The 60,948-nt window shown below is 47.8% G+C and overlaps 1 protein-coding gene across 2 annotated transcripts; it reads left to right on the top strand.

Moving 5' to 3' along the window:
• Positions 1-493: 493 nt before the first annotated feature.
• LOC134984189 (oocyte zinc finger protein XlCOF6-like) lies at positions 494-29,980 on the top strand. 2 transcript variants are annotated; one of them, XM_063949817.1, is made up of 2 exons: positions 494-1,551; positions 27,541-29,980. In XM_063949817.1, exons 1-2 carry the CDS (start codon positions 534-536, stop codon positions 29,121-29,123), a joined length of 2,601 nt encoding a protein of 866 aa, XP_063805887.1. In that variant the 5' UTR covers positions 494-533; the 3' UTR covers positions 29,124-29,980. The 2 variants fall into 2 exon arrangements, with proteins under 2 accessions (XP_063805887.1, XP_063805886.1); XM_063949816.1 differs by having other exon boundaries at positions 27,538-29,980.
• The last annotated feature ends 30,968 nt before the right edge of the window (positions 29,981-60,948 follow it).

Genomic DNA, 60,948 nt, shown 5'->3' with positions numbered 1-60,948 from the left:
ACACCCATCACCTGATAATCACATATATACACTGTACTCAGTCACTGTGTCTCTGCTACAGATGGACCCAGTAACAGAGATACCCCAGAGAGATGTCCCCGTCCTCTCTATTCCCAGGATTGTACAGACGAGAATCACAGGACCCCACAGGAGGATCAGGTAGGTGGGATTTAGCGTCTCGCCAATATACCAAAGTGACTGTCACTATATGATCTGTAGAAGAGCTGTGTGTCATTATATTTGTATTGTTTAATCTATGACTTAAGTCTTATTGATGGTTTACATAGGGTGAAGACCACTTACATAATATTAAAGTCAAAGCTATAGAGGGAGAAGGAGAAATGTATGTGACTGATCTAAAGGCAGAAGATATAGAGGGAGAAGAAGAGACGTATGTGACTGATATAAAGACAGAAGATATAGAGGGAGAAGAAGAGACGTATGTGACTGATATAAAGGCAGAAGATACAGAGGAAGAAGAAGAGAGGTATGTGACTGATATAAAGGCAGAAGATATAGAGGGAGAAGAAGAGATGTATGTGACTGATATAAAGGCAGAAGATATAGAGGGAGAAGAAGAGACGTATGTGACTGATATAAAGGCAGAAGATATAGAGGGAGAAGAAGAGACGTATGTGACTGATATAAAGGCAGAAGATATAGAGGGAGAAGAAGAGACGTATGTGACTGATATAAAGGCAGAAGATACAGAGGGAGAAGAAGAGACGTATGTGACTGATATAAAGGCAGAAGATACAGAGGGAGAAGAAGAGACGTATGTGACTGATTTAAAGACAGAAGATATAGAGGGAGAAGAAGAGACGTATGTGACTGATATACATGAAGAAGATATAGAGGGAGAAGAAGAGACGTATGTGACTGATATAAAGGCAGAAGATATAGAGGGAGAAGAAGAGACGTCTGTGACTGATATAAAGGCAGAAGATATAGAGGGAGAAGAAGAGACGTATGTGACTGATATAAAGGCAGAAGATACAGAGGGAGAAGAAGAGACGTATGTGACTGATTTAAAGACAGAAGATATAGAGGGAGAAGAAGAGACGTATGTGACTGATATAAAGGCAGAAGATATAGAGGGAGAAGAAGAGACGTATGTGACTGATATAAAGGCAGAAGATATAGAGGGAGAAGAAGAGACGTATGTGATTGGTATAAAGGCAGAAGATATAGAGGGAGAAGAGACGTATGTGACTGGTATAAAGGCAGAAGATATAGAGGGAGAAGAAGAGACGTATGTGACTGATATAAAGGCAGAAGATATAGAGGGAGAAGAAGAGACGTATGTGACTGATATAAAGGCAGAAGATATAGAGGAAGAAGAAGAGACGTATGTGACTGATATAAAGGCAGAAGATATAGAGGGAGAAGAAGAGACGTATGTGACTGATATAAAGGCAGAAGATATAGAGGGAGAAGAAGAGACGTATGTGACTGATATAAAGGCAGAAGATATAGAGGGAGAAGAAAAGACGTATGTGAAAGGTGATCAGCAGTGTAAGGAGGAGGAAATCCTTACAGATATCAACACAGGTGAGTACTAAACAGAGTCACATATTCTCTTTGCTCAGTCACTACAGCAATCTTAGATCTTACACCGTCCTCTGTTAGAACAGACTAATGAGGGAAAGGTTTCTGTCCAGCGGGGCAGAAAGGAGCCATGAGCCCCTATTATACTCCTGCTCTCCCCCTCACATCATGTCACTGTGTGTTACCAGCCCAGAGATCTGACCAGTCTCCTCCCCACACTCTCTGGTGTATCTCATACATCAGGAGCCATCAGCCCCTATTATACTCCTGCTCTCCCCCTCACATCATGTCACTGTGTGTTACCAGCCCAGAGATCTGACTAGTCTCCTCCCCACACTCCCTGGTGTATCTCATACATCAGGTGACATCAGCCCCTATTATACTCCTGCTCTCCCCCTCACATCATGTCACTGTGTGTTACCAGCCCAGAGATCTGACCAGTCTCCTCCCCACACTCTCTGGTATGTCTCATACATGAGAAAACATCAGCCCCTATTACACTCCTGCTCTCCCCCTCACATCATGTCACTGTGTGTTACCAGCCCAGAGATCTGACCAGTCTCCTCCCCACACTCTCTGGTGTATCTCATACATCAGGAGACATCAGCCCCTATTATACTCCTGCTCTCCTCCTCACATGATGTCACTGTGTGTTACCAGCCCAGAGATCTGACCAGTCTTCTCCCCACACTCTCTGGTGTATCTCATACATCAGGAGACATCAGCCCCTATTATACTCCTGCTCTCCCCGTCACATCATGTCACTGTGTGTTACCAGCCCAGAGATCTGACCAGTCTCCTCCCCACACTCTCTGGTGTATCTCATACATCAGGAGACATCAGCCCCTATTATACTCCTACTCTCCCCCTCACATCATGTCACTGTGTGTTACCAGCCCAGAGATCTGACTAGTCTCCTCCCCACACTCTCTGGTATGTCTTAAACATCAGGAGCCATCAGCCCCTATTATACTCCTGCTCTCCCCCTCACATGATGTCACTGTGTTACCAGCCGGAGATCTGACCAGTCTCCTCCCCACACTCTCTGGTGTATCTCATACATCAGGAGACATCAGCCCCTATTATACTCCTGCTCTCCACCCCTCACATCATGTCACTGTGTGTTACCAGCCCAGAGATCTGACCAGTCTCCTCCCCACACTCTCTGGTGTATCTCATACATCAGGAGCTATCAGCCCCTATTATACTCCTGCTCTCCCCCTCACATCATGTCACTGTGTGTTACCATTCCAGAGATCTGACCAGTTTCCTCCCCACACTCTCTGGTGTATCTCATACATCAGGAGACATCAGCCCCTATTATACTCCTACTCTACCCCTCACATCATGTCACTGTGTGTCACCAGCCCAGATATCTGACCAGTCTCCTCCCCACACTCTCTGGTATGTCTTAAACATCAGGAGCCATCAGCCCCTATTATACTCCTGCTCTCCCCCTCACATCATGTCACTGTGTGTTACCAGCCCAGAGATCTGACCAGTCTCCTCCCCACACTCTCTGGTGTATCTCATACATCAGGAGCCATCAGCCCCTATTATACTCCTGCTCTCCCCCTCACATCATGTCACTGTGTGTTACCAGCCCAGAGATCTGACCAGTCTCCTCCCCACACTCTCTGGTGTATCTCATACATCAGGAGACATCAGCCCCCATTATACTCCTGCTCTCCCCCTCACATCATGTCACTGTGTGTTACCAGCCCAGAGATCTGACCAGTCTTCTCCCCACACTCTCTGGTGTATCTCATACATCAGGATCCATCAGCCCCTATTATACTCCTGCTCTCCCCCTCACATAATGTCACTGTGCTACCAGCCGGAGATCTGACCAGTCTCCTCCCCACACTCTCTGGTGTATCTCATACATCAGGAGCCATCAGCCCCTAATTATATTCCTGCTCTCCCCCTCACATCATGTCACTGTGTTACCAGCCCAGAGATCTGACCAGTCTCCTCCCCACACTCTCTGCTGTATCTCATACATCAGGAGCCATCAGCCTCTATTATACTCCTGCTCTCCCCTCACATCATGTCACTGTGTGTTACCAGCCCAGAGATCTGACCAGTCTCCTCCCCACACTCTCTGGTGTATCTCGTACATCAGGAGCCATCAGCCCCTATTATACTCCTGCTCTACCCCTCACATCATGCCACTGTGTGTTACCAGCCCAGAGATCTGACCAGTGTCCTTCCCACACTCTCTGGTGTATCTCATATATCAAAAGCCATCAGCCCCTATTATACTACTGCTCTCCCCCTCACATCATTTCACTGTGTGTTACCAGCCCAGATATCTGACCAGTCTCCTCCCCACACTCTCTGGTATGTCTTAAACATCAGGAGCCATCAGCCCCTATTATACTTCTGCTCTCCCCCTCACATCATGTCACTGTGTGTTACCAGCCCAGAGATCTGACCAGTCTCCTCCCCACACTCTCTGGTGTATCTCATACTTCAGGATCCATTAGCCCCTATTATACTCCTGCTCTCCCCCTCACATAATGTCACTGTGTTACCAGCCGGAGATCTGACCAGTCTCCTCCCCACACTCTCTGGTGTATTTCATACATCAGGGGCCATCAGCCCCTAATTATATTCCTGCTCTCCCCCTCACATCATGTCACTGTGTGTTACCAGCCCAGAGATCTGACCAGTCTCCTCCCCACACTCTCTGGTGTATCTCATACATCAGGATCCATTAGCCCCTATTATACTCCTGCTCTCCCCCTCACATAATGTCACTGTGTTACCAGCCCAGAGATCTGACCAGTGTCCTTCCCACACTCTCTGGTGTATCTCATACATCAGGAGCCATCAGCCCCTATTATGCTCCTGCTCTCCGTCTCACATCATGTCACTGTGTGTTTCTAGCCCAGAGATCTGACCAGTCTCCTTTCCATACTCTCTGGTGTATCTCATACATCAGGAGCCATCAGCCCCTATTATACTCCTGCTCTCCCCCTCACATCATGTCACTGTGTGTTGCCAGCCCAGAGATCTGACCAGTCTCCTCCCCACACTCTCTGGTATGTCTCATACATCAGGAGCCATCAGCCCCTATTATACTCCTGCTCTCCCCCTCACATCATGTCACTGTGTGTTTCCAGCCCATAGATCTGACCAATCTCCTCCCCACACTCTGTGGTATGTCTCATACATCAGGAGCCATCAGCCCCTATTATACTCCTGCTCTCCCCCTCACATTTTGTCACTGTTTGTTACCAGCCCAGAGATCTGACCAGTCTCCTCCCCACACTCTCTGGTGTATCTCATACATCAGGAGACATCAGCCCCTATTATACTCCTGCTCTCCTCCTCACATCATGTCACTCTGTGTTACCAGCCCAGAGATCTGACCAGTCTCCTCCCCGCACTCTCTGGTGTATCTCATACATCAGGAGACATCAGCCCCTATTATATTCCTGCTCTCCCCTCACATCATGTCACTGTGTGTTACCAGCCCAGATATCTGACCAGTCTCCTCCTCACACTCTCCGGTGTATCTCATACATCAGGAGCCATCAGCCCCTATTATACTCCTGCTCTCCTCCTCACATCATGTCACTCTGTGTTACCAGCCCAGAGATCTGACCAGTCTCCTCCCCGCACTCTCTGGTGTATCTCATACATCAGGAGACATCAGCCCCTATTATATTCCTGCTCTCCCCTCACATCATGTCACTGTGTGTTACCAGCCCAGATATCTGACCAGTCTCCTCCTCACACTCTCCGGTGTATCTCATACATCAGGAGCCATCAGCCCCTATTATACTCCTGCTCTCCTCCTCACATCATGTCACTCTGTGTTACCAGCCCAGAGATCTGACCAGTCTCCTCCTCACACTCTCTGGTGTATCTCATACATCAGGAGACATCAGCCCCTATTATATTCCTCCTCCCCCCTCACATCATGCATGTCACTGTGTGTTACCAGCCCAGAGATCTGACCAGTCTCCTCCCCACACTCTCTGGTGTATCTCATACATTCCATTCATTCCATCAGCTTATAGTGCATATGCAAGAATGGATTCTCCCGCTCATGATCTAATTCCAGCAGGGCCTGCAAATTTTATTCAATTGTTCATCAAAAGGTGTGTCCAAAGTTTTTTGGTGGATAACAACTCTAGCCCAACTCACAGTCTTGGCCACTCCCTTGACCTTGCCTTCACCCACCGGTGTGATCTATCTGACTTCTCCAACGCTCCCTTTCCCCTCTTTAACCATCATCTACTCTCTTTTACCCTGTCATCTCCTCCGCACGCCCAGCCCCACGGTCACCAGACACAATCTCAAGTCTTTTGACCTCGCTGTCCTATCCTCCCTTGATACTCTCCTTTCTCCTCTATCCACCATGGCCTGACCCAACCAGATGGCCTCCTTTTATAACTCCACTATCACCTCCACTCTCAATTCTGTTGCCCCCATCTCCTCTGTTCTCCTCTGCCGTTCTAAACCCCAACCCCGGCATTCCAATCTGACCCAGTTCCTGCAAAAATGCTCACGTACTGCAGAGTGTCTCCAGAGGAAATCTTGCTGTCTGGCGAACTTCCATTTCAAGTTTATTTTCCCTTCCTACAGCTCTGACCTCTCCCTTGCCAAGCTGTACTTTTTCCAACCACTCATCTCCTCAGTCCTCCATTTCCCGCCATCACTTTGATACTTTCAGCATTCTCCTTCAACCCCCTCCTCCCCTCCCATCCTCCCTCACTATTACTTACTTTGCCTCCTTTGTTCAAAATTGAACAAATCCGTCATGAAATCTCCTCCCGTCTCCCCTCGGCAGTCCCGCCGCACCCCCTTTCCCCGTTATCCTCTCCCTCCAGCCATCCCACCTAGTGTTCCTTCCGACCAACCACAGACAAGGAAGTCCACTCTCATCTTGTCCTCTCCCCTCTCCACCTGCCCCCTGGACCCCCGACATCCTCTCCCTCCAGCCATTCCACCTTGTGTTCCTTCCGTCCCACCACAGACAAGGAAATCCACTCCCTCATTTTATCCTCTCCAACCTCCACCTGCCCCCTGGACCACCTCCTTTCCTGCCTCCTCCACTTCCACTCCTCCCCACCGCGGGCTTCCACCTTGCTCATCCTTTTAACCTATCACTCTCTACCGGCATCTTTCCCTGCCATTTAAACATGCCCTTGTCTCACCTATTCTTAAAAAACCCAACCTTGACCCTTCCGCACTTGCTAGGTACCGCCCTATTTCTCTTCTCCCATTCGCCTCCAAACTACTTGAGCGGCTGGTATACAGCCGACTCACCAGCTACCTCCCTGACAACTTCCATGATCCTCTTCAGTCTGGCTTTCTCCCACTTCACTGAAACTGCCCTTGTCAAAGTCACCAATGACCTGCTTTCGGCCAAATCCAGGGGCCTCTTCTCTCTGCTCATCTTCCTGGACCTCTCTGCTGCCTTTGACACTGTTAATTACCAGCCGGTAGTACACAAAATTTATCTCCTGGTAATTAATATTCCTATCATGGCATACATATCGCCATGCCTATCTCCTGCTTTTTCTCTTACGTCCTAGAGGATGCTGGGGTCCACATTAGTACCATGGGGTATAGACGGGTACTTTGGGAGCCGCTGGCACTTTAAGACTTTAATAGTGTGGGTTGGCTCCTCCCTCTATGCCCCTCCTACCAGACTCAGTTTAGAAAATGTGCCCGGTGGAGCCGGTCACAGCTAGGGGAGCACCTAGGAGTTCTTCTAGTTTTATTATTTTCTGAGTTTAGTCAGGTACAGGCAGGCTGCTGGCAACAGCCTCCCTGCTTCGTGGGACTTTAGGGGGGGAGTAGGAACCAACTCTTGAAGTTAATGGTTCTCTATCTCCGCTGACAGGACACTGAGCAACTGAGGGTGCCGATCGCAAGCCCATGAGGCGACCGCTCACTCCTGCAGCACGGCCGCCACCCCCAAATAGAGCCAGAAGATGGAGTGGTGAGTACAGCGCCGGTGGCCCGGGAAGCGGGTCGCCAGCGGGAATGGCGGCACAAGGGTGGGAGCACAGCTCTGACAGGCTACGCTCTGGAAGGCTCAGCGGCACTTGGGGTACTGCGCTGTGAGGGGCGTCCTGGGCCAGCGCAAATACCCTACACTGGTCAATCACTGCTAACAGGGGGCTAATCCCGCTGTTAGAGACAAAATACCTCAGGCCAGTATAAACAATTTAGTGCGGGAAGATGCGCCATTAAAGAGGGCGGGACTTCTCCTCAGAGTGGATCCAGCACTCACCAGCTCCATTATCTCCCTGCAGATCATCAGAAAGAGACGCTGACAGGGAACGCTGTCCTCCACATAACTCCAGCAACCTGTGCGGTACCAGGGTGATTATAGAACTGATTACCCTATTACGGTTAATTGGTCAGCGCTGGGCTTTTATCATATTAACTGCCTACAGGGGCGCTGTGTGGCTGGCTCCTTATACTCTGTGACTCTCTGAATGTGTGTGTGTGTGTGTGTGTGTGTGTGTGTGTGTGTGTGTGTGTGTGTGTATATATCCACATTACCATGTCTAAGGACTCTGCGTCCTGTGCTGCAGAGTGTGTATCTTCTCCTGAAGAGTCTATTCCGTGTACTCAGGACTGCAATGTGCTGTCTCAGCCTTCTGAATCCGAACTCCCATGGGTGCATTCTTTAAGGGGAATGATATCACAGATTTCATCTAGGATGTCGCATAATGAGAGAAATCTGTAGCGGTTTTGCAGTCCTCAGCTCCCACTACCTCATCTACGACCCCTATTACATACCCAGAAAAGCGTGCTCTTGCCCAGATAATGCAAGCTGACACGGATACCGACTGTGATACAGGGGATGGTGATGGGGATATACTGAGGGGGGAGGCCTCCCTTGCTAAGGGGGTGCAACTAATGATTAAGGCCATTAGGGACATTTCTCTGACGTCCTAGTGGATGCTGGGAACTCCGTAAGGACCATGGGGAATAGCGGCTCCGCAGGAGACTGGGCACAAAAGTAAAAGCTTTAGGACTACCTGGTGTGCACTGGCTCCTCCCCCTATGACCCTCCTCCAAGCCTCAGTTAGATTTTTGTGCCCGGCCGAGAAGGGTGCACACTAGGGGCTCTCCTGAGCTTCTTAGTGAAAAGTTTAGTTTTAGGTTTTTTATTTTCAGTGAGACCTGCTGGCAACAGGCTCACTGCATCGAGGGACTAAGGGGAGAAGAAGCGAACTCACCTGCGTGCAGAGTGGATTGGGCTTCTTAGGCTACTGGACACCATTAGCTCCAGAGGGACCGAACACAGGCCCAGCCTCGGAGTCCGGTCCCAGAGCCGCGCCGCCGGCCCCCTTACAGAGCCAGAAGCAAGAAGAGGTCCGGAAAAATCGGCGGCAGAAGACATCAGTCTTCAACAAGGTAGCGCACAGCACTGCAGCTGTGCGCCATTGTTACTCAGGCACACTTCACACTCCGGTCACTGAGGGTGCAGGGCGCTAGGGGGGGGCACCCTGAGCAGCAATGTAAAACACCTTGGCTGGCATAAATACACCACATATAACCCCCAGGGCTATATGGATGTATTTTAACCCCTGCCAGAACTCACCAAAAAAGCGGGAGAAAAGGCCGCCGAGAAGGGGGCGGAGCCTATCTCCTCAGCACACGGGCGCCATTTTCCATCACAGCTCCGCTGGAAGGACGTCTCCCTGACTCTCCCCTGCAGTCGTGCACTACAGAAAAGGGTAAAAAAGAGAGGGGGGCACTAATTGGCGCAGTTTTGATACTAACAGCAGCTATAAAGGGAAAAGCACATTTTATAGTGGTATTCCTGTCTATATATAGCGCTCTGGTGTGTGCTGGCATACTCTCCCTCTGTCTCCCCAAAGGGCTAGTGGGGTCCTGTCCTCTATCAGAGCATTCCCTGTGTGTGTGTGGTGTGTCGGTACGATTGTGTCGACATGTTTGAGGAGGAAAATGAGATGGAGGCGGAGCAATTGCCTGTTATACAGTTGTCACCCCCTAGGGAGTCGACACCTGAGTGGATGAGCTTGTGGAAGGAATTGCGTGACAGTGTCAGCTCTTTACGACAGACAGTTGACGACATGAGACAGCCGGCTACTCAGCTTGTGCCTGTCCAGGGGTCTCAAACGCCATCAGGGGCTTTAAAACGCCCGTTACCTCAAATGGCAGACACAGACACGGATACCGACTCCAGTGTCGATGATGAGGAGACAAACGTGACTTCCACTAGGGCCACACGTTACATGATTGAAGCAATGAAAAATGTATTGCATATCTCTGATAATACAAGTACCACTAAAAAGGGTATTATGTTTGGTGAGAAAAAACTGCCTGTAGTTTTTCCTGTATCCGAGGAATTAAATGAAGTGTGTGATGAGGCGTGGGTTTCCCCCGATAAAAAACTGATAATTCCTAAAAGGTTATTGGCATCGTACCCTTTCCCGCCAGAGGATAGGGCACGTTGGGAAACACCCCCTAGGGTGGATAAAGCGCTCACACGCTTGTCTAAACAGGTAGCACTACCCTCTCCTGATACGGCCGCCCTAAAGGAACCTGCCGATAGAAAGCTGGAGAATATCCTAAAATGTATATACTCTCACACGGGTGTTATACTGCGACCAGCAATCGCCTCAGCCTGGATGTGCAGTGCGGGCCTGGCGTGGTCGGATTCCCTGACTGAAAATATTGATACCCTAGATAGGGACAGTATATTACTGACTATAGAGCATTTGAAGGATGCATTTCTATATATGCGTGATGCACAGAGGGATATTTGCCGACTGGCATCAAGAGTTAGCGCGCTGTCCATTTCTGCAAGAAGAGGTTTATGGACGCGGCAGTGGTCAGGTGATGCGGATTCTAAAAGGCACATGGAAGTATTGCCTTATAAGGGGGAGGAGTTATTTGGGGTAGGTCTATCAGACCTGGTATCCACGGCAACTGCTGGAAAATCCACATTTTTACCCCAGGTAGCTTCTCAACCTAAGAAGACGCCGTATTATCAGGCGCAGTCCTTTCGGCCCCATAAGGGCAAGCGGGCAAAAGGCGCCTAATTTCTGCCCCGTGGCAGAGGGAGAGGAAAAAGGCTGCAACAAACAGCCAGTTCCCAGGAACAAAAGCCCTCTCCCGCCTCCGCAAACTCCTCAGCATGACGCTGGGGCTTTACAAGCAGACTCAGGCACGGTGGGGGCCCGTCTCAAGAAGTTCAGTGCGCAGTGGGCCCACTCGCAAGTGGACCCCTGGATCCTTCAAGTGGTATCTCAGGGGTACAAATTGGAATTCGAGACGTCTCCCCCTCGCCATTTTCTAAAGTCTGCTTTACCGACGTCTCCCTCAGACAGGGAGGCAGTATTGGAAGCCATTCACAAGCTGTATTCCCAGCAGGTGATAATCAAGGTACCCCTCCTACAACAGGGAAAGGGGTACTATTCCACACTATTTGTGGTACCGAAGCCGGACGGCTCGGTGAGACCAATTTTAAACCTAAAATCCTTGAACACTTACATACAAAGGTTCAAATTCAAGATGGAGTCACTCAGAGCAGTGATTGCAAACCTGGAAGAAGGGGACTATATGGTGTCTCTGGACATCAAAGATGCTTACCTACATGTCCCAATTTACCCTTCTCATCAAGGGTACCTCAGGTTTGTGGTACAGAACTGTCACTATCAGTTTCAGACGCTGCCGTTTGGATTGTCCACGGCACCCCGGGTCTTTACCAAGGTAATGGCCGAAATGACGAAGGAAGGGAGTTTTAGTTATCCCTTACTTGGACGATCTCCTGATAAGGGCAAGATCCAGGGAACAGTTGGAAGTCGGGGTAGCACTATCTCAGATAGTGCTGCGCCAGCACGGTTGGATTCTCAATATTCCAAAATCACAGCTGATCCCGACGACACGACTTCTATTCCTAGGGATGATCCTGGACACAGTCCAGAAAAAGGTGTTTCTCCCGGAGGAGAAAGCCAGGGAGTTATCCGAACTAGTCAGAAATCTCCTAAAACCAGGCCAAGTCTCAGTGCATCAATGCACAAGGGTCCTGGGAAAGATGGTGGCTTCTTACGAAGCAATCCCATTCGGCAGATTCCACGCAAGAACCTTCCAGTGGGATCTGCTAGACAAATGGTCCGGGTCGCATCTTCAGATGCATCAGCTGATAATCTTGTCACCAAGGACAAGGGTGTCTCTCCTGTGGTGGTTGCAGAGTGCTCATCTTCTAGAGGGCTGCAGATTCGGCATTCAGGACTGGGTCCTGGTGACCACGGATGCCAGCCTGAGAGGCTGGGGAGCAGTCACACAGGGAAGCCTGGAGACATTACTTCACATAAATATCCTGGAGCTAAGGGCCATCTACAATGCTCTAAGCCTAGCAAGACCTCTGCTTCAAGGTCAGCCGGTGCTGATCCAGTCAGACAACATCACGGCAGTCGCCCACGTAAACAGACAGGGCGGCACAAGAAGCAGGAGGGCAATGACAGAAGTTGCAAGGATTCTTCGCTGGGCGGAAAATCATGTGATAGCACTGTCAGCAGTGTTCATTCCGGGAGTGGACAACTGGGAAGCAGACTTCCTCAGCAGACACGACCTCCACCCGGGGGAGTGGGGACTTCACCCAGAAGTCTTCCACATGATTGTGAACCGTTGGGAAAAACCAAAGGTGGACATGATGGCGTCCCGCCTCAACAAAAAACTAGACAGGTATTGCGCCAGGTCAAGGGACCCTCAGGCAATAGCTGTGGACGCTCTGGTAACACCGTGGGTGTACCAGTCAGTGTATGTGTTCCCTCCTCTGCCTCTCATACCCAAGGTACTGAGAATCATAAGAAGGAGAGGAGTAAAGACTATACTTGTGGCTCCGGATTGGCCAAGAAGGACTTGGTACCCGGAACTTCAAGAGATGCTCACAGAGGACCCGTGGCCTCTACCTCTAAGAAAGGACCTGCTCCCTGTCTGTTCCAAGACTTACCGCGGCTGCGTTTGACGGTATGGCGGTTGAGCGCCGGATCCTGAAGGAAAAAGGCATTCCGGATGAAGTCATCCCTACCCTGATCAAAGCCAGGAAGGATGTAACCGTACAGCATTATCACCGTATTTGGCGTAAATATGTTGCGTGGTGCGAGGCCAGGAAGGCCCCTACAGAGGAATTTCAACTGGGTCGTTTCCTGCATTTCCTGCAAACAGGACTGTCTATGGGCCTAAAATTAGGGTCCATTAAGGTTCAAATTTCGGCCCTGTCGATTTTCTTCCAGAAAGAACTGGCTTCAGTTCCTGAAGTTCAGACGTTTGTCAAGGGGGTACTGCATATACAGCCTCCTTTTGTGCCTCCAGTGGCACCTTGGGATCTCAATGTAGTTTTGGGGTTCCTAAAATCACATTGGTTTGAACCACTCTCCACTGTGGACTTAAAATATCTCACTTGGAAAGTGGTAATGCTGTTAGCCCTGGCTTCAGCCAGGCGTGTCTCAGAATTGGCGACTTTATCCTATAAAAGCCCTTACCTAATTTTTCATACGGACAGGGCAGAATTGAGGACTCGTCCTCAATTTCTCCCTAAGGTGGTTTCAGCGTTTCACTTGAACCAGCCTATTGTGGTACCTGCGGCTACTAGGGACTTGGAGGACTCCAAGTTACTGGACGTAGTCAGGGCCCTGAAAATATATGTTTCCAGGACGGCTGGAGTCAGGAAATCTGACTCGCTGTTTATCCTGTATGCACCCAACAAGCTGGGTGCTCCTGCTTCTAAGCAGACTATTGCTCGTTGGATTTGTAATACAATTCAGCTTGCACATTCTGTGGCAGGCCTGCCACAGCCAAAATCTGTAAAAGCCCACTCCACAAGGAAGGGGTGGGCTCATCTTGGGCGGCTGCCCGAGGGGTCTCGGCTTTACAACTTTGCAGAGCAGCTACTTGGTCAGGGGCAAACACGTTTGCTAAATTCTACAAATTTGATACCCTGGCTGAGGAGGACCTGGAGTTCTCTCATTCGGTGCTACAGAGTCATCCGCACTCTCCCGCCCGTTTGGGAGCTTTGGTATAATCCCCATGGTCCTTACGGAGTTCCCAGCATCCACTAGGACGTTAGAGAAAATAAGAATTTACTCACCGGTAATTCTATTTCTCGTAGTCCGTAGTGGATGCTGGGCGCCCATCCCAAGTGCGGATTGTCTGCAATACTTGTAAATAGTTATTGTTAACTAAAGGGTTATTGTTGAGCCATCTGTTGAGAGGCTCAGTTGTTTTCATACTGTCAAACTGGATATAGTATCACGAGTTATACGGTGTGATTGGTGTGGCTGGTAAGAGTCTTACCCGGGATTCTAAATCCTTCCTTATTATGTCAGCTCGTCCGGGCACAGTGTCCTAACTGGGGCTTGGAGGAGGGTCATAGTGGGAGGAGCCAGTGCACACCAGGTAATCATAAATCTTTCTAGAGTGCCCAGCCTCCTTCGGAGCCCGCTATTCCCCATGGTCCTTACGGAGTTCCCAGCATCCACTACGGACTACGAGAAATAGAATTACCGGTGAGTAAATTCTTATTTTTAGCTCGGGAGGGCATTCTGGAAAAGGTCAATCCTACCTTGATACAGGCTAGGAAGGGAGTAACGTCTAAACATTACCATCGCATTTGGAAAAAGTATGTGTCTTGGTGTGAATCCAAGAGGTTTCCTATGGTGGAGTGGCAACTGGGACGGTTTCTCCTCTTTCTACAAGCAGGTGTGGATGTGGGCCTACGCTTGGGCTCCATTAAAGTCCAGATTTCAGCCTTGTCCATTTTCTTCCAGAAACAATTGGCTGCTCTCCCTGAGGTTCAGACAGTCTTGAAAGGGGTTCTGCACATCCAACCTCCCTTTGTGCCTCCCACAGCACCTTGGGATCTTAAGGTGCTGCTGCAGTTCCTGCAATCGGATTGGTTCGAGCCTTTACAGGAGGTGGACGTCAAGTTTCTTACTTGGAAGGCGGTCACACTGTTGGCTTTGGCATCTGCTAGACGTGTGTCAGAATTGGGGGCATTGTCATACAAGAGCCCCTACTTGATTTTCCATGAAGATAGAGCTGAGCTTAGAACACGCCAGCAATTTCCTCCAAAGGTTGTGTCAGCTTTTCATATCAACCAACCTATTGTGGTGTCAGTGGCTACTGACTCCTCAATTACCTCAAAGTCCTTGGATGTTGTGAGGGCTTTGAAAATATATGTGATGAGAACTTCTCATCATAGGAAGTCGGAATCTCTGTCCTTTATGATCCCAACAAGGTTGGGTGTCCTGCTTCTAAGCAGACAATTTCTCGCTGGATCAGGTGTACTCTCCAGCATGCTTACTCTACGGCAAGCTTGCCATGTCAAAAATCTGTTAAGGCCCACTCTACTCGTACAGTGAGTTCTTCCTGGGCGGCTGCCCGGGGTGTCTCGGCTTTACAACTTTGCAGAGCAGCAACTTGGTCAGGGTCGAACACGTTTTCTAAGTTCTACAAGTTCGATACTTTGGCCTCTGAGGACCTCAAGTTTGGTTAATCTGTTCTGCAGGAACCTCAGCACTCTCCCTCCCGTACTGGGAGCTTTGGTACATCGCCATGGTACTAAAATGGACCCCAGCATCCTCTAGGACGTAAGAGAAAATAGGATTTTAATTATCTACCGGTAAATCCTTTTCTCGTAGTCCATAGAGGATGCTGGGCGCCCGTCCAGTGCTTCGTTTTCCTGCATTGTTACTTGGTTAAGTATTGTTGTTTCAGCCGTTGCTGAATCATTTCAAGTTGGTTAACTTGGCTTTCCTTTGGTTATGTGTGAGCTGGTGTGAATCTCACCACTATCTGTGTATTTCCTTCTCTCGAAGTATGTCCGTCTCCTCGGGCACAGTTTCTAGACTGAGTCTGGTAGGAGGGGCATAGAGGGAGGAGCCAGCCCATACTATTAAACTCTTAGAGTGCCAGTGCATTGGGTACTTTACCAGTTGTCGCGACTCTCCTTAGGCAAAATGCATACTTAATGCTTAGGGAAGATCCTAGTTATTCTCTTCCAACTGCACAGCCCCCACCCTCTTGTTTTAACTCTTTTGTTGCTGGACACTGAACATTAATGAATTAGTCACTCAGCATATGGGGGGGTTGGCCGAGCCCTGCTGGACACACAAATCCCTTTAGATGTGAAATTCTCTTAGAATGTATTCTTTCTAGCTTGACCAGGTCTGGTTGCTTTGAAAGTGAAGGATGCAGTTTTCCACCCCCAAACCTTTTATGACTGGTTAGAGAGAAGAGATCATTATTTGTTCCCTGAACATACATTCTCCTCAAATTTTCCTATATAAAGATAGGTCAAATACAGGACAGAGCTTTGCAGCCATTTTGTTACATACACTTTACATGAAATACAGTTTTGGATACTTCTTTCTGTGTTTAAACGTCGCAATCCCAAATGACAGTCTCCTCCGCATCCATCCACACCCTGGGGGTAATTCAGACCTAATCGCTGCTGTGCATTTTCGCACAGCGTGCAATCAAATCGGAACTGCGCATGCATCTGAGCCACAATGCGCCGTGACGGCGCACAACAGCAACATGCATCGGCGACTAGCGAGGTGATTGACAGGAGCGGAAAAAAACAAAAGCACTGGCGATCGCAAGATAATTGACAGGTAGTGGCCGTTTGTGGGTGTCAACTGACTGTGTTCCAGTAGGGTCCGGAAAAATGCAGGTGGGCTCAGGCGTTTTGAGGGAGGGTGTCTGACGTCAGCTCCGGCCCCGATCAGCAGGATTCCATCGCAGCGGCTCAGGAAGTCCTGGGCTGCGCAGAGACTGCACAAACTGATTTTTGTGCAGCTCTGCTACAGAAGCGCTAGCACACCTGCACAGAGCTTATACCCTCCCCCTGTAGGTGGCGACTATCTGATCGCAGGGCAGAAAAAAAACTGCAGCCTAGCCATCAGATCTGAATTACCCCCTCTATCCCACCCCCGCAAAGTGTGCGTGGGTGTACGCTTCCTGAAGTGCTCCGTGAGCTTACCATTCATTCTCTCTACTAACCCCGCTGCTTGTGGATAATATGGATTGTGGTACACCCAATAGACACTACAAGAGCTGGCCATTCATTCTCTCTACTAACCCCGCTGCTTGTGGATAATATGGATTGTGGTACACCCAATAGACACTACAAGAGCTGGCCATTCATTCTCTCTACTAACCCCGCTGCTTGTGGATAATATGGATTGTGGTACACCCAATAGACACTACAAGAGCTGGCCATTCATTCTCTCTACTAACCCCGCTGCTTGTGGATAATATGGATTGTGGTACACCCAATAGACACTACAAGAGCTGGCCATTCATTCTCTCTACTAACCCCGCTGCTTGTGGATAATATGGATTGTGGTACACCCAATAGACACTACAAGAGCTGGCCATTCATTCTCTCTACTAACCCCGCTGCTTGTGGATAATTTGGAACGTGGTAGCGTGATGTCATGATCTCCATGACGTGTGGGAAGAGAGAGCAGAACTCCTATGTATGTGTCCAAAGTGGTACCTTTGGGTGTAGGCCCCAATAAAGTCCATTTGCCATATCTGGCTGGCTGATTTGCCTCAATTAATTGATCCCAAGTCTCCTGACAGAGAAGTCCTATAATTCAGTGGCTGACAGGTTTCACTATTTGTACAATGTTCCAGTACTCAGCCCAATTCTCCTTTATTACATACCAGGGAGTACTACTGTTGTCATTAAGTGGAGTGAGCTGGACTGGACCATTACTGGTTACAAGATGAGGCTAATTCTATACTAGCTGGCTTACCTTCTTTATATGCTTTATATTGATTTTATGTAAACGTGATTAGCACCGTACAGCATCGCAGCTTGGTTACGTCAGCACTTAAATAGCTTAGTGGAGCTTAGTGTTACTCTAGTCTTGAATATACTGTACATCAAAAGTACACATTAGAGATTCCCCCTTACAGTAGCTTAGTGTGGATATAGCTGTGAGTGTACATAACCAGAGCAGTACGGATGGTGTAATGGTTACCATTACCGCCTCACAGCACTGAGGTCATGGGTTCAATGCCCACCATGGTTCTAATTGTGTGGAGTTTGTATATTCTCTCCGTACTTGCATGTGTTGTTTCCTCCCACAATCCAAAAATATACTGGTAGGTTAATTGGCTCCCAACAAAAATGAACCCTGTCGTGAATGTGTCTGTGTGTACATGTGATAGGAAATATAGATTGTAAGTGCCACTGGGGCAGTGACTGATGTGACTGGCCAAAATATTCTCCGTAAAGCGCTGCGGAATATGTGTGCACTATATAAATAACTGGTAATAAATAATAACCACACAAAAAGCACATTGTTCAGCATCCCAAACATACCCATTATCCTACCGGTGCACTGCTATGTGTGACATTACCCATTACTCTACTGGAGCACTGCCATGTGTGACATTACCCATTACCCTACCAGTGCACTGCCATGTGTAACATTACCTATTACTCTACCAGTGCACTGCCATGTGTGACATTACCCATTACCCTACCAGTGCACTGCCATGTGTGACATTACCCTACCAGTGCACTGCTATGTGTGACATTACCCATTACTCTACTGGAGCACTGCCATGTGTGACATTACCCATTACCCTACCGGTGCGCTACCATGTGTGACATTACCTATTACTCTACCGGTGCGCTACCATGTGTGACATTACCTATTACTCTACCGGTGCGCTGCCATATGTGATATTACCCATTACCCTACCAGTGCACTGCCATGTGTGACATTACCCTACCAGTGCACTGCTATGTGTGACATTACCCATTACTCTACTGGAGCACTGCCATGTGTGACATTACCCATTACCCTACCGGTGCGCTACCATGTGTGACATTACCTATTACTCTACCGGTGCGCTGCCATATGTGATATTACCTATTACCCGACCGGTGCGCTGCCATGTGTGACATTATCCATTATCCTACCGCTGCACTGCCACGTGTGACATTACCCATTATCCTACTGATGCACTGCCACGTGTGACATTACCCATTATCCTACTGGTGCACTGCCACGTGTGACATTACCCGCTATCCTACTGGTGCACTGCCACGTGTGACATTACCCGCTATACTAGTGGTGCACTGCCACGTGTGACATTACCCATTATCCTACTGATGCACTGCCACGTGTGACATTACCCATTATCCTACTGGTGCACTGCCACGTGTGACATTACCCGCTATCCTACTGGTGCACTGCCACGTGTGACATTACCCGCTATACTAATGGTGCACTGCCACGTGTGACATTACCCATTATCCTACTGGTGCACTGCCACGTGTGACATTACCCGCTATCCTACTGGTGCACTGCCACGTGTGACATTACCCATTATCCTACTGGTGCACTGCCACGTGTGACATTACCCGCTATCCTACTGGTGCACTGCCACGTGTGACATTACCCATTATCCTACTGATGCACTGCCACGTGTGACATTACCCATTATCCTACTGGTGCACTGCCACGTGTGACATTACCCATTATCCTACTGGTGCACTGCCACATGTGACATTACCCATTATCCTACTGGTGCACTGCCACGTGTGACATTACCCGCTATCCTACTGGTGCACTGCCACGTGTGACATTACCCATTATCCTACTGATGCACTGCCACGTGTGACATTACCCGCTATCCTACTGGTGCACTGCCACGTGTGACATTACCCGCTATACTAATGGTGCACTGCCACGTGTGACATTACCCGCTATACTAGTGGTGCACTGCCACGTGTGACATTACCCGCTATCCTACTGGTGCACTGCCACGTGTGACATTACCCATTATCCTACTGGTGCACTGCCACGTGTGACATTACCCGCTATCCTACTGGTGCACTGCCACGTGTGACATTACCCGCTATCCTACTGGTGCACTGCCACGTGTGACATTACCCATTATCCTACTGGTGCACTGCCACGTGTGACATTACCCGCTATCCTACTGGTGCACTGCCACGTGTGACATTACCCATTATCCTACTGATGCACTGCCACGTGTGACATTACCCATTATCCTACTGGTGCACTGCCACGTGTGACATTACCCATTATCCTACTGATGCACTGCCACGTGTGACATTACCCGCTATCCTACTGGTGCACTGCCACGTGTGACATTACCCGCTATCCTACCGGCGCACTGCCACGTGTGACATTACCCGCTATCCTACTGGTGCACTGCCACGTGTGACATTACCCGCTATCCTACTGGTGCACTGCCACGTGTGACATTACCCGCTATACTAATGGTGCACTGCCACGTGTGACATTACCCGCTATCCTACTGGTGCACTGCCACGTGTGACATTACCCATTATCCTACTGGTGCACTGCCACGTGTGACATTACCCATTATCCTACTGGTGCCCTGCCACGTGTGACATTACCCGCTATACTAGTGGTGCACTGCCACGTGTGACATTACCCGCTATCCTACCGGTGCACTGCCACGTGTGACATTACCCATTATCCTACTGATGCACTGCCACGTGTGACATTACCCATTATCCTACTGGTGCACTGCCACGTGTGACATTACCCGCTATCCTACTGGTGCACTGCCACGTGTGACATTACCCATTATCCTACTGGTGCACTGCCACGTGTGACATTACCCATTATCCTACTGGTGCACTGCCACGTGTGACATTACCCGCTATCCTACTGGTGCACTGCCACGTGTGACATTACCCGCTATCCTACCGGCGCACTGCCACGTGTGACATTACCCGCTATCCTACTGGTGCACTGCCACGTGTGACATTACCCATTATCCTACTGATGCACTGCCACGTGTGACATTACCCGCTATCCTACTGGTGCACTGCCATGTGTGACATTACCCGCTATCCTACTGGTGCACTGCCACGTGTGACATTACCCATTATCCTACTGGTGCACTGCCACGTGTGACATTACCCGCTATCCTACTGGTGCACTGCCACGTGTGACATTACCCATTATCCTACTGATGCACTGCCACGTGTGACATTACCCATTATCCTACTGGTGCACTGCCACGTGTGACATTACCCATTATCCTACTGGTGCACTGCCACATGTGACATTACCCATTATCCTACTGGTGCACTGCCACGTGTGACATTACCCGCTATCCTACTGGTGCACTGCCACGTGTGACATTACCCATTATCCTACTGATGCACTGCCACGTGTGACATTACCCGCTATCCTACTGGTGCACTGCCACGTGTGACATTACCCGCTATACTAATGGTGCACTGCCACGTGTGACATTACCCGCTATACTAGTGGTGCACTGCCACGTGTGACATTACCCGCTATCCTACTGGTGCACTGCCACGTGTGACATTACCCATTATCCTACTGGTGCACTGCCACGTGTGACATTACCCGCTATCCTACTGGTGCACTGCCACGTGTGACATTACCCGCTATCCTACTGGTGCACTGCCACGTGTGACATTACCCATTATCCTACTGGTGCACTGCCACGTGTGACATTACCCGCTATCCTACTGGTGCACTGCCACGTGTGACATTACCCATTATCCTACTGATGCACTGCCACGTGTGACATTACCCATTATCCTACTGGTGCACTGCCACGTGTGACATTACCCATTATCCTACTGATGCACTGCCACGTGTGACATTACCCGCTATCCTACTGGTGCACTGCCACGTGTGACATTACCCGCTATCCTACCGGCGCACTGCCACGTGTGACATTACCCGCTATCCTACTGGTGCACTGCCACGTGTGACATTACCCGCTATCCTACTGGTGCACTGCCACGTGTGACATTACCCGCTATACTAATGGTGCACTGCCACGTGTGACATTACCCGCTATCCTACTGGTGCACTGCCACGTGTGACATTACCCATTATCCTACTGGTGCACTGCCACGTGTGACATTACCCATTATCCTACTGGTGCCCTGCCACGTGTGACATTACCCGCTATACTAGTGGTGCACTGCCACGTGTGACATTACCCGCTATCCTACCGGTGCACTGCCACGTGTGACATTACCCATTATCCTACTGATGCACTGCCACGTGTGACATTACCCATTATCCTACTGGTGCACTGCCACGTGTGACATTACCCGCTATCCTACTGGTGCACTGCCACGTGTGACATTACCCATTATCCTACTGGTGCACTGCCACGTGTGACATTACCCATTATCCTACTGGTGCACTGCCACGTGTGACATTACCCGCTATCCTACTGGTGCACTGCCACGTGTGACATTACCCGCTATCCTACCGGCGCACTGCCACGTGTGACATTACCCGCTATCCTACTGGTGCACTGCCACGTGTGACATTACCCATTATCCTACTGATGCACTGCCACGTGTGACATTACCCGCTATCCTACTGGTGCACTGCCATGTGTGACATTACCCGCTATCCTACTGGTGCACTGCCACGTGTGACATTACCCATTATCCTACTGGTGCACTGCCACGTGTGACATTACCCGCTATCCTACTGGTGCACTGCCACGTGTGACATTACCCGCTATCCTACTGATGCACTGCCACGTGTGACATTACCCGCTATCCTACTGGTGCACTGCCACGTGTGACATTACCCATTATCCTACTGGTGCACTGCCACGTGTGACATTACCCGCTATCCTACTGGTGCACTGCCACGTGTGACATTACCCATTATCCTACTGATGCACTGCCACGTGTGACATTACCCATTATCCTACTGGTGCACTGCCACGTGTGACATTACCCGCTATCCTACTGGTGCACTGCCACGTGTGACATTACCCATTATCCTACTGATGCACTGCCACGTGTGACATTACCCATTATCCTACTGGTGCACTGCCACGTGTGACATTACCCGCTATCCTACTGGTGCACTGCCACGTATGACATTACCCGCTATACTAATGGTGCACTGCCACGTGTGACATTACCCGCTATACTAGTGGTGCACTGCCACGTGTGACATTACCCGCTATCCTACTGGTGCACTGCCACGTGTGACATTACCCATTATCCTACTGGTGCACTGCCACGTGTGACATTACCCGCTATCCTACTGGTGCACTGCCACGTGTGACATTACCCGCTATCCTACTGGTGCACTGCCACGTGTGACATTACCCGCTATCCTACTGGTGCACTGCCACGTGTGACATTACCCGCTATCCTACTGGTGCACTGCCACGTGTGACATTACCCGCTATCCTACCGGCGCACTGCCACGTGTGACATTACCCGCTATCCTACTGGTGCACTGCCACGTGTGACATTACCCGCTATCCTACTGGTGCACTGCCACGTGTGACATTACCCATTATCCTACTGGTGCACTGCCACGTGTGACATTACCCGCTATACTAGTGGTGCACTGCCACGTGTGACATTACCCGCTATCCTACTGGTGCACTGCCACGTGTGACATTACCCATTATCCTACTGGTGCACTGCCACGTGTGACATTACCCATTATCCTACTGGTGCACTGCCACGTGTGACATTACCCGCTATCCTACTGGTGCACTGCCACGTGTGACATTACCCGCTATCCTACTGGTGCACTGCCACGTGTGACATTACCCATTATCCTACTGGTGCACTGCCACGTGTGACATTACCCATTATCCTACTGGTGCACTGCCACGTGTGACATTACCCGCTATACTAGTGGTGCACTGCCACGTGTGACATTACCCGCTATCCTACTGGTGCACTGCCACGTGTGACATTACCCATTATCCTACTGGTGCACTGCCACGTGTGACATTACCCATTATCCTACTGGTGCACTGCCACGTGTGACATTACCCGCTATCCTACTGGTGCACTGCCACGTGTGACATTACCCATTATCCTACTGGTGCACTGCCACGTGTGACATTACCCATTATCCTACTGGTGCACTGCCACATGTGACATTACCCATTATCCTACTGGTGCACTGCCACGTGTGACATTACCCATTATCCTACTGGTGCACTGCCACGTGTGACATTACCCGCTATCCTACTGGTGCACTGCCACGTGTGACATTACCCGCTATCCTACCGGCGCACTGCCACGTGTGACATTACCCATTATCCTACTGGTGCACTGTCATGTGTGACATTACCCATTATCCTACTGGTGCACTGCCACGTGTGACATTACCCGCTATCCTACCGGTGCACTGCCACGTGTGACATTACCCATTATCCTACTGGTGCACTGCCATGTATGACATTACCCGCTATCCTACTGGTGCACTGCCACGTGTGACATTACCCGCTATCCTACTGGTGCACTGCCACGTGTGACATTACCCGCTATCCTACTGGTGCACTGCCACGTGTGACATTACCCGCTATCCTACTGGTGCACTGCCACGTGTGACATTACCCGCTATCCTACTGGTGCACTGCCACGTGTGACATTACCCATTATCCTACTGGTGCACTGCCATATGTGACATTACCCGCTATCCTACCGGCGCACTGCCACGTGTGACATTACCCATTATCCTACTGGTGCACTGCCACGTGTGACATTACCCGCTATCCTACTGATGCACTGCCATGTGTGACATTACCCGCTATCCTACTGGTGCACTGCCACGTGTGACATTACCCGCTATACTAGTGGTGCACTGCCACGTGTGACATTACCCGCTATCCTACTGGTGCACTGCCACGTGTGACATTACCCATTATCCTACTGGTGCACTGCCACGTGTGACATTACCCATTATCCTACTGATGCACTGCCACGTGTGACATTACCCGCTATCCTACTGGTGCACTGCCACGTGTGACATTACCCATTATCCTACTGGTGCACTGCCACGTGTGACATTACCCATTATCCTACTGGTGCACTGCCACATATGACATTACCCATTATCCTACTGGTGCACTGCCACGTGTGACATTACCCATTATCCTACTGGTGCACTGCCACGTGTGACATTACCCATTATCCTACTGGTGCACTGCCACGTGTGACATTACCCATTATTCTACTGGTGCACTGCCACGTGTGACATTACCCATTATCCTACTGATGCACTGCCACGTGTGACATTACCCGCTATCCTACTGGTGCACTGCCACGTGTGACATTACCCATTATCCTACTGATGCACTGCCACGTGTGACATTACCCGCTATCCTACTGGTGCACTGCCACGTGTGACATTACCCATTATCCTACTGGTGCACTGCCACGTGTGACATTACCCATTATCCTAGTGGTGCACTGCCACGTGTGACATTACCCATTATCCTACTGGTGCACTGCCATATGTGACATTACCCATTATCCTACTGGTGCACTGCCACGTGTGACATTACCCGCTATCCTACTGGTGCACTGCCACGTGTGACATTACCCGCTATCCTACCGGCGCACTGCCACGTGTGACATTACCCATTATCCTACTGGTGCACTGCCACGTGTGACATTACCCATTATCCTACTGGTGCACTGCCACGTGTGACATTACCCGCTATCCTACTGGTGCACTGCCACGTGTGACATTACCCGCTATACTAGTGGTGCACTGCCACGTGTGACATTACCCGCTATCCTACTGGTGCACTGCCACGTGTGACATTACCCATTATCCTACTGGTGCACTGCCACGTGTGACATTACCCATTATCCTACTGATGCACTGCCACGTGTGACATTACCCGCTATCCTACTGGTGCACTGCCACGTGTGACATTACCCATTATCCTACTGGTGCACTGCCACGTGTGACATTACCCATTATCCTACTGGTGCACTGCCACGTGTGACATTACCCATTATCCTACTGGTGCACTGCCACATATGACATTACCCATTATCCTACTGGTGCACTGCCACGTGTGACATTACCCATTATCCTACTGGTGCACTGCCACGTGTGACATTACCCATTATCCTACTGGTGCACTGCCACGTGTGACATTACCCATTATTCTACTGGTGCACTGCCACGTGTGACATTACCCATTATCCTACTGGTGCACTGCCACGTGTGACATTACCCATTATCCTACTGATGCACTGCCACGTGTGACATTACCCGCTATCCTACTGGTGCACTGCCACGTGTGACATTACCCATTATCCTACTGATGCACTGCCACGTGTGACATTACCCATTATCCTACTGGTGCACTGCCACGTGTGACATTACCCATTATCCTACTGGTGCACTGCCACGTGTGACATTACCCATTATCCTACTGATGCACTGCCACGTGTGACATTACCCGCTATCCTACTGGTGCACTGCCACGTGTGACATTACCCATTATCCTACTGGTGCACTGCCACGTGTGACATTACCCATTATCCTACTGGTGCACTGCCACGTGTGACATTACCCATTATCCTACTGGTGCACTGCCACATATGACATTACCCATTATCCTACTGGTGCACTGCCACGTGTGACATTACCCATTATCCTACTGGTGCACTGCCACGTGTGACATTACCCATTATCCTACTGGTGCACTGCCACGTGTGACATTACCCATTATTCTACTGGTGCACTGCCACGTGTGACATTACCCATTATCCTACTGGTGCACTGCCACGTGTGACATTACCCATTATCCTACTGATGCACTGCCACGTGTGACATTACCCGCTATCCTACTGGTGCACTGCCACGTGTGACATTACCCATTATCCTACTGATGCACTGCCACGTGTGACATTACCCATTATCCTACTGGTGCACTGCCATGTGTGACATTACCCATTATCCTACTGGTGCACTGCCACGTGTGACATTACCCATTATCCTACTGGTGCACTGCCACGTGTGACATTACCCATTATTCTACTGGTGCACTGCCACGTGTGACATTACCCATTATTCTACTGGTGCACTGCCACGTGTGACATTACCCATTATCCTACCAGTGCACTGCCATGTGTGACATTACCCATTATCCTATTAGGTGCACTGCCACGTGTGACATTACCCATTATCCTACTGGTGCACTGCCACGTGTGACATTACCCATTATCCTATTAGGTGCACTGCCACGTGTGACATTACCCATTATCCTACTGGTGCACTGCCACGTGTGACATTACCCATTATCCTGCTGGTGCACTGCCATGTGTGACATTACCCGTTATCCTACTGGTGCACTGCCATGTATGACATAACCCGCTATACTAGTGGTGCACTGCCACGTGTGACATTACCCATTATCCTACCAGTGCACTGCCATGTGTGACTTACTAATTTTATGTCTAACATAGTAGAGGCAAAAAACAAATCTGCCTTCCTTGCTGACAGAGGGAGGAAGAGGGGAATGGATGGCAGGAAAGGGGGGACAATGGTGGAGGAAGAGGGGGAGAGAGATGGGTGGAAGGGGAGAAAGATGGAATGAAGAGTGGAGAAGAGAGGTGGCAGGAATAGTGGGTAGGAGTGTGAGATGGCAGGAAAATGGGGAGAGATAGGAGGAATGGGGTAAGACAGAGGTAAATAAGCGGAAGAGGGGAAGTAGCCCTTCGCTGTGCTAGGCACAATAACTAGCATCCCTGCAAATGATGGGTCCAAAACTTCTAGTTACCCATTGTCATACCTGTGTACTACTTCATATCACATTACCCTTATGTTCTGTCACAGTGTGTTGGACCCCGACAGTCTCTTCCAGGCAGTGGGCAAGAGGTTCCTTGCCCCCACTGCGCTTCCCCCACTTCAGCATGTGTCTTCAGCTCTCTCTTCCACCGGTTGCAAAGTACAGGCGGCCGCAGCTTCCCTAGGAGTGCGCGCACTGACCTGTGTAAAATGTAGACAGGTGCGCCAAATGGGACGTCTCATTTGGTGCAAGATTTGAATTCCCTCCCTATAAAATGAAGTCTCTGAGGCTACAATGAAGTTTCAGCCATAATTTGTAGCATTAGAAATGTTACTCTGAAGTCTGTAAAATATTTTATTTCACTTACCTGTATCTTATTACCAGCAGATAAACACAACAGGAATATCTCAGAGGGACATTTATCTCCAGACTTCGAAACAGAAGATAACAAAAACTACATACGAGATTCTCCAGACGAAATCTCCATAACCCTAAATATACATCCAGTTTATCACAGTGCCGATATATCATCTGATCCCTCTAATCACGAGGAAGTTTCTAGCAGTAACTTGGATTCTGTTACCCATAATACAACTCATACTGGTGATACAGTCTTCTCCTGTTCTGAATGTGGGAAATGTTTTAAATATCAGTCATTTTTAGTTAGACATCAGAGACACCATAAAAGTGAGAAACCATTTACATGTTCCAAGTGTGGGAAAAGTTTCCCATATAGATCGCATTTTAACAAACACTGGAGAACTCACACAGGTGAGAAACCATTTCCATGCTCTGAGTGTGGGAAATGTTTTACACAGAAACCATATCTTGTTGAACATCAAAGAATTCATACAGGTGAGAAACCATTCCCATGTTCTGAGTGTGGGAAAAGTTTTACACAGAAATCAGCTCTTCTTACCCATCAGAGTCATCACATAGATGGTAAACCATTTCCGTGCCCCAAGTGTGGGAAATGTTTTACTCAGAAATCATATCTTGTTAAACATCTAAGAATTCATGCAGGTAATAAACCATTTACATGTTCTGAGTGTGGAAAATGTTTTCCACAGAAATCATATCTTGTTAGACATCAGAGAATTCACACATGTGACAAACCATTTTCTTGTTTGAACTGTGGGAAGTGTTATACAAAGGAAAAATATCTTCTTGAACATGAGAGAATTCACACAGGTGAGAAACCATTTCTGTGTCCTGAGTGTGGGAAATGTTTTACACAGAAATCATATCTTATTAAACATCACAGAATTCACACAGGTGAAAAACCTTTTTCGTGTTTGGAGTGTGGAAAATGCTTTACACACAAAACTCATCTTGTTGACCATAAGAGAATTCACACAGGTGAGAAACCATTTCCATGTCTAGAGTGTGGGAAATGGTTTACTCGAAAAACCTATCTTGTTGAACATCAGAGAATTCACACAGGTGAGAAGCCGTTTTCTTGTTCTGAGTGTGGGAAATGTTTTACACAGAAATCATATCTGGTTTTACATCAGAGAAGTCACACAGGTGAGAGGCCATTTTCATGTTCTGAGTGTGGAAAATCTTTTATGGACAAATCAACTCTTTCTGCACATGAGAGAACTCACACAGGTGAAAAACCATATCCATGCACTGAGTGTGGGAAATGTTTTACACAGAAAACACATCTGGTTACACATCAGAGAAGTCACACGGGTGAGAAGCCATTTTTATGTTCTGAGTGTGGGAAATGTTTTACAGAGAAATCTGAGCTAGTTGTACATCAGAGAACTCACACTGGGGAAAAGCCATTTCCATGTTCTGAGTGTGGGAAATGTTTTACACAGAAAACACATCTTGTTGACCATAAGAGAAGTCACACAGGGGAGAAGCCATTTCCTTGCTCTGAGTGTGGGAAATGTTTTACATCCAAATCAACTCTTGTTACACACACGAGAAGTCACAGGAGAAAAGCTGTTCCCATGAGCTAATAGACATGAAACACGGTTGTGGTCATTGATATTAATGCCATTGATATTTTAGTACATTTCTTTAAAGATCATCATAAATTAATTTCCTGAGTGTTTGCTCAAAGCTATTTGTTCATCACTCAGTTATTGAGGGTAAGTCCAGTCGCATTGCTAGATTGTAATTGTGAGGGTCTTAGACTGTTGTGGTCATTAACTAACCTGATTGTTCCAAAACGAAGCCTGGGTGGTCTCTCCTCTGGGTAGAGTATGTACTGGGACGTTCTGTCTCCATAGCAGTCTTAGTCTAGTATGAGATCTCCCAGCATGCTTCTTTATGATTTATTGTATCTTTAATAGTACTATCCATTATGACTACATTTCCCAGTATGCTCCTCTTGGATTTCTTGTTTTGCTGGCCCTGGTCTGTGAAACAATCTTGCCCCTAATGTTATAATGTGGTTTTAAAAGGGAAGAGGGGCTGGGTGAGGGTGTGTCAGGATGTGGGAAAGCTGAGCTGCTGGACTCTGTGTTCGACAGCTCCAGAGAAGTGCAACATTGTATGAGATGTTTACGCTAGCAGATCCTGGGCAGTAGGTGTTCTGAAGGTGCTGGGGTTCTGCTGGCATATTCCTATAATCTACAGAGGACAAGGTATTGCTGATGGGACCACACACCATGTTGGTGAAGCGGAATGGCCGAGTGGTCAGGACCCCCAAGAGTTGTTTACCTGAGATCCTGGTAGGAGCTGTATTATACTAGGGTTACTGCCTCTCATGGGTTCACTCTGATAATTATGAGATGTTACAAGCAATTTGATAATTGATGTTACCTTGGAGGCTTGTTTTTTTTTTAAATTCTTTCAATAAATGTGTGATTATAAGGCACCTTCTTGTCTGTGTGATTGCTGTATGTAAGGGGGTCCAAGAATAAAGATGAGCTTTATGTCCAAAGTCAGGTACCTTCACAGTAAATACCATCCACTGACATAGGACCATAGAAACACGAACAGAGACCAAAGGTGAGGAACTTATTGTAGTTCCCTTAGTCTATCAGATATCAGACATCATTGTTGTTACATAGAGCCCTAAGTAATCTATAACAGTGATTCTCAACCTAGGTCCTCAAGTACCCCCAACAGTTCATGTTTTCCAGGTCACGTAGCAGTGGAACAGGTGTATTCATTACTCACTGACATTTTAAAAGACCCACAGGTGCAGCAAATTATTTCACTTGCATTCCTGTGAGGAGACCTGGAAAACATGAACTGTTGGGGGTACTTGAGGACCGCGGTTGAGAACCATTGATCTATAATATCAGCAAAGGGCTGGAGATATAATGAGGCTTTATTTTATTATGTTTGGTCATAATTAGTTCTGTAATATGTTATTGGTGCTTTGTAATACAAGAGACTAGAACATGTGAAAATGGGCATCCAAGGAGGTGACCTCGCCAAGGAATTACTGCGGAAGGAAAGCCAATGGACTTTCAAGCTGAGTACGGTAACACCATACGGTTTGAATTCAATGATCAATTTCACTGCTTTCTATAGAAAAACACCTTTCATAACAAACTCTATCACCCTTATTACTACAACCATCCATTATCTCTCATCCTCTTCCCCCTGCCCACCGTCATCCACACTTCTAATATTAATTACCTCTATCACCCTAATCATTACTACAACCATCCATTCCCTCTCATCCTCTTCCCCCTGCCCACCGTCATCCACACTTCTAATATTAATTACCTCTATCACCCTTATCATTACTACAACCATCCATTCCCTCTCATCCTCTGCCCCCCACCATGCACACTTCTAATATTAATTACCTCTATCACCCTTATCATTACTATAACCATCCATTCCCTCTCATCCTCTTCCCCCTGCCCCCCGCCATCCACACTTCTAATATTAATTACCTCTATCACCCTTATCATTACTACAACCATCCATTCCCTCTCATCCTCTTCCCTTGCCCCCCGCCATCTACACTTCTAATATTATCATTACTACAACCATCCATTCCCTCTCATCCTCTTCCCCCTGCCCCCCACCATCCACACTTCTAATATTAATTACCTCTATCACCCTTATCATTACTACAACCATCCATTCCTTCTCATCCTCTTCCCCCTGCCCCCCACCATCCACACTTCTAATATTACCTCTATCACCCTTATCATTACTACAACCATCCATTCCCTCTCATCCTCTTCCCCCTGCCCCCCGCCATCCACACTTCTAATATTAATTACCTCTATCACCCTTATCATTACTACAACCATCCATTCCCTCTCATCCTCTTCCCCCTGCCCCTGCCATCCACATTTCTAATATTAATTACCTCTATCACCCTTATCATTACTACAACCATCCATTCCCTCTCATCCTCTTCCCCCTGCCCCCCGCCATCCACACTTCTAATATTACTTCCATCACCCTTATCATTACTACAACCATCCATTCCCTCTCATCCTCTTCCCCCTGCCCCCCGCCATCCACACATCTAATATTACCTCTATCACCCTTATCATTACTACAACCATCCATTCCCTTTCATCCTCTTCCCCCTTCCCCCCGCCATCCACATTTCTAATATTAATTACCTCTATCACCCTTATCATTACTACAACCATCCATTCCCTCTCATCCTCTTCCCCCTGCCCCCTGCCATCCACACTTCTAATATTACCTCTATCACCATAATCATTACTACAACCATCCATTCCCTCTCATCCTCTTCCCCCTGCCCCCCGCCATCTACACTTCTAATATTACCTCTATCACCCTTATCATTACTACAACCATCCATTCCCTCTCATCCTCTTCCCCCTGCCCCCCACCATCCACACTTCTAATATTAATTACCTCTATCACCCTTATCAATACTACAACCATCCATTCCCTCTCATCCTCTTCCCCTGCCCCCCGCCATCCACACTTCTAATATTACCTCTATCACCCTTATCATTACTACAACCATCCATTCCCTCTAATCCTCTTCCCCTGCCCCCCGCCATCCACACTACTAATATTACCTCTATCTCCCTTATCATTACTACAACCATCCATTCCCTCTCATCCTCTTCCCCTGCCCCCCGCCATCCACACTTCTAATATTAATTACCTCTATCACCCTTATCATTACTATAACCATCCATTCTCTCTCATCCTCTTCCCCCTGCCCCCGCCATCTACACTTCTAATATTACCTCTATCACCCTTATCATTACTACAACCATCCATTCCCTCTCATCCTCTTCCCCTGCCCCCCGCCATCCACACTTCTAATATTACCTCTATCACCTTATCATTACTACAACCATCCATTCCCTCTCATCCTCTTCCCCCTGCCCCCCGCCATCTACACTTCTAATATTACCTCTATCACCCTTATCATTACTATAACCATCCATTCCCTCTCATCCTCTTCCCCTGCCCCCCGCATTCCACACTTCTAATATTACCTCTATCACCCTTATCATTACTACAACCATCCATTCCCTCTCATCCTCTTCCCCGCCCCCTGCCATCCACACTTCTAATATTACCTCTATCACCCTTATCATTACTACAACCATCCATTCCCTCATCCTCTTCCCCTGCCCCCGCCATCTACACTTCTAATATTAATTACCTCTATCACCCTTATCAGTACTACAACCATCCATTCCCTCTCATCCTCTTCCCCCTGCCCCCCACCATCCACACTTCTAATATTACTTACCTCTATCACCCTTATCATTACTACAACCATCCATTCCCTCTCATCCTCTTCCCCCTGCCCCCCACCATCCACACTTCTAATATTACCTCTATCACCCTTATCATTACTACAACCATCCATTCCCTCTCATCCTCTTCCCCCTGCCCCCCGCCATCCACACTTCTAATATTAATTACCTCTATCACCCTTATCATTACTACAACCATCCATTCCCTCTCATCCTCTTCCCCCTGCCCTCCGCCATCCACACTTCTAATATTACTTCCATCACCCTTATCATTACTACAACCATCCATTCCCTCTCATCCTCTTCCCCCTGCCCCCGCCATCCACACTTCTGATATTAATTACCTCTATCACCCTAATCATTACTACAACCATCCATTCCCTCTCATCCTCTTCCCCCTGCCCCCGCCATCCACACTTCTAATATTAATTACCTCTATCACCCTTATCATTACTACAACCATCCATTCCCTCTCATCCTCTTCCCCCTTCCCCCCGCCATCCACATTTCTAATATTAATTACCTCTATCACCCTTATCATTACTACAACCATCCATTCCCTCTCATCCTCTTCCCCCTGCCCCCCGCCATCCACACTTCTAATATTACTTCCATCACCCTTATCATTACTACAACCATCCATTCCCTCTCATCCTCTTCCCCCTGCCCCCCGCCATCCACACTTCTAATATTACCTCTATCACCCTAATCATTACTACAACCATCCATTCCCTCTCATCCTCTTCCCCCTGCCCCCCCGCCATCTACACTTCTAATATTACCTCTATCACCCTTATCATTACTACAACCATCCATTCCCTCTCATCCTCTTCCCCCTGCCCCCCGCCATCCACACTTCTAATATTTCCTCTATCACCCTTATCATTACTACAACCATCCATTCCCTCTCATCCTCTTCCCCCTGCCCCCCACCATCCACACTTCTAATATTAATTACCTCTATCACCCTTATCATTACTACAACCATCCATTCCCTCTCATCCTCTTCCCCCTGCCCCCCGCCATCCACACTTCTAATATTAATTACCTCTATCACCCTTATCATTACTACAACCATCCATTCCCTCTCATCCTCTTCCCCCTGCCCCCCGCCATCCACACTTCTAATATTACCTCTATCACCCTTATCATTACTACAACCATCCATTCCCTCTCATCCTCTTCCCCCTACCCCCCGTAATCCACACTACTAATATTACCTCTATCACCCTTATCATTACTACAACCATCCATTCCCTCTCATCCTCTTCCCCCTGCCCCCCGCCATCCACACTACTAATATTACCTCTATCACCCTTATCATTACTACAACCATCCATTCCCTCTCATCCTCTTCCCCTGCCCCCCGCCATCCACACTTCTAATATTACCTCTATCACCCTTATCATTACTACAACCATCCATTCCCTCTCATCCTCTTCCCCTGCCCCCGCCATCCACACATCTAATATTACCTCTATCACCCTTATCATTACTACAACCATCCATTCCCTCTCATCCTCTTCCCCTGCCCCCGCCATCCACACTTCTAATATTAATTACCTCTATCACCCTTATCATTACTACAACCATCCATTCCCTCTCATCCTCTTCCCCTGCCCCCCCCCCGCCATCCACACTTCTAATATTAATTACCTCTATCACCCTTATCATTACTACAACCATCCATTCCCTCTCATCCTCTTCCCCCCGCCATCCACACTTCTAATATTAATTACCTCTATCATCCTTATCATTACTACAACCATCCATTCCCTCTCATCCTCTTCCCCCTGCCCCCCGCCATCCACACTTCTAATATTACCTCTATCACCCTTATCATTACTACAACCATCCATTCCCTCTCATCCTCTTCCCCCTGACCCCGCCATCCACACTTCTAATATTAATGACCTCTATCACCCTTATCATTACTACAACCATCCATTCCCTCTCATCCTCTTCCCCCTGCCCCCCGCCATCCACACTTCTAATATTAATTACCTCTATCACCCTTATCATTACTACAACCATCCATTCCCTCTCATCCTCTTCCCCCTGCCCCCCGTCATCCACACTACTAATATTACCTCTATCACCCTTATCATTACTACAACCATCCATTCCCTCTCATCCTCTTCCCCTGCCCCCCGCCATCCACACTTCTAATATTACCTCTATCACCCTTATCATTACTACAACCATCCATTCCCTCTCATCCTCTTCCCCCTGCCCTCCGCCATCCACACTTCTAATATTACCTCTATCACCCTTATCATTACTACAACCATCCATTCCCTCTCATCCTCTTCCCCCTGCCCCCCACCATCCACACTTCTAATATTAATTACCTCTATCACCCTTATCATTACTACAACCATCCATTCCATCTCATCCTCTTCCCCCTGCCCCCCGTCATCCACACTACTAATATTACCTCTATCACCCTTATCATTACTACAACCATCCATTCCCTCTCATCCTCTTCCCCTGCCCCCCGCCATCCACACTTCTAATATTACCTCTATCACCCTTATCATTACTACAACCATCCATTCCCTCTCATCCTCTTCCCCCTGCCCTCCGCCATCCACACTTCTAATATTACCTCTATCACCCTTATCATTACTACAACCATCCATTCCCTCTCATCCTCTTCCCCCTGCCCCCCACCATCCTCACTTCTAATATTAATTACCTCTATCACCCTTATCATTACTACAACCATCCATTCCCTCTCATCCTCTTCCCCCTGCCCCCCGTCATCCACACTACTAATATTACCTCTATCACCCTTATCATTACTACAACCATCCATTCCCTCTCATCCTCTTCCCCCTGCCCCCCGCCATCCACACTACTAATATTACCTCTATCACCCTTATCATTACTACAACCATCCATTCCCTCTCATCCTCTTCCCCTGCCCCCGCCATCCACACTTCTAATATTACCTCTATCACCCTTATCATTACTACAACCATCCATTCCCTCTCATCCTCTTCCCCTGCCCCCGCCATCCACACTTCTAATATTAACTACCTCTATCACCCTTATCATTACTACAACCATCCATTCCCTCTCCTCCTCTTCCCCTGCCCCCCCCGCCATCCACACTTCTAATATTAATTACCTCTATCACCCTTATCATTACTACAACCATCCATTCCCTCTCATCCTCTTCCCCCTGCCCCACGCCATCCACACTACTAATATTACCTCTATCACCCTTATCATTACTACAACCATCCATTCCCTCTCATCCTCTTCCCCTGCCCCCCGCCATCCACACTTCTAATATTACCTCTATCACCCTTATCATTACTACAACCATCCATTCCCTCTCATCCTCTTCCCCTGCCCCCGCCATCCACACTTCTAATATTACCTCTATCACCCTTATCATTACTACAACCATCCATTCCCTCTCATCCTCTTCCCCTGCCCCCGCCATCCACACTTCTAATATTAACTACCTCTATCACCCTTATCATTACTACAACCATCCATTCCCTCTCCTCGGAGGCTCTTCCCCTGCCCCCCCGCCATCCACACTTCTAATATTAATTACCTCTATCACCCTTATCATTACTACAACCATCCATTCCCTCTCATCCTCTTCCCCCTGCCCCCCGCCATCCACACTTCTAATATTAATTACCTCTATCATCCTTATCATTACTACAACCATCCATTCCCTCTCATCCTCTTCCCCCTAACCCCCGCCATCCACACTTCTAATATTACCTCTATCACCCTTATCATTACTACAACCATCCATTCCCTCTCATCCTCTTCCCCCTGACCCCGCCATCCACACTTCTAATATTAATTACCTCTATCACCCTTATCATTACTACAACCATCCATTCCCTCTCATCCTCTTCCCCCTGCCCCCCGCCATCCACACTTCTAATATTAATTACCTCTATCACCCTTATCATTACTACAACCATCCATTCCCTCTCATCCTCTTCCCCTGCCCCCCGCCATCCACACTTCTAATATTACCTCTATCACCCTTATCATTACTATAACCATCCATTCCCTCTCATCCTCTTCCCCCTGCCCCCCGCCATCTACACTTCTAATATTACCTCTATCACCCTTATCTTTACTACAACCATCCATTCCCTCTCATCCTCTTCCCCTGCCCCCGCCATCTACACTTCTAATATTAATTACCTCTATCACCCTTATCAGTACTACAACCATCCATTCCCTCTCATCCTCTTCCCCCTGCCCCCCACCATCCACACTTCTAATATTACTTACCTCTATCACCCTTATCATTACTACAACCATCCATTCCCTCTCATCCTCTTCCCCCTGCCCCCCACCATCCACACTTCTAATATTAATTACCTCTATCACCCTTATCATTACTACAACCATCCATTCCCTCTCATCCTCTTCCCCCTGCCCCCCACCATCCACACTTCTAATATTACCTCTATCACCCTTATCATTACTACAACCATCCATTCCCTCTCATCCTTTTCCCCCTGCCCCCCGCCATCCACACTTCTAATATTAATTACCTCTATCACCCTTATCATTACTACAACTATCCATTCCCTCTCATCCTCTTCCCCCTGCCCCCCGCCATCCACACTTCTAATGTTACCTCTATCACCCTTATCATTACTACAACCATCCATTCCCTCTCATCCTCTTCCCCTGCCCCCCGCCATCCACACTTCTAATATTACCTCTATCACCCTTATCATTACTACAACCATCCATTCCCTCTCATCCTCTTCCCCCTGCCCCCGCCATCCACATTTCTAATATTAATTACCTCTATCACCCTTATCATTACTACAACCATCCATTCCCTCTCATCCTCTTCCCCCTGGCCCCCGCCATCCACACTTCTAATATTACTTCCATCACCCTTATCATTACTACAACCATCCATTCCCTCTCATCCTCTTCCCCCTGCCCCCCGCCATCCACACTTCTAATATTACCTCTATCACCCTTATTATTACTACAACCATCCATTCCCTCTCATCCTCTTCCCCCTTCCCCCCGCCATCCACATTTCTAATATTAATTACCTCTATCACCCTTATCATTACTACAACCATCCATTCCCTCTCATCCTCTTCCCCCTGCCCCCCGCCATCCACACTTCTAATATTACTTCCATCACCCTTATCATTACTACAACCATCCATTCCCTCTCATCCTCTTCCCCCTGCCCCCCGCCATCCACACTTCTAATATTACCTCTATCACCCTTATCATTACTACAACCATCCATTCCCTCTCATCCTCTTCCCCCTGCCCCCCGCCATCTACACTTCTAATATTACCTCTATCACCCTTATCATTACTACAACCATCCATTCCCTCTCATCCTCTTCCCCCTGCCCTCCGCCATCCACACTTCTAATATTACCTCTATCACCCTTATCATTACTACAACCATCCATTCCCTCTCATCCTCTTCCCCCTGCCCCCCACCATCCACACTTCTAATATTAATTACCTCTATCACCCTTATCATTACTACAACCATCCATTCCTTCTCATCCTCTTCCCCCTGCCCCCCACCATCCACACTTCTAATATTACCTCTATCACCCTTATCATTACTACAACCATCCATTCCCTCTCATCCTCTTCCCCCTGCCCCCCACCATCCACACTTCTAATATTACCTCTATCACCCTTATCATTACTACAACCATCCATTCCCTCTCATCCTCTTCCCCTGCCCCCCGCCATCCACACTTCTAATATTACCTCTATCACCCTTATCATTACTACAACCATCCATTCCCTCTCATCCTCTTCCCCTGCCCCCCGCCATCCACACTTCTAATATTAATTACCTCTATCACCCTTATCATTACTACAACCATCCATTCCCTCTCATCCTCTTCCCCCTGCCCCTGCCATCCACATTTCTAATATTAATTACCTCTATCACCCTTATCATTACTACAACCATCCATTCCCTCTCATCCTCTTCCCCCTGCCCCCCGCCATCCACACTTCTAATATTACTTCCATCACCCTTATCATTACTACAACCATCCATTCCCTCTCATCCTCTTCCCCCTGCCCCCCGCCATCCACACATCTAATATTACCTCTATCACCCTTATCATTACTACAACCATCCATTCCCTTTCATCCTCTTCCCCCTTCCCCCCGCCATCCACATTTCTAATATTAATTACCTCTATCACCCTTATCATTACTACAACCATCCATTCCCTCTCATCCTCTTCCCCCTGCCCCCTGCCATCCACACTTCTAATATTACCTCTATCACCATAATCATTACTACAACCATCCATTCCCTCTCATCCTCTTCCCCCTGCCCCCCGCCATCTACACTTCTAATATTACCTCTATCACCCTTATCATTACTACAACCATCCATTCCCTCTCATCCTCTTCCCCCTGCCCCCCACCATCCACACTTCTAATATTAATTACCTCTATCACCCTTATCAATACTACAACCATCCATTCCCTCTCATCCTCTTCCCCTGCCCCCCGCCATCCACACTTCTAATATTACCTCTATCACCCTTATCATTACTACAACCATCCATTCCCTCTAATCCTCTTCCCCTGCCCCCCGCCATCCACACTACTAATATTACCTCTATCACCCTTATCATTACTACAACCATCCATTCCCTCTCATCCTCTTCCCCTGCCCCCCGCCATCCACACTTCTAATATTAATTACCTCTATCACCCTTATCATTACTATAACCATCCATTCTCTCTCATCCTCTTCCCCCTGCCCCCGCCATCTACACTTCTAATATTACCTCTATCACCCTTATCATTACTACAACCATCCATTCCCTCTCATCCTCTTCCCCTGCCCCCCGCCATCCACACTTCTAATATTACCTCTATCACCTTATCATTACTACAACCATCCATTCCCTCTCATCCTCTTCCCCCTGCCCCCCGCCATCTACACTTCTAATATTACCTCTATCACCCTTATCATTACTATAACCATCCATTCCCTCTCATCCTCTTCCCCTGCCCCCCGCATTCCACACTTCTAATATTACCTCTATCACCCTTATCATTACTACAACCATCCATTCCCTCTCATCCTCTTCCCCGCCCCCTGCCATCCACACTTCTAATATTACCTCTATCACCCTTATCATTACTACAACCATCCATTCCCTCATCCTCTTCCCCTGCCCCCGCCATCTACACTTCTAATATTAATTACCTCTATCACCCTTATCAGTACTACAACCATCCATTCCCTCTCATCCTCTTCCCCCTGCCCCCCACCATCCACACTTCTAATATTACTTACCTCTATCACCCTTATCATTACTACAACCATCCATTCCCTCTCATCCTCTTCCCCCTGCCCCCCACCATCCACACTTCTAATATTACCTCTATCACCCTTATCATTACTACAACCATCCATTCCCTCTCATCCTCTTCCCCCTGCCCCCCGCCATCCACACTTCTAATATTAATTACCTCTATCACCCTTATCATTACTACAACCATCCATTCCCTCTCATCCTCTTCCCCCTGCCCTCCGCCATCCACACTTCTAATATTACTTCCATCACCCTTATCATTACTACAACCATCCATTCCCTCTCATCCTCTTCCCCCTGCCCCCGCCATCCACACTTCTGATATTAATTACCTCTATCACCCTAATCATTACTACAACCATCCATTCCCTCTCATCCTCTTCCCCCTGCCCCCGCCATCCACACTTCTAATATTAATTACCTCTATCACCCTTATCATTACTACAACCATCCATTCCCTCTCATCCTCTTCCCCCTTCCCCCCGCCATCCACATTTCTAATATTAATTACCTCTATCACCCTTATCATTACTACAACCATCCATTCCCTCTCATCCTCTTCCCCCTGCCCCCCGCCATCCACACTTCTAATATTACTTCCATCACCCTTATCATTACTACAACCATCCATTCCCTCTCATCCTCTTCCCCCTGCCCCCCGCCATCCACACTTCTAATATTACCTCTATCACCCTAATCATTACTACAACCATCCATTCCCTCTCATACTCTTCCCCCTGCCCCCCCGCCATCTACACTTCTAATATTACCTCTATCACCCTTATCATTACTACAACCATCCATTCCCTCTCATCCTCTTCCCCCTGCCCCCCGCCATCCACACTTCTAATATTTCCTCTATCACCCTTATCATTACTACAACCATCCATTCCCTCTCATCCTCTTCCCCCTGCCCCCCACCATCCACACTTCTAATATTAATTACCTCTATCACCCTTATCATTACTACAACCATCCATTCCCTCTCATCCTCTTCCCCCTGCCCCCCGCCATCCACACTTCTAATATTAATTACCTCTATCACCCTTATCATTACTACAACCATCCATTCCCTCTCATCCTCTTCCCCCTGCCCCCCGCCATCCACACTTCTAATATTACCTCTATCACCCTTATCATTACTACAACCATCCATTCCCTCTCATCCTCTTCCCCCTACCCCCCGTCATCCACACTACTAATATTACCTCTATCACCCTTATCATTACTACAACCATCCATTCCCTCTCATCCTCTTCCCCCTGCCCCCCGCCATCCACACTACTAATATTACCTCTATCACCCTTATCATTACTACAACCATCCATTCCCTCTCATCCTCTTCCCCTGCCCCCCGCCATCCACACTTCTAATATTACCTCTATCACCCTTATCATTACTACAACCATCCATTCCCTCTCATCCTCTTCCCCTGCCCCCGCCATCCACACATCTAATATTACCTCTATCACCCTTATCATTACTACAACCATCCATTCCCTCTCATCCTCTTCCCCTGCCCCCGCCATCCACACTTCTAATATTAATTACCTCTATCACCCTTATCATTACTACAACCATCCATTCCCTCTCATCCTCTTCCCCTGCCCCCCCCCGCCATCCACACTTCTAATATTAATTACCTCTATCACCCTTATCATTACTACAACCATCCATTCCCTCTCATCCTCTTCCCCCCGCCATCCACACTTCTAATATTAATTACCTCTATCATCCTTATCATTACTACAACCATCCATTCCCTCTCATCCTCTTCCCCCTGCCCCCCGCCATCCACACTTCTAATATTACCTCTATCACCCTTATCATTACTACAACCATCCATTCCCTCTCATCCTCTTCCCCCTGACCCCGCCATCCACACTTCTAATATTAATGACCTCTATCACCCTTATCATTACTACAACCATCCATTCCCTCTCATCCTCTTCCCCCTGCCCCCCGCCATCCACACTTCTAATATTAATTACCTCTATCACCCTTATCATTACTACAACCATCCATTCCCTCTCATCCTCTTCCCCCTGCCCCCCGTCATCCACACTACTAATATTACCTCTATCACCCTTATCATTACTACAACCATCCATTCCCTCTCATCCTCTTCCCCTGCCCCCCGCCATCCACACTTCTAATATTACCTCTATCACCCTTATCATTACTACAACCATCCATTCCCTCTCATCCTCTTCCCCCTGCCCTCCGCCATCCACACTTCTAATATTACCTCTATCACCCTTATCATTACTACAACCATCCATTCCCTCTCATCCTCTTCCCCCTGCCCCCCACCATCCACACTTCTAATATTAATTACCTCTATCACCCTTATCATTACTACAACCATCCATTCCATCTCATCCTCTTCCCCCTGCCCCCCGTCATCCACACTACTAATATTACCTCTATCACCCTTATCATTACTACAACCATCCATTCCCTCTCATCCTCTTCCCCTGCCCCCCGCCATCCACACTTCTAATATTACCTCTATCACCCTTATCATTACTACAACCATCCATTCCCTCTCATCCTCTTCCCCCTGCCCTCCGCCATCCACACTTCTAATATTACCTCTATCACCCTTATCATTACTACAACCATCCATTCCCTCTCATCCTCTTCCCCCTGCCCCCCACCATCCTCACTTCTAATATTAATTACCTCTATCACCCTTATCATTACTACAACCATCCATTCCCTCTCATCCTCTTCCCCCTGCCCCCCGTCATCCACACTACTAATATTACCTCTATCACCCTTATCATTACTACAACCATCCATTCCCTCTCATCCTCTTCCCCCTGCCCCCCGCCATCCACACTACTAATATTACCTCTATCACCCTTATCATTACTACAACCATCCATTCCCTCTCATCCTCTTCCCCTGCCCCCGCCATCCACACTTCTAATATTACCTCTATCACCCTTATCATTACTACAACCATCCATTCCCTCTCATCCTCTTCCCCTGCCCCCGCCATCCACACTTCTAATATTAACTACCTCTATCACCCTTATCATTACTACAACCATCCATTCCCTCTCCTCCTCTTCCCCTGCCCCCCCCGCCATCCACACTTCTAATATTAATTACCTCTATCACCCTTATCATTACTACAACCATCCATTCCCTCTCATCCTCTTCCCCCTGCCCCACGCCATCCACACTACTAATATTACCTCTATCACCCTTATCATTACTACAACCATCCATTCCCTCTCATCCTCTTCCCCTGCCCCCCGCCATCCACACTTCTAATATTACCTCTATCACCCTTATCATTACTACAACCATCCATTCCCTCTCATCCTCTTCCCCTGCCCCCGCCATCCACACTTCTAATATTACCTCTATCACCCTTATCATTACTACAACCATCCATTCCCTCTCATCCTCTTCCCCTGCCCCCGCCATCCACACTTCTAATATTAACTACCTCTATCACCCTTATCATTACTACAACCATCCATTCCCTCTCCTCGGAGGCTCTTCCCCTGCCCCCCCGCCATCCACACTTCTAATATTAATTACCTCTATCACCCTTATCATTACTACAACCATCCATTCCCTCTCATCCTCTTCCCCCTGCCCCCCGCCATCCACACTTCTAATATTAATTACCTCTATCATCCTTATCATTACTACAACCATCCATTCCCTCTCATCCTCTTCCCCCTAACCCCCGCCATCCACACTTCTAATATTACCTCTATCACCCTTATCATTACTACAACCATCCATTCCCTCTCATCCTCTTCCCCCTGACCCCGCCATCCACACTTCTAATATTAATTACCTCTATCACCCTTATCATTACTACAACCATCCATTCCCTCTCATCCTCTTCCCCCTGCCCCCCGCCATCCACACTTCTAATATTAATTACCTCTATCACCCTTATCATTACTACAACCATCCATTCCCTCTCATCCTCTTCCCCTGCCCCCCGCCATCCACACTTCTAATATTACCTCTATCACCCTTATCATTACTATAACCATCCATTCCCTCTCATCCTCTTCCCCCTGCCCCCCGCCATCTACACTTCTAATATTACCTCTATCACCCTTATCTTTACTACAACCATCCATTCCCTCTCATCCTCTTCCCCTGCCCCCGCCATCTACACTTCTAATATTAATTACCTCTATCACCCTTATCAGTACTACAACCATCCATTCCCTCTCATCCTCTTCCCCCTGCCCCCCACCATCCACACTTCTAATATTACTTACCTCTATCACCCTTATCATTACTACAACCATCCATTCCCTCTCATCCTCTTCCCCCTGCCCCCCACCATCCACACTTCTAATATTAATTACCTCTATCACCCTTATCATTACTACAACCATCCATTCCCTCTCATCCTCTTCCCCCTGCCCCCCACCATCCACACTTCTAATATTACCTCTATCACCCTTATCATTACTACAACCATCCATTCCCTCTCATCCTTTTCCCCCTGCCCCCCGCCATCCACACTTCTAATATTAATTACCTCTATCACCCTTATCATTACTACAACTATCCATTCCCTCTCATCCTCTTCCCCCTGCCCCCCGCCATCCACACTTCTAATATTACCTCTATCACCCTTATCATTACTACAACCATCCATTCCCTCTCATCCTCTTCCCCTGCCCCCCGCCATCCACACTTCTAATATTACCTCTATCACCCTTATCATTACTACAACCATCCATTCCCTCTCATCCTCTTCCCCCTGCCCCCGCCATCCACATTTCTAATATTAATTACCTCTATCACCCTTATCATTACTACAACCATCCATTCCCTCTCATCCTCTTCCCCCTGGCCCCCGCCATCCACACTTCTAATATTACTTCCATCACCCTTATCATTACTACAACCATCCATTCCCTCTCATCCTCTTCCCCCTGCCCCCCGCCATCCACACTTCTAATATTACCTCTATCACCCTTATCATTACTACAACCATCCATTCCCTCTCATCCTCTTCCCCCTTCCCCCCGCCATCCACATTTCTAATATTAATTACCTCTATCACCCTTATCATTACTACAACCATCCATTCCCTCTCATCCTCTTCCCCCTGCCCCCCGCCATCCACACTTCTAATATTACTTCCATCACCCTTATCATTACTACAACCATCCATTCCCTCTCATCCTCTTCCCCCTGCCCCCCGCCATCCACACTTCTAATATTACCTCTATCACCCTAATCATTACTACAACCATCCATTCCCTCTCATCCTCTTCCCCCTGCCCCCCGCCATCTACACTTCTAATATTACCTCTATCACCCTTATCATTACTACAACCATCCATTCCCTCTCATCCTCTTCCCCCTGCCCCCCGCCATCCACACTTCTAATATTACCTCTATCACCCTTATCATTACTACAACCATCCATTCCCTCTCATCCTCTTCCCCCTGCCCCCCGCCATCTACACTTCTAATATTACCTCTATCACCCTTATCATTACTACAACCATCCATTCCCTCTCATCCTCTTCCCCCTGCCCTCCGCCATCCACACTTCTAATATTACCTCTATCACCCTTATCATTACTACAACCATCCATTCCCTCTCATCCTCTTCCCCCTGCCCCCCACCATCCACACTTCTAATATTAATTACCTCTATCACCCTTATCATTACTACAACCATCCATTCCCTCTCATCCTCTTCCCCCTGCCCCCCGCCATCCACACTTCTAATATTACCTCTATCACCCTTATCATTACTACAACCATCCATTCCCTCTCATCCTTTTCCCCCTGCCCCCCGCCATCTACACTTCTAATATTACCTCTATCACCCTTATCATTACTACAACCATCCATTCCCTCTCATCCTCTTCCCCCTGCCCTCCGCCATCCACACTTCTAATATTACCTCTATCACCCTTATCATTACTACAACCATCCATTCCCTCTCATCCTCTTCCCCCTGCCCCCCACCATCCACACTTCTAATATTAATTACCTTTATCACCCTTATCATTACTACAACCATCCATTCCCTCTCATCCTCTTCCCCCTGCCCCCCGTCATCCACAATACTAATATTACCTCTATCACCCTTATCATTACTACAACCATCCATTCCCTCATCCTCTTCCCCTGCCCCCGCCATCTACACTTCTAATATTAATTACCTCTATCACCCTTATCAGTACTACAACCATCCATTCCCTCTCATCCTCTTCCCCCTGCCCCCCGCCATCCACACTTCTAATATTAATTACCTCTATCACCCTTATCATTACTACAACCATCCATTCCCTCTCATCCTCTTCCCCCTGCCCCCCGCCATCCACACTTCTAATATTACCTCTATCACCCTAATCATTACTACAACCATCCATTCCCTCTCATCCTCTTCCCCCTGCCCCCCGCCATCTACACTTCTAATATTACCTCTATCACCCTTATCATTACTACAACCATCCATTCCCTCTCATCCTCTTCCCCCTGCCCCCCGCCATCCACACTTCTAATATTAATTACCTCTATCACCCTTATCATTACTACAACCATCCATTCCCTCTCATCCTCTTCCCCCTGCCCCCCACCATCCACACTTCTAATATTACCTCTATCACCCTTATCATTACTACAACCATCCATTCCCTCTCATCCTCTTCCCCCTGCCCCCCGCCATCCACACTTCTAATATTAATTACCTCTATCACCCTTATCATTACTACAACCATCCATTCCCTCTTATCCTCTTCCCCCTTCCCCCTGCCATCCACATTTCTAATATTAATTACCTCTATCACCCTTATCATTACTACAACCATCCATTCCCTCTCATCCTCTTCCCCCTGCCCCCCGCCATCCACACTTCTAATATTACTTCCATCACCCTTATCATTACTACAACCATCCATTCCCTCTCATCCTCTTCCCCCTGCCCCCCGCCATCCACACTTCTAATATTACCTCTATCACCCTAATCATTACTACAACCATCCATTCCCTCTCATCCTCTTCCCCTGTCCCCCGCCATCCACACTTCTAATATTACATCTATCACCCTTATCATTACTACAACCATCCATTCCCTCTCATCCTCTTCCCCCTGCCCCCCACCATCCACACTTCTAATATTACCTCTATCACCCTTATCATTACTACAACCATCCATTCCCTCTCATCCTTTTCCCCCTGCCCCCCGCCATCCACACTTCTAATATTAATTACCTCTATCACCCTTATCATTACTACAACTATCCATTCCCTCTCATCCTCTTCCCCCTGCCCCCCGTCATCCACACTTCTAATATTACCTCTATCACCCTTATCATTACTACAACCATCCATTCCCTCTCATCCTCTTCCCCTGCCCCCCGCCATCCACACTTCTAATATTACCTCTATCACCCTTATCATTACTACAACCATCCATTCCCTCTCATCCTCTTCCCCCTGCCCCCGCCATCCACATTTCTAATATTAATTACCTCTATCACCCTTATCATTACTACAACCATCCATTCCCTCTCATCCTCTTCCCCCTGGCCCCCGCCATCCACACTTCTAATATTACTTCCATCACCCTTATCATTACTACAACCATCCATTCCCTCTCATCCTCTTCCCCCTGCCCCCCGCCATCCACACTTCTAATATTACCTCTATCACCCTTATCATTACTACAACCATCCATTCCCTCTCATCCTCTTCCCCCTTCCCCCCGCCATCCACATTTCTAATATTAATTACCTCTATCACCCTTATCATTACTACAACCATCCATTCCCTCTCATCCTCTTCCCCCTGCCCCCCGCCATCCACACTTCTAATATTACTTCCATCACCCTTATCATTACTACAACCATCCATTCCCTCTCATCCTCTTCCCCCTGCCCCCCGCCATCCACACTTCTAATATTACCTCTATCACCCTAATCATTACTACAACCATCCATTCCCTCTCATCCTCTTCCCCCTGCCCCCCGCCATCTACACTTCTAATATTACCTCTATCACCCTTATCATTACTACAACCATCCATTCCCTCTCATCCTCTTCCCCCTGCCCCCCGCCATCCACACTTCTAATATTACCTCTATCACCCTTATCATTACTACAACCATCCATTCCCTCTCATCCTCTTCCCCCTGCCCCCCGCCATCTACACTTCTAATATTACCTCTATCACCCTTATCATTACTACAACCATCCATTCCCTCTCATCCTCTTCCCCCTGCCCTCCGCCATCCACACTTCTAATATTACCTCTATCACCCTTATCATTACTACAACCATCCATTCCCTCTCATCCTCTTCCCCCTGCCCCCCACCATCCACACTTCTAATATTAATTACCTCTATCACCCTTATCATTACTACAACCATCCATTCCCTCTCATCCTCTTCCCCCTGCCCCCCGCCATCCACACTTCTAATATTACCTCTATCACCCTTATCATTACTACAACCATCCATTCCCTCTCATCCTTTTCCCCCTGCCCCCCGCCATCTACACTTCTAATATTACCTCTATCACCCTTATCATTACTACAACCATCCATTCCCTCTCATCCTCTTCCCCCTGCCCTCCGCCATCCACACTTCTAATATTACCTCTATCACCCTTATCATTACTACAACCATCCATTCCCTCTCATCCTCTTCCCCCTGCCCCCCACCATCCACACTTCTAATATTAATTACCTTTATCACCCTTATCATTACTACAACCATCCATTCCCTCTCATCCTCTTCCCCCTGCCCCCCGTCATCCACAATACTAATATTACCTCTATCACCCTTATCATTACTACAACCATCCATTCCCTCATCCTCTTCCCCTGCCCCCGCCATCTACACTTCTAATATTAATTACCTCTATCACCCTTATCAGTACTACAACCATCCATTCCCTCTCATCCTCTTCCCCCTGCCCCCCGCCATCCACACTTCTAATATTAATTACCTCTATCACCCTTATCATTACTACAACCATCCATTCCCTCTCATCCTCTTCCCCCTGCCCCCCGCCATCCACACTTCTAATATTACCTCTATCACCCTAATCATTACTACAACCATCCATTCCCTCTCATCCTCTTCCCCCTGCCCCCCGCCATCTACACTTCTAATATTACCTCTATCACCCTTATCATTACTACAACCATCCATTCCCTCTCATCCTCTTCCCCCTGCCCCCCGCCATCCACACTTCTAATATTAATTACCTCTATCACCCTTATCATTACTACAACCATCCATTCCCTCTCATCCTCTTCCCCCTGCCCCCCACCATCCACACTTCTAATATTACCTCTATCACCCTTATCATTACTACAACCATCCATTCCCTCTCATCCTCTTCCCCCTGCCCCCCGCCATCCACACTTCTAATATTAATTACCTCTATCACCCTTATCATTACTACAACCATCCATTCCCTCTTATCCTCTTCCCCCTTCCCCCTGCCATCCACATTTCTAATATTAATTACCTCTATCACCCTTATCATTACTACAACCATCCATTCCCTCTCATCCTCTTCCCCCTGCCCCCCGCCATCCACACTTCTAATATTACTTCCATCACCCTTATCATTACTACAACCATCCATTCCCTCTCATCCTCTTCCCCCTGCCCCCCGCCATCCACACTTCTAATATTACCTCTATCACCCTAATCATTACTACAACCATCCATTCCCTCTCATCCTCTTCCCCTGTCCCCCGCCATCCACACTTCTAATATTACATCTATCACCCTTATCATTACTACAACCATCCATTCCCTCTCATCCTCTTCCCCTGCCCCCAGCCATCCACACTTCTAATATTAATTACCTCTATCACCCTTATCATTACTACAACCATCCATTCCCTCTCATCCTCTTCCCCCTGCCCCCGCCATCTACACTTCTAATATTAATTACCTCTATCACCCTTATCATTACTACAACCATCCATTCCCTCTCATCCTCTTCCCCCTGCCCCCCGCCATCCACACTTCTAATATTACCTCTATCACACTTATCATTACTACAACCATCCATTCCCTCTCATCCTCTTCCCCTGCCCCCCGCCATCCACACTTCTAATATTACCTCTATCACCCTTATCATTACTACAACCATCCATTCCCTCTCATCCTCTTCCCCCTGCCCTCCGCCATCCACACTTCTAATATTACCTCTATCACCCTTATCATTACTACAACCATCCATTCCCTCTCATCCTCTTCCCCCTGCCCCCCACCATCCACACTTCTAATATTAATTACCTCTATCACCCTTATCATTACTACAACCATCCATTCCCTCTCATCCTCTTCCCCCTGCCCCCCGTCATCCACACTACTAATATTACCTCTATCACCCTTATCATTACTACAACCATCCATTCCCTCTCATCCTCTTCCCCCTGCCCCCGCCATCTACACTTCTAATATTACCTCTATCACCCTTATCATTACTACAACCATCCATTCCCTCTCATCCTCTTCCCCTGCCCCCGCCATCCACACTTCTAATATTAATTACCTCTATCACCTTTATCATTACTACAACCATCCATTCCCTCTCATCCTCTTCCCCTGCCCCCCCGCCATCCACACTTCTAATTTTAATTACCTCTATCACCCTTATCATTACTACAACCATCCATTCCCTCTCATCCTCTTCCCCCTGCCCCCCGCCATCCACACTTCTAATATTAATTACCTCTATCATCCTTATCATTACTACAACCATCCATTCCCTCTCATCCTCTTCCCCCTGCCCCCGCCATCCACACTTCTAATTTTACCTCTATCACCCTTATCATTACTACAACCATCCATTCCCTCTCATCCTCTTCCCCCTGACCCCGCCATCCACACTTCTAATATTAATTACCTCTATCACCCTTATCATTACTACAACCATCCATTCCCTCTCATCCTCTTCCCCCTGCCCCCCGTCATCCACACTTCTAATATTAATTACCTCTATCACCCTTATCATTACTACAACCATCCATTCACTCTCATCCTCTTCCCCTGTCCCCCGCCATCCACACTTCTAATATTACCTCTATCACCCTTATCATTACTACAACCATCCATTCCCTCTCATCCTCTTCCCCTGCCCCCCGCCATCCACACTTCTAATATTACCTCTATCACCCTTATCATTACTACAACCATCCATTCCCTCTCATCCTCTTCCCCTGCCCCCCGCCATCCACACTTCTAATATTACCTCTATCACACTTATCATTACTACAACCATCCATTCCCTCTCATCCTCTTCCCCTGCCCCCCGCCATCCACACTTCTAATATTACCTCTATCACCCTTATCATTACTACAACCATCCATTCCCTCTCATCCTCTTCCCCTGCCCCCGGCCATCCACACTTCTAATATTACCTCTATCACCCTTATCATTACTACAACCATCCATTCCCTCTCATCCTCTTCCCCTGCCCCCCGCCATCCACACTACTAATATTACCTCTATCACCCTTATCATTACTACAACCATCCATTCCCTCTCATCCTCTTCCCCTGCCCCCCGCCATCCACACTTCTAATATTAATTACCTCTATCACCCTTATCATTACTATAACCATCCATTCCCTCTCATCCTCTTCCCCCTGCCCCCCGCCATCCACACTTCTAATATTACCTCTATCACCCTTATCATTACTACAACCATCCATTCCAATTCATCCTCGTACCCACCTCCCACCATCCACACTTCTAATATTACCTCTATCTCCCTTATCATTACTACAACCATCCATTCCCTCTCATCCTCTTCCCCTGCCCCCCGCCATCCACACTTCTAATATTACCTCTATCACCTTATCATTACTACAACCATCCATTCCCTCTCATCCTCTGCCCCTGCCCCCCGCCATCCACACTTCTAATATTACTTCTATCACCCTTATCATTACTACAACCATCCATTCCCTCTCATCCTCTTCCCCTGCCCTCCGCCATCCACACTACTAATATTACCTCTATCACCCTTATCATTACTACAACCATCCATTCCCTCATCCTCTTCCCCTGCCCCCGCCATCTACACTTCTAATATTAATTACCTCTATCACCCTTATCAGTACTACAACCATCCATTCCCTCTCATCCTCTTCCCCCTGCCCCCCGCCATCCACACTTCTAATATTAATTACCTCTATCACCCTTATCATTACTATAACCATCCATTCCCTCTCATCCTCTTCCCCCTGCCCCCCGCCATCCACACTTCTAATATTACCTCTATCACCCTTATCATTACTACAACCATCCATTCCAATTCATCCTCGTACCCACCTCCCACCATCCACACTTCTAATATTACCTCTATCACCCTTATCATTACTACAACCATCCATTCCCTCTCATCCTCTTCCCCTGCCCCCCGCCATCCACACTTCTAATATTACCTCTATCACCTTATCATTACTACAACCATCCATTCCCTCTCATCCTCTGCCCCTCGCCATCTACACTTCTAATATTACCTCTATCACCCTTATCATTACTACAACCATCCATTCCCTCTCATCCTCTTCCCCCTGCCCCCCGCCATCCACACTTCTAATATTACTTCTATCACCCTTATCATTACTACAACCATCCATTCCCTCTCATCCTCTTCCCCTGCCCTCCGCCATCCACACTACTAATATTACCTCTATCACCCTTATCATTACTACAACCATCCATTCCCTCATACTCTTCCCCTGCCCCCGCCATCTACACTTCTAATATTAATTACCTCTATCACCCTTATCAGTACTACAACCATCCATTCCCTCTCATCCTCTTCCCCCTGCCCCCCGCCATCCACACTTCTAATATTAATTACCTCTATCACCCTTATCATTACTACAACCATCCATTCCCTCTCATCCTCTTCCCCCTGCCCCCCGCCATCCACACTTCTAATATTACCTCTATCACCCTTATCATTACTACAACCATCCATTCCCTCTCATCCTCTTCCCCCTGCCCCCCGCCATCTACACTTCTAATATTACCTCTATCACCCTTATCATTACTACAACCATCCATTCGCTCTCATCCTCTTCCCCCTGCCCCCGCCATCCACACTTCTAATATTAATTACCTCTATCACCCTTATCATTACTACAACCATCCATTCCCTCTCATCCTCTTCCCCCTGCCCCCCACCATCCACACTTCTAATATTACCTCTATCACCCTTATCATTACTACAACCATCCATTCCCTCTCATCCTCTTCCCCCTGCCCCCCGCCATCCACACTTCTAATATTAATTACCTCTATCACCCTTATCATTACTACAACCATCCATTCCCTCTCATCCTCTTCCCCCTGCCCCCCACCATCCACACTTCTAATATTACCTCTATCACCCTTATCATTACTACAACCATCCATTCCCTCTCATCCTCTTCCCCCTGCCCCCCGCCATCCACACTTCTAATATTAATTACCTCTATCACCCTTATCATTACTACAACCATCCATTCCCTCTCATCCTCTTCCCCCTTCCCCCCGCCATCCACATTTCTAATATTAATTACCTCTATCACCCTTATCATTACTACAACCATCCATTCCCTCTCATCCTCTTCCCCCTGCCCCCCGCCATCCACACTTCTAATATTACTTCCATCACCCTTATCATTACTACAACCATCCATTCCCTCTCATCCTCTTCCCCCTGCCCCCCGCCATCCACACTTCTAATATTACCTCTATCACCCTAATCATTACTACAACCATCCATTCCCTCTCATCCTCTTCCCCTGTCCCCCGCCATCCACACTTCTAATATTACATCTATCACCCTTATCATTACTACAACCATCCATTCCCTCTCATCCTCTTCCCCTGCCCCCCGCCATCCACACTTCTAATATTACCTCTATCACCCTTATCATTACTACAACCATCCATTCCCTCTCATCCTCTTCCCCCTGCCCCCCGCCATCCACACTTCTAATATTAATTATCTCTATCACCCTTATCATTACTACAACCATCCATTCCCTCTCATCCTCTTCCCCCTGCCCCCGCCATCTACACTTCTTATATTAATTACCTCTATCACCCTTATCATTACTACAACCACCCATTCCCTCTCATCCTCTTCCCCCTGCCCCCCGCCATCCACACTTCTAATATTACCTCTATCACACTTATCATTACTACAACCATCCATTCCCTCTCATCCTCTTCCCCTGCCCCCCGCCATCCACACTTCTAATATTACCTCTATCACCCTTATCATTACTACAACCATCCATTCCCTCTCATCCTCTTCCCCTGCCCCCCGCCATCCACACTTCTAATATTACCTCTATCACCCTTATCATTACTACAACCATCCATTCCCTCTCATCCTCTTCCCCTGCCCCCCGCCATCCACACTACTAATATTACCTCTATCACCCTTATCATTACTACAACCATCCATTCCCTCTCATCCTCTTCCCCTGCCCCCCGCCATCCACACTTCTAATATTAATTACCTCTATCACCCTTATCATTACTATAACCATCCATTCCCTCTCATCCTCTTGCCCCTGCCCCCCGCCATCCACCCTTCTAATATTACCTCTATCACCCTTATCATTACTACAACCATCCATTCCAATTCATCCTCGTCCCCGCCCCCCACCATCCACACTTCTAATATTACCTCTATCACCCTTATCATTACTACAACCATCCATTCCCTCTCATCCTCTTCCCCTGCCCCCCGCCATCCACACTTCTAATATTACCTCTATCACCTTATCATTACTACAACCATCCATTCCCTCTCATCCTCTTCCCCCTGCCCCCCGCCATCTACACTTCTAATATTACCTCTATCACCCTTATCATTACTACAACCATCCATTCCCTCTCATCCTCTTCCCCCTGCCCCCCGCCATCCACACTTCTAATATTACTTCTATCACCCTTATCATTACTACAACCATCCATTCCCTCTCATCCTCTTCCCCTGCCCTCCGCCATCCACACTACTAATATTACCTCTATCACCCTTATCATTACTACAACCATCCATTCCCTCATCCTCTTCCCCTGCCCCCGCCATCTACACTTCTAATATTAATTACCTCTATCACCCTTATCAGTACTACAACCATCCATTCCCTCTCATCCTCTTCCCCCTGCCCCCCGCCATCCACACTTCTAATATTAATTACCTCTATCACCCTTATCATTACTATAACCATCCATTCCCTCTCATCCTCTTCCCCCTGCCCCCCGCCATCCACACTTCTAATATTACCTCTATCACCCTTATCATTACTACAACCATCCATTCCAATTCATCCTCGTACCCACCTCCCACCATCCACACTTCTAATATTACCTCTATCACCCTTATCATTACTACAACCATCCATTCCCTCTCATCCTCTTCCCCTGCCCCCCGCCATCCACACTTCTAATATTACCTCTATCACCTTATCATTACTACAACCATCCATTCCCTCTCATCCTCTGCCCCTCGCCATCTACACTTCTAATATTACCTCTATCACCCTTATCATTACTACAACCATCCATTCCCTCTCATCCTCTTCCCCCTGCCCCCCGCCATCCACACTTCTAATATTACTTCTATCACCCTTATCATTACTACAACCATCCATTCCCTCTCATCCTCTTCCCCTGCCCTCCGCCATCCACACTACTAATATTACCTCTATCACCCTTATCATTACTACAACCATCCATTCCCTCATACTCTTCCCCTGCCCCCGCCATCTACACTTCTAATATTAATTACCTCTATCACCCTTATCAGTACTACAACCATCCATTCCCTCTCATCCTCTTCCCCCTGCCCCCCGCCATCCACACTTCTAATATTAATTACCTCTATCACCCTTATCATTACTACAACCATCCATTCCCTCTCATCCTCTTCCCCCTGCCCCCCGCCATCCACACTTCTAATATTACCTCTATCACCCTTATCATTACTACAACCATCCATTCCCTCTCATCCTCTTCCCCCTGCCCCCCGCCATCTACACTTCTAATATTACCTCTATCACCCTTATCATTACTACAACCATCCATTCGCTCTCATCCTCTTCCCCCTGCCCCCGCCATCCACACTTCTAATATTAATTACCTCTATCACCCTTATCATTACTACAACCATCCATTCCCTCTCATCCTCTTCCCCCTGCCCCCCACCATCCACACTTCTAATATTACCTCTATCACCCTTATCATTACTACAACCATCCATTCCCTCTCATCCTCTTCCCCCTGCCCCCCGCCATCCACACTTCTAATATTAATTACCTCTATCACCCTTATCATTACTACAACCATCCATTCCCTCTCATCCTCTTCCCCCTGCCCCCCACCATCCACACTTCTAATATTACCTCTATCACCCTTATCATTACTACAACCATCCATTCCCTCTCATCCTCTTCCCCCTGCCCCCCGCCATCCACACTTCTAATATTAATTACCTCTATCACCCTTATCATTACTACAACCATCCATTCCCTCTCATCCTCTTCCCCCTTCCCCCCGCCATCCACATTTCTAATATTAATTACCTCTATCACCCTTATCATTACTACAACCATCCATTCCCTCTCATCCTCTTCCCCCTGCCCCCCGCCATCCACACTTCTAATATTACTTCCATCACCCTTATCATTACTACAACCATCCATTCCCTCTCATCCTCTTCCCCCTGCCCCCCGCCATCCACACTTCTAATATTACCTCTATCACCCTAATCATTACTACAACCATCCATTCCCTCTCATCCTCTTCCCCTGTCCCCCGCCATCCACACTTCTAATATTACATCTATCACCCTTATCATTACTACAACCATCCATTCCCTCTCATCCTCTTCCCCTGCCCCCCGCCATCCACACTTCTAATATTACCTCTATCACCCTTATCATTACTACAACCATCCATTCCCTCTCATCCTCTTCCCCCTGCCCCCCGCCATCCACACTTCTAATATTAATTACCTCTATCACCCTTATCATTACTACAACCATCCATTCCCTCTCATCCTCTTCCCCCTGCCCCCGCCATCTACACTTCTTATATTAATTACCTCTATCACCCTTATCATTACTACAACCACCCATTCCCTCTCATCCTCTTCCCCCTGCCCCCCGCCATCCACACTTCTAATATTACCTCTATCACACTTATCATTACTACAACCATCCATTCCCTCTCATCCTCTTCCCCTGCCCCCCGCCATCCACACTTCTAATATTACCTCTATCACCCTTATCATTACTACAACCATCCATTCCCTCTCATCCTCTTCCCCTGCCCCCCGCCATCCACACTTCTAATATTACCTCTATCACCCTTATCATTACTACAACCATCCATTCCCTCTCATCCTCTTCCCCTGCCCCCCGCCATCCACACTACTAATATTACCTCTATCACCCTTATCATTACTACAACCATCCATTCCCTCTCATCCTCTTCCCCTGCCCCCCGCCATCCACACTTCTAATATTAATTACCTCTATCACCCTTATCATTACTATAACCATCCATTCCCTCTCATCCTCTTGCCCCTGCCCCCCGCCATCCACCCTTCTAATATTACCTCTATCACCCTTATCATTACTACAACCATCCATTCCAATTCATCCTCGTCCCCGCCCCCCACCATCCACACTTCTAATATTACCTCTATCACCCTTATCATTACTACAACCATCCATTCCCTCTCATCCTCTTCCCCTGCCCCCCGCCATCCACACTTCTAATATTACCTCTATCACCTTATCATTACTACAACCATCCATTCCCTCTCATCCTCTTCCCCCTGCCCCCCGCCATCTACACTTCTAATATTACCTCTATCACCCTTATCATTACTACAACCATCCATTCCCTCTCATCCTCTTCCCCCTGCCCCCCGCCATCCACACTTCTAATATTACTTCTATCACCCTTATCATTACTACAACCATCCATTCCCTCTCATCCTCTTCCCCTGCCCTCCGCCATCCACACTACTAATATTACCTCTATCACCCTTATCATTACTACAACCATCCATTCCCTCATCCTCTTCCCCTGCCCCCGCCATCTACACTTCTAATATTAATTACCTCTATCACCCTTATCAGTACTACAACCATCCATTCCCTCTCATCCTCTTCCCCCTGCCCCCCACCATCCACACTACTAATATTACCTCTATCACCCTTATCATTACTACAACCATCCATTCCCTCTCATCCTCTTCCCCCTGCCCCCCGCCATCTACACTTCTAATATTACTTCTATCACCCTTATCATTACTACAACCATCCATTCCCTCTCATCCTCTTCCCCCTTCCCCCCACCATCCACACTTCTAATATTACTTACCTCTATCACCCTTATCATTACTACAACCATCCATTCCCTCTCATCCTCTTCCCCCTAACCCCCGCCATCCACACTTCTAATATTACCTCTATCACCCTTATCATTACTACAACCATCCATTCCCTCTCATCCTCTTCCCCCTGACCCCGCCATCCACACTTCTAATATTAATTACCTCTATCACCCTTATCATTACTACAACCATCCATTCCCTCTCATCCTCTTCCCCCTGTCCCCCGCCATCCACACTTCTAATATTAATTACCTCTATCACCCTTATCATTACTACAACCATCCATTCCCTCTCATCCTCTTCCCCTGCCCCCCGCCATCCACACTTCTAATATTACCTCTATCACCCTTATCATTACTATAACCATCCATTCCCTCTCATCCTCTTCCCCTGCCCCCCGCCATCCACACTACTAATATTACCTCTATCACCCTTATCATTACTACAACCATCCATTCCCTCTCATCCTTTTCCCCCTGCCCCCCGCCATCCACACTTCTAATATTAATTACCTCTATCACCCTTATCATTACTACAACCATCCATTCCCTCTCATCCTCTTCCCCCTGCCCCCCGCCATCCACACTTCTAATATTACCTCTATCACCCTTATCATTACTACAACCATCCATTCCCTCTCATCCTCTTCCCCCTGCCCCCCGCCATCCACACTTCTAATATTACCTCTATCACCCTTATCATTACTACAACCATCCATTCCCTCTCATCCTCTTCCCCTGCCCCCCGCCATCCACACTTCTAATATTACCTCTATCACCCTTATCATTACTACAACCATCCATTCCCTCTCATCCTCTTCCCCCTGCCCCCGCCATCCACATTTCTAATATTAATCACCTCTATCACCCTTATCATTACTACAACCATCCATTCCCTCTCATCCTCTTCCCCCTGCCCCCCGCCATCCACACTTCTAATATTACTTCCACCACCCTTATCATTACTACAACCATCCATTCCCTCTCATCCTCTTCCCCCTGCCCCCCGCCATCCACACTTCTAATATTACCTCTATCACCCTTATCATTACTACAACCATCCATTCCCTCTCATCCTCTTCCCCCTTCCCCCCGCCATCCACATTTCTAATATTAATTACCTCTATCACCCTTATCATTACTACAACCATCCATTCCCTCTCATCCTCTTCCCCCTGCCCCCCGCCATCCACACTTCTAATATTACTTCCATCACCCTTATCATTACTACAACCATCCATTCCCTCTCATCCTCTTCCCCCTGCCCCCCGCCATCCACACTTCTAATATTACCTCTATCACCCTAATCATTACTACAACCATCCATTCCCTCTCATCCTCTTCCCCCTGCCCCCCGCCATCTACACTTCTAATATTACCTCTATCACCCTTATCATTACTACAACCATCCATTCCCTCTCATCCTCTCCCCCCTGCCCCCCGCCATCCACACTTCTAATATTACCTCTATCACCCTTATCATTACTACAACCATCCATTCCCTCTCATCCTCTTCCCCCTGCCCCCCGCCATCTACACTTCTAATATTACCTCTATCACCCTTATCATTACTACAACCATCCATTCCCTCTCATCCTCTTCCCCCTGCCCTCCGCCATCCACACTTCTAATATTACCTCTATCACCCTTATCATTACTACAACCATCCATTCCCTCTCATCCTCTTCCCCCTGCCCCCCACCATCCACACTTCTAATATTAATTACCTCTATCACCCTTATCATTACTACAACCATCCATTCCCTCTCATCCTCTTCCCCCTGCCCCCCGCCATCCACACTTCTAATATTACCTCTATCACCCTTATCATTACTACAACCATCCATTCCCTCTCATCCTTTTCCCCCTGCCCCCCGCCATCTACACTTCTAATATTACCTCTATCACACTTATCATTACTACAACCATCCATTCCCTCTCATCCTCTTCCCCTGCCCCCGCCATCCACACTTCTAATATTACCTCTATCACCTTATCATTACTACAACCATCCATTCCCTCTCATCCTCTTCCCCTGCCCCCCGCCATCCACACTACTAATATTACCTCTATCACCCTTATCATTACTACAACCATCCATTCCCTCTCATCCTCTTCCCCCTGCCCCCCGCCATCCACACTTCTAATATTACTTCTATCACCCTTATCATTACTACAACCATCCATTCCCTCTCATCCTCTTCCCCCTGCCCTCCGCCATCCACACTACTAATATTACCTCTATCACCCTTATCATTACTACAACCATCCATTCCCTCTCATCCTCTTCCCCCTGCCCCCCACCATCCACACTTCTAATATTAATTACCTCTATCACCCTTATCATTACTACAACCATCCTCTTCCCCTGCCC

This window comes from Pseudophryne corroboree (genome assembly GCF_028390025.1).
Source record: "Pseudophryne corroboree isolate aPseCor3 chromosome 3 unlocalized genomic scaffold, aPseCor3.hap2 SUPER_3_unloc_4, whole genome shotgun sequence".
In the NCBI taxonomy this organism is placed as follows: domain Eukaryota; kingdom Metazoa; phylum Chordata; class Amphibia; order Anura; family Myobatrachidae; genus Pseudophryne; species Pseudophryne corroboree.
The sequence above is the reverse complement of the archived record's forward strand: the minus strand, read 5'-3'. Positions and strand labels throughout refer to the sequence as shown.

What these genes read in the sequence shown, in the direction of transcription:
- LOC134984189 (XM_063949816.1), top strand. Translation starts at nt 534, where the DNA reads ATGTATGTGACTGATATAAAGGCAGAAGATATAGAGGGAGAAGAAGAG. An exon ending in CCTTACAGATATCAACACAG is followed by an intron (nt 1,552 to 27,537) that starts GTGAGTACTAAA and finishes TCTTATTACCAG; the next exon opens with CAGATAAACACAACAGGAAT.